This window comes from Amblyomma americanum, chromosome 1 (genome assembly GCF_052857255.1).
Source record: "Amblyomma americanum isolate KBUSLIRL-KWMA chromosome 1, ASM5285725v1, whole genome shotgun sequence".
Taxonomy (NCBI): domain Eukaryota; kingdom Metazoa; phylum Arthropoda; class Arachnida; order Ixodida; family Ixodidae; genus Amblyomma; species Amblyomma americanum.
This window is the reverse complement of record NC_135497.1, coordinates 483,171,045-483,242,410: the sequence shown is the minus strand read 5'-3', so window position 1 is coordinate 483,242,410 and position 71,366 is coordinate 483,171,045. Positions and strand designations below refer to the sequence as shown.

General features: G+C 45.3%; 1 protein-coding gene across 1 annotated transcript; it reads right to left on the bottom strand.

Annotated features, from left to right (window-relative positions):
- Nucleotides 1-58,567: 58,567 nt before the first annotated feature.
- LOC144116071 (uncharacterized) lies at nt 58,568-68,884 on the bottom strand. The gene is made up of 6 exons (XM_077650725.1): nt 68,652-68,884; nt 67,589-68,073; nt 66,051-66,343; nt 64,936-65,118; nt 60,576-61,388; nt 58,568-59,756 (listed from the first exon to the last, which is right to left on the bottom strand). Exons 1-6 carry the CDS (start codon nt 68,828-68,830, stop codon nt 59,376-59,378), a joined length of 2,334 nt encoding a protein of 777 aa, XP_077506851.1. The 5' UTR covers nt 68,831-68,884; the 3' UTR covers nt 58,568-59,375.
- Nucleotides 68,885-71,366: the final 2,482 nt, after the last annotated feature.

The following is a 71,366-nucleotide window of genomic DNA, read 5'->3' as shown; positions in this document are numbered from 1 at the left end:
CGCGCTTCCTCACTGTCTCCCCCTCTACCTTCGTTCACAAACACCCTTCCCCTCTTATCTTGTATTCTCGATTTCGCCGTGACTTCCGCCACTAATTTCAAAAGTGAAGGACGGAAGAAACACTTTTGCGCATTGGTCGTTTCCATAGTTCCTGGTCAAACTTTCAAGATAACTAAGTCGATGAGAAAAACAAAGGATGGGCTGAGCGATGCAGGAACACCCAGGCATACATTCCTCACCTTCTGATTCCGATTATCGCCCAGCACGCATTCGAGAGTGGTTATCATTCCTAAAACGTGCTCCACTAGCTCAGCCCAAAGCGCTCGTGGCCGTCCGCCAAGGAGCAGTGCGCCTCAACACGGAAGAACCTACATTTGTAGTATAGGCTAGTTTATGCAGATTCGAGAACAGGATAAGAAAACATTTGGTATAACTCCGTAGCACGGGCTTCTTATCATGTTTCTTCGCGATGTTTCTTTTTTTTTATCGGCCGTGTACCCATCTTCTTGCCCAGTGTCAAGTCCTACTTTCTCATAATGCCTTTGAGTAACCACAGTTATTCTGCTTGTGGTCACACGGCTTCCAGAAAAAAAAAAATTCACGATAGTCGGATCAAAAATGAAAATTGGTGGGGACACTAAGCTCCGCCTTTAAGGATATGACGCGATAGCGTTAATGAGATAATGCCAATATATGCGCAATTGGTCATTCGCTACTTTGCATTCATACATCCCTACGAGTCCTCTTACCATTCCTCGTGCAATGGGGCAGCAGTTAAGCGACGAGACACTGCCCTGCGAAGGCAGGTGCTGGGGCTTGCGCGACCCATGTTGCTCTTCCCGAGCAACCTCTCGCAATCAACCAATAGTAAGAGTGGTGGGTAGGCTGTGATGCCACCACAAGATTGCGTGACCTACGTAGCCCACCTAGGTTGCTTCTCTGGGGATGGCTGCCGGGGCCACACTACACCACCCTATTCATCGCTCACAACGCCGACGCCGGGTTTTCTGCGTAATGGGGCCTTTAACGCTACCGCGTAAAAATTAACCTTAATAGGATAGAACGTTGGGCCAGTGCGTTATTTTGCGCAAAGTTTTCCTGAACGTGTCGCGTAAAAATGTTTGTAACAGTACAGCTATCGGCTCATGTCGATGGCCATGGCAGTTATCCCCTTTGACTGAATTTGTTTTCAATACTGGCGCTCTTTCAGCGGACACAGTTACGACGCGAGGAGGCGAAACAGCAAACAAGCGTCGTCATTGTACGATTGTTTAAAAACCTAATCGCCGCGTCCCCATAGCAGCTTCAACGACTATCAGCACAGATATCACCCAGTGTGGGTCAGCGCGCCGCAGTCGGGTCCCTCTTCGCGCCAGGAAACTGAAAAGCACTACCGAATAACTCAAGGATTTAGTCGGTTCCTTGTCCTTGTTGTCCCCTGGGCAGCGAGAGTATAAGGCGTGGTGAGGAGATTAAAAATACAGGCGATGATAGCATACATGTCACCTCCTACGGAATGAGTCTCGAAAGACGACACTTCTCAAGGGCATCGACCCCTTGCAACAAATAGGGTTAATGATTGGGGTCTTGCAGAAAGAAAAGGTGAGCGAGCTTTACGTATTTCAAGAGGCATTCCGGAGTAACAGAAAGGACGATGTGTGAGTGAGTGTAGAACGCAGGAGAACTACGTCGTTGAAAGCAGGAAATAGGACCAAATTAGGTGCGAGATAGAGCCTGATTGCGGAGCTTCTGCTCCTGCGATTCGTATTGACGCATGATATCCACTGAATTATGAACGCGTCGCGCACGTTGTCAGAGCTCTATGCACATAAGGTGAAACGCAATGTATTTTGCTTTATTAACCTATTTAGCAATCGTATTGAGCATGCATCTGTCCGCTGAGAAGCTTTATATATTCAAGTAAGTTAGTATTCAGGAGGAACATTTATCGCCGCAGGAAGCAGTTGATTGAATGCACTTTGCGCTATACGCAACCACCAATGCGTCACGCCTGCAATGAAAAATTTTCCCATCGAAATTCCGGCTTTATTATTATTATTAATTGGTTTTGGGGGAAAAGAAATGCCCTGTATCAGTCTTATATATCGTTGAACACCTGAACCGCGCCGTAAAGGAAGGAATAAATGAGGGAGTGAAAGAAGAAGGTAAGAGATAGGTGCCGTAGTGCAGGGCTCCGGGGATCTTTAACGTGCATTGACATCGCACAGCACACGGGCGCCTTATCGTTTTGCCTCCATAAAAACGCAGCCGCCGCGGTCGGGTTCGAACCGGGAACCCGGCTAATAGGTCTTTTTTGCGGGTGGATCTAGTATCTTGTCGTAAGAAAGGAACACGACTGCGCTTCGCTGTGACGCAAGTTCCAAGACTCCACCTTGGACGGCACAAAGGTCCTACTCCAACAATCACTCCTTCAATCTCGGTCGTGCATATCAACACCTGAACGCTTTCTCTGTTGAGGGCAATATTTGCTACTACGAAGCGGCGAACTGTGCAATTTCTATAGAATATAATGCAGCGTATGGAGAATTCCTCCGGCGTATCTACTCAAAAATTGAAGTTCTGGGGGCATTTTTTTTTTATCCACCACCCGCTGCTTGCCCGTACCGGAGGAACCTGCCACATAAGCAAGAAGAAATGACTAATACATACAGCTGATCAATACCAACTTGCTGAACTTCTCCAGAACAGTGATGTTATGCTCGGGTAGTTTTCCTTCTTCAAGGAATTTGATGTGCAAAATTCGACGCGAACGGAATTACTACAGAGTTTCCGGGAATTTTTAGGAACCGAAATTCAAAAGCTTTTTCCAGACTGGCGGAGTTTTCAAGGTTGTGAAGAAAAAATGGCCTCAAGTATAAATTTTTTGGTCTAACTGAGGGAATTTTCGGTTACGGCATCGAACAATCGCTGCTCCAGTTACTGGCTAAGACACTGCTCTTCGACTCACGTGATGTTCCCACGGTAGACAGGGTGCTGCGCCCTCATCGTAGGGGCCTACGCCTTCGGTCGTCGGCACGCGAGCGTCACACTTCTTACGGCTGGAATCACTCTAAGACACACAGTCCTACCTTGATGTCCGCTTCATCGTCAAGTGCCGAGTGTCACAGGCTGGCTCGAGTGGCCCCAGTGGCGGCTGGAACAATTAGCGAAGCGGCTTCACTTTGCACAGCCGACATACGCATGTGCTGTGGCCTCTTTTCGGTGCAGGCATTACCGTTCACCCTGCTTAGCGTCTCTCCATGTGTTTGTCTTTCTCAATGAGAAGATTAGGATAGCCAGTTCCGCCTTGTTTTCGTCCCCGTTCCAGAAATCAGAGAGCAATGTTCCCGCATTAACTCGGGCTCACTGACAAAACACGCAGTTTCGCCGCGGCGTAATGGCGCGAAGATTGGGCTTCAGCTTCCGTGAGGGGATCGTCGAAATTCTAAAGACTCCAACAGCCAATGACACCAGCCCTCTTTTAATGAAAACAATCATATTCATCGTACACCCTCGGACTCACGCCCATCTAAGAAGGTTTCGCTCTAATCACAACATTTTCCCTGAAGGGCTGGCTTGGGGACGTGGTTTGGCCCATGCCTAGCAATATTGGACAAAAACTTTGAAAATTGCAAATAAAAATTGTAGGATACTTTTGCGGTAACATTGAAGGTAATGGTTCATTCTTCTTATATGCAGCAACAATTTTCTTTAAAGTGTTTCCATCGATCGCATGGAACAGTTAAGACCCCCATAGAAAACCAATGGGGAATGCTTTTGACGATAGCAAAAACGTGAATAGAAAAAAAGAATGCAAGCCTGCCATCATCTGTGGATACATTGATTGTTATAGTGAAATCCTAAATTATATGAAAGAAAATTGCGTTCATAAATGGTTTCCCGTTCAAATATGCTTTTGTCCGGAATTGCTGGGTATGTGCTGACGAGGGGCGTCAAGTTGTGAATGGTATTGCGGCTCTTGATGATGATAATTGCTGTGAGCAATAATAACAATATTAATTAGCTCAGTTCAATTCACTGCAGGCTGAGCAGTCTCTCCCATCTTGTTCCAATTACCAACGTCTTGCACATGCAGCAGCCACTCCTCATCTCCAGCCTATCTCACAAATACACACCATGCCTTTGCCTGGTTGCTTATAGCACCGTAGAACAGCCCTCAATTCCTTTTGGCAACCACGCTCTAGCTCTGGAAGGCCACCGACCTTCTGGCGCTGCGTACGTCCAACTCATTTCTGGTCTTGCTGTTTTCAGTTTAATATCAGGTCTATTTGTCCTACCATCTTCTCGTCTTTTAACATTACATATAGATAGGTCTTCGTTGTCAAGCTTTATTTCTTACACAACTGGGGAGACCGGGAAATTGCACAAAGATTTCCATAATTTAGCTTCTTTCATCTTAATTTTACGGCGAAACCTGTTATAGCGACAGTATCCGTCGAACAGCTCACATAGCCCCATATTCACGCCCCTTTCATTCCCGCTTCAGCGCAAATGCATCCCGCCTATTAACCAGGAGGTATACCCGAGCTGTTACGAGCCCCTCGGCAGAGATGAGAGTCAGGGCGACGAAGTCTCTGCCTGCAGACTTCGCGGCAACTTTGGCTACCACAGCGCAAAGCGGCGGCATTTGTTGAGTAGAGCGCGCTGCACAGGAAGGCGTAAAGCACTTGGCAATTTTTTTTCTGCCAGTGATAACAGACTATTAGCGTTTGTTTTTGCGTGGTGCATGAAAGGCTATGTACATCGCCTATAATATTTTTAAACAATGTATAAAATGACAGGTGGCAACACTAAACTTGAAACCAAATACAGTATTTCTATTTTCATTTGCTAAAGTTGTCTCGCAACGTAAATTGATATATCCCCGTACAACACATCGGCGTCTATGCTAGACTTACCTGCTTTTTTTGTGTGTGTGCTATGAAGGCATCCGTTCAACATGAACGCGGCCATTTAAACGCGCTTTCTCTCTTGCTCCCTCTCGCACCCATATTGCAGAGCGTCGTCAACATGGGTATAGCGTTCACACAACGCGGCTAGCAAGACGCCCAGATAGCACTTCTGTCCTGTCTTCTCGCCTCCAAAATGTTATTTTAGAAAATACCTTTAGCTGGAGCCAAGGAGTTTAAAATTATGAATAATCAGCTGAGAACACTGCTTTAGAAAAAATACAGCGCATCCCTTTGTTCCCCTCCGGTGGCAATCAGTTTCGTGTTCGGGCAAACAGGCTTTCTTTCTTTTTTCGTGGGCGCATTTTCGGGTATAAACCGATCTTTAGGGATTTTCTCGGCGAGCAAGAAGTCGGTAAAGCCGGATTTTACCCGAAAAGGACGGGCCTTATTTATACGTAATTTTTATTTACTGTTTCTTTACTGAGATCTGTAAATCAAGCGCTATGTATTTATGCCCGTCAGGAGACTATGGTACTGCAAAAGGGTGGAAATCTGGGCGAGTTGGTATGGATCCATGTTATTGAGGCACCACAAGGAGGTGGACGGAGCACTTTTTCTGTATTTATACTCCTCCTTGTGGTGCCTCAATAACATGGACTATGCTGCCATACGTCTATGGTCACTTCGAAGTGCTTGCCAAATCTACTCGGACCCGTTCTTATTCTTTCATATTCTTTATTTCCCGCGTTAAGCGGTTTTTGTGCACAAAAACACGGGAAATCATTGAAGCTGAACGGATTTCCGTGTTGAAAGATGACTGCGTGAGTTGCCCTTCCGTCGCGTTGTTTCCAAATGTGCTCGCATATCTGGCTGATACGCTTTGCCAGTGCATGTTTTGATGGTGCATGTGTGATAAGTCGGTATGTAAACCACCCTTTCTCTGCGAAATAAATCATTGTTGGAAGTTGGCGCTGTGTGTGTCGGTCTTTACGAGTACTCGTCTCCTTTGCGCTGCGCTTTTATCCTTCCTATATTCATCCACCTGCTCGCTCGAATTGTTCCAAACAAAATGATAATTTGGAACATTGCCTTTTCTCCTCCCACGATGCCATTCAGTTCCTTAATTTTCCGTACCCTTCTCCTCCAGCGTGGCTGGCTTGGCTAGCATCGGACCAGCTGACTGACCAGTTGGCTTTGGTTACCCAGGGCCAAGACATACTCGTCGCTTAAATTGAGTGCAAATAAAGCTTTTTTTCTCTCTCTCTCTCATCTACCCGTTAAAAAATCATCGGTCCTTCGAAGTAGCATGTCCTAATCAAGCTCATTTCTTCTTGATTTTAGATATATAGGATATCATTCAGTCATGTTTACTGCCTGACCGCCTGTGCTCTTTTCTTGTCTCTTAAGCGTACACCAGTAATTTTGCTCTCAATTTAATTTCAGAATTTTTCGTGTCTCCAAATTTCTGCCTCATAAGTGAGTGCTGGCAAGATGCAACTTTCTTATAGATACTTTCCTATTTAGAGGTACTGGTAGGTAGCTTTTCATGAGCTGGGACTACCTGCCAAATGCACTCCACTCCATTCTTATCTATAGCTATTTCACTTTCGTGGCCCAGATTAGCGGCCACTATCTATCCAAACTATAGATGTATTCACTCGATAAGGTTCTTGTCTTGCGTTAAGCGCTGCTAGGTTCAGTTTCCAATGGACCCTCTTTGGGACTGAGGTTCAGATGTTAATAGGTGTATTTATGTATGAGGTTTCTGTTTTAATGAGGGCACGTATATTTTAAATAACTGAAATTGAAAAAAAATTAATCAGTGTTTCACCCACGACTTCAGTAGTGAAAGGATCATGACACAAAGAGATTTTCCTCATTGTTTAGCTGTTTTCGCCTCAACACTTTACTCCAAACTAATGTTGCCATTCCCCAGAATCCAGGCAAAGGTGAAATGCTGATTACGCATTCCAGCTCCTGAAACGGGCCCATGGCGTTCTCAATGGAACCACGTCGACTCATACTATACGTCGAAAAACGAACGAACTGCGGTTATACCTCCTGTTTGGAGAACTGTCTGTTCTGCCATTACATGGACATTGCGCACTGCGGAGACAACATAACAATTACTAAAAATCTCTCTGTACTCGGATACAACTTAAGAACGAAGCGGCAGATTTTGCTGAAAAGAAAGAACTTCCAGGCAATGACATCGAGCGATTTTATTGATGTGGTGATTAATCCGCGGTTAATCCCATGTTACGCTAAATTAATCCTTAGTTTATAACCTGTCACGCTAGATTTACAGGAGGTTAGCCACGGATTAACCACGATGTCAAGAAAATAGGTCGAAGCCATTGGCTATTTCGAAGATATCTTTTTGAAACGTCCCGCAGGTTGTGGCGCGCCACATACCTCCTAAAACATCTAAGCGCTCCACTAGCTGCTCTGGGTTTCTCCGAATTGCACAAGCTACTCGTGTTGTCCGACATGCCGCCGTGTGCGCTACTTCTGCTCGCAAATGCAGTCGTTCAATCCAGACAGGCTGGACAGCTCTGCATGCAAAACGTTATGACAACGAACCCGTGCACCGTAGCAGACGACGGCGTCAATAATAACCCCCAGTTGCCGGTGGGTGGGTGGGTGGGTGGACGGACGGACGGACGGACGGACGGACGGATGGATGGATGGATAAATGGATGGATGGATGGATGGATGGATGGATGGATGGATGGATGGATGGATGGATGGATGGACGGATGGATGGTAGGAGCGTCCCCTTCAAAACGGGGCGGTGGCAGTTGCCATCATGCTCAGTTTTTTCTTTATTTTTGTTTAACTCTGCTGTAAGTTTTAATAAAATTCGCCATTTTCTTTAAAATACGTCTTCCTACGCTTTTAAACTTATGTCACCTCTCTGCTTTTGAGCCACCAATCCTCCAATCGATTTTTGCTAATTTCCACCACAGATTTATTTACAGGACTATTGTTATCTCTGAACCCTAGGGCCTCAGGAAGAGTGGCTATGCCTGCATCGACATCGGGATGGATACCATCACATTTTAGATTGAGGTGTTCTATTGTTTCTAACGATTCACTACACACAACATATGTGTCCTCTCCTCCGTTTTCGTTTTGTAGCTGCGCGTTCAAAGACACCTTGACCTAGCTTCAAAGAGGAGGGCACTGCCTCTTGAGTTATCATAAAACGTTTCCTTCCTGATCTGCCTTTTCTAGTATCGATCTAGTTCTACACTATGCTTATTTTTCATTGAATCTATCAAATTTTTACCGTCTACGTTTTTAACCTGTCGTTTAATGCTCTTTCTTTCTCCTTCCTCGTGTCTGACAAACTTACTGGTCAGCTTTCTAGTTCGTTTCCGCCACTGTGAGTCAACGCTCTTTCTGTATAGGTATTTAAATACCTTATCTACCCACCTGTTATCGTCCAGTTTCCTCAGGCATTCTTCGTATAGTATTTTACTCTGAGTTTCCCGTGCTTCGAACGATGTCCAGCCCATATCCCCCTGTACTGCCTCGTTTGTGGTTTTCCCATGGGCATTTAGTGCTGATCTTCCAACAACTCTCTGATTTACTTCTAATCGTGACTTAACTTCAGCCCTTAAGCACAGGACCGCATTCCCGAAAGTAAGCCCCGGTACCATAATTCCTTTCCAAATACCTCGCAGGACTTCATACTTGTTGAACCCCCACAATTCCCTATGTTTCATTTTTTCGGCATCTCTTCACCCTTTTGCTATGAGAGACTGTTCGTGCTTTTCCGTGTACATATGCCCTTCGTTTACCCATACCTTGAGATATTTGTATTCGGCCACTCGGGGTATTTCATGGCCTTGTATTGTAAGCTCCTGATCAGTAGTACCGTTGAAAACCATCACACCTCTGTCGTCTGCGAACGCCCTCGGTATGTGTTAACACGGCGTTGGCATTTACGTGCAAAGGCAGGGTATTTGTATAGGGAACGTCCGTGTGCCAGTTGCAATGTACAGTGTAAATTCTTAAACGAAGCGCTTTGGTGAGGCAGTCGCATGAAAGCGCCCCTTCATTTTTTTTGTTCTGTTTGTCTGCGCGTGTCTGTTCTGCATCTTGATCAATCCATTTATTGCCGAATCGTTCTTCCGAGCAAAGTATTTTTGAGCCCTCCTCTTGTTCGCCCCATTTTTAGTACTCATCTTGTTTAGAGCTCTTCTTTATCGACATAAATGGGACAGCTGGCCCAACGGTATGCTTTTCTGAATGTATTCCGCCAACCCTCGCTTTCAACCTCCGGCTAGCCTCACTTTTTTTTATCAAGGGCTCGCCATTCACTGAACATAGGATTTCAAGTAAATTGCCGAGGTAGATTATATACGACGTTAACCTGGAGTGGAAAAATGCCTGTACTTCCTATCGTAGCACTCAGACCTGCCATGAGGAGCTTAGTGCAGTGTCAGCGGCTTTGCTGTCTTATCTTGGGCCGTGGAGTTGATAAAGGAAAGTGGGCGTGTTATCGTTCTCCGCTTCCCATTTACTTAAATCGACTTCGCAGGATGAATGCACGGCCCCGGCCGTTCTTTGACACAAGAGAAGAGACAAACTCCACGCTAGCCAGTAGCAAGCGTCCCGAACCACGCGATGCGGTGGTGCAGGATCAGGGAACGAGGCGTTGATTACGCTTTTATAATAAAATGAATCGTACAGTTTTTATCCTTTTCGTTTTCATAACATTTGGGCAAGACGTTGGAATCTAAACGTTTAGTTAAGTAAAACGATAAGGTCCATTTGAAGAGTTTCTCGTGAAAGCTACGATTTCATTGTTTCCGATGCCTCTCCTTCAGAACACCGAAGCGTTGCCGCCACTAGGCCAATTAACCGACATCCCACGGAATCTTTTTCTGTGAAAACACTTCTAGCCGCATTCCCCGGGTTTGAGCAGTGTGTGTGTGTGTGTGTGTGTGTGTGTGTGTGTGTGTGTGTGTGTGTGTGTGTGTGTGTGTGTGTGTGTGTGTGTGTGTGTGTGTGTGTGTGTGTGTGTGTGCGTGTGTGTGTGTGTGTGTGCGTGTGTGTGTGTGTGTGTGTGTGTGTGTGTGTGTGTTGCTTGTCTTCGCCTTAGCTTCCATTTATGTTATGAGGATGTTATGAGAATGCTATGACACAAATAAAGGAGCACTCAAAACTGGCCCTCTCTTTCAACGCCTCAACAGTAATTCTTGCGATGGGTGATTGGGGTGCCAAAGGGGAGAAAAAAATAACTGCAGGTACTAGCGGCGACGAAAGCCTCCAGCACACATGAAAAGCCATATAGTCGCATAGATACCACGTTTCTGAACGATCACTTCATTGGACTTCCAAAGATCAGAGTATGTGTGTTCGACATTCACCTCCACCTGTGTGTCCTCGAACCACCGTATAGTAACAGAGCTATAGGTTTCGGCCACCGCTCACGCGTCCTAGAGACTTCTATCCCCGAATGTGCTTACCACGCAAATTCTAGAGCGCCCGTGGATGGCTATAACAGCATGTCTATCCACCTCCTCCTAGAATAGTCCAACGCACTCGGGCTCGGTCAACACCACCTAGCTCGGCAGCAGCATGTCGCAACTCTTCATTGGCCTGCACATAGAAGGCGCCTCCGTGGGCACGCTGCCAAGGAAGCAGAAAAAGAACGGAAACTAACAACGCGTGGTTTGGATGCCTGCGTGCCAGAACTAACTCGGCAGAGGGAGTTTTGTATACTTTAATTCCGGTGGTTTCCGAACGAACCGAGAACATCTCATCTCCGGGCGTCTTGTCTATAGTTACGCGCGTGCCAAGCGGAGCACCCTCCAAGCCATTTTATGACGTTTTTGTGAGAAGTACAATATGCCTGAACGTGCGTTCGCATTGCATCGGCGTCGCTCAATGCCGCGTCACACACACAAGAGCGACTTGATAATCAACCTCCCTCTATAAACAGGAATAAGCCTACGGTTACTTTATGATGAGCATGTCTAGCGTCTATATACAGCCAAAGAGCGAGAATGACTATTACGGTAGGTACACTATTTCAAGAATGGTGAAATGCGGCTTCGGTCTGTTACACTCTCCGTCGGGAAGAGGGAAAAATCTCTCGTGGACTCATGCGAAGCTCGAATCACCGGTGTTCTACACCTCACAAGGCTTCGCATTCACACAAAAAGAACGATGAAATGTATTCTACTGGTCGCGGAGCATTCGGCCTGAGAACAGGGGGATTTATTCTAAAGTAGTGGCTGATTTCCTTACCGCATTCAGGCTCTTAATGTACCTGGTAAATCGTTCAAACTAAACATTATCCTGCTGACGGTGGTCCGTTTCAAACGGCACCATCTTCACTGCCTGAGCTAAGAGCCCCTCTCTCGGAGTCCCCTCATTTGCCATGCACAAAACATGGCAAATGATGGCACCATGCTCAAGGCACAAAGCACAAAAGTCAGGTGTTGTGTCATCAGTTTATAGGCTTTCCTTACGAAATCTATTTCATGTTTTTCTTGGTACTGTTTGATTTTCTCAGCTCTTAATAGAGTTCTAGATAATCCATTAGCATTTCCACCTTCACAAGTGGCAAGTCACCTTCATAGTAACAATGTAGAGACTCAAGAAATCCCCTCATTGTAACTTAGATTCCCTAATGGCTCGAATGATCCATGCATACGTATTAATTAGGTAATTAATTTATTTAATGTTTGTTTGTTTGTTTGTTTGTTATTTTTCTCACAGGGTCTATGGTTGCAGTTAGAGTTTTGTGCAGACACCTATGTAGGGAAATGTCGCACTGGAGTAGTTCAGCGCCTAAGGGGGCTAAGAATTATCACAGTGCCTTATCGTCACGTTCTGTTCTTGCTGACGGCCGTCTGCAGTTGTGCCCTGATAGGAAGCTGAATTGTCGAGCGTGCGAGATATTATGAGGATGGCTTGGGCAGCGGAAAAGGCCTATCTGGGGAGCATGTGTCTCTCAATGTCGTAATAAAAAGAAAATGAAAAGGCTTTGAGGCACAGTGACAGCTGCGGGGTCGTTGCACGAACGTCGCAGATATTAGATTTGTGGAAGTGCTCTCCTATAGAGCTCTGTTACTAGACATGGCAGAAACTACGACCGAAACGCTGTGCTCGCATTTTTATTTCCTCATGTACGTATTTGGGAGACACATTTTACGGAGAAATATTCGAACTTGTCATAGGTTTAGTCATTTTTCTCAATGTAAACTGAATGCCTTGACTCCTCAACCTTACAAAAATCATAAGAGCAATTTCTATATGTTACTTCAAACTAGGGGGTAGAACTTCAAAAGTAAAGTCCTGTTTAAAGCCTTGAAAGAGAGGGCACAGAAGGTGAAAAAAAATGTCATATTGCTCAGGGAGTTGTTTAGATTCGTTAGCTGTTCTGTAGTGACAGAACGGAGAGAAAAAAAAGCTATGTATTTTTTGTCAGAAGTAAGATCGAAGTCCCTTTTATAAGGACATTTATGTACTTCGCTTCATCCTCTGGCCGCTTGAGGTACCACGCTGGCATCTGTCACAGACACTATAGTGGCAGGTGTCAATCTGAAGAATGCATTGCATGAAACTACGTGACGTGGGCAATGCCGGCATTGCAAAGTATTACCGCGATCGAGGAAGTCGAAATTAACAGAGTGAATTGGGAAAGAGTGCGCTAGGGCTTCACAGCAGTGAATAAGGCTGAGACCTGGACTGGTTGTTGCAGTAAAACAGAGACGAAGGGACAGAGGATAAAGAACTGACCTTCTGCTTGTTTATTCAGCAAACTATTCTGTTCCCGTCCGCGTGAGGCTTTTTTTAAACCCACACTGTCCTCATGAAAGAAAGAAATGTATTCAGCAGCAATATGCAGATACTATTCCATCGCAAAAGTCAGCCTATCCTCTGCATAGCATTCTGAAAATCAATCTCTTTTTCTTTCAGTGCTATGCAGGGCGCGGTCAGGAATTCTTGACTGTCTGCAGCAAGGTGATGGTTCGGGTTTAGTGCTTGTGTTTGTCCCCTGTTTTGTTGCAGCGCTATGGATCATAATGTCTGCAGCAGTGAGGCAGATATCAGAACGCCGCATCTTGATACATTTTTCCTTGACGTCACTGTACCTTTTATAAACGCCAGCTTTTCGCAAAATGAACAAAACAGTTTGAAAGTGAGCAGTGTGTCCTGGTGTTATTCTGTTGCTATGGTTAAAAATAACTGGACAGCACCTGTTCCCGAGCATGTTTCACATTTACAAGCTGTTAATTAAAAGGTTTGGTAAACGGGCTTCAACGTCCATCATTAGCATGCGACTCTGCTTTGCTTGGTGCAGAGTCCACAAAGTGGCCTGTTCTAGGCCTATCTAAATACTTTCATCTGATGGTCTTGGGCTTCGTGACGAACTATGCGTGCGCCCTCATGGCGTTAGCTGCGCCTGACATACGCGGCGATGGTTCGTGCTCAGGTGCTTGACGAATGCGACGATCGCTTCTCTCTGCCACACATGTTGCGCTGCGTTACGCGTTACCGTAAGCCCCACGCATTTATTTATGTTGTTTTGTTTTTGTTTTTTTGCGGGCAGATGCGATTCGTTGGAGCAGCGCCCGTAGCCGGAGAACTGACATGGCCAACGGCGTGATTATTATTATTATTATTATTATTATTATTATTATTATTATTATTATTATTATTATTATTATTATTATTAGATTTTTAATAGCGAAAAAAGGCAGATTGGCCAACAACGGGTGCCATGCGAAACGTGTTTTTCACTCTAGAGAAGCCGACGACGAGTTCAGGGGACAACCTTGTGCATACCGGCTGGAAAACCAGTCGGTTCACAGCGGCACTGGGGATCGAACCCTGCACTTCGTAGAGCCTGCGCCGAAGACGTGAACGCGGCGTGTTTGGGCTTGCGCACTAAGACAAGGAGAAGGGGCTCTCTTTGGCAGTGGGAAAGGGACAATCGTGACGTCAGCGGTGGCACGCACACATCGTCGATGAGTGAATCTCGCGAGAGGGCAGTGTAAGGCGTGCAGTAAGCGATTTCCCGTGGGGAGTATCCGGACCGCGGGGCTGTGTGCGCACAATCATCTCCCGCCCAGTGCAGCTCTTGGTATCGACATAGGTTTTTTGTTTTGTTTTGTAGCTCGCCGTATCATTGCAGTTTCCGGCAGGAGAGATTCAGTTCCATTCCCACATCTCGCTCTCTCTCTCTCTTCGCTATTCAATGTGCTTGCAGTCTCTGAAATATAACGCTGAGGATCGTGTACAGCGAGTGAATTGCATCAGTAGGCAGTTGTCGTTTTGGCGTACGCAGACATACGAAAACGAATAGCGTACGCTGTAAAAACTGAGTACTTCGCAGTGTTCGCCTCCGCCAAACGTTCTTTCAAATCGAATCTTACCGTGCTCTCGCGTTGCGTACGCTATTTCCCGAGTTTTGCTTGCGTGGATCTTGCGTACGGTAAAATAGCGTTCTCAACAAGGCGGCGCGCGTCGAGGCAAGACCCCTCGCTTCAGAGTGAATTCGTCGTTGTTGGTGCGTTTTTCTGTAAGTTTACTGACCATAAATTTGACATTGAGCCTTCGCTTCATCTCATCTCCCTTATAACAAAACTTGCGAGCGATAAATTTTCATATTTTTATTTCGAGTGACGATGCTGCGACAACTTTTTTTACTTCATTAGCCATATGCACGCGTGCTCGTAACGTGGTATCCCTTTGGTAAGCAATGAGAAGTACAGAGGGCAAAACACTTGTCTAGAGTGTGTTTCGGGCTGAACACGCGATATATAGCGATCACATTTGGTTAAAAATGGCCTGAATGTATGCACGTGCAGTTAAACGCAAATATGATTTCATCGTCATTTTTTGCCTTCCTGGTTGCTGCGGTTTTGGAAGCTGCGGTACACACAGTTCGGTCGTTATAGACAAGTGTTTTGCCCTCTGTAGGTGGTTACAAACAGTCTTTATTGTACATTTTATAGCATGCGATTTCTATCTATCGGCAATGACACAAGTTTGCCGCACCATGTGACCATGTAAACAATAATTATTGGCCACTGTTCAAGCATAAATTTCATTCCATGTAGATGCCTCCTAACTAAAAGGACAGCAGAGGGTTGTATTCGAACAAAACAGATTTTTTTATTATTATTGCGCGTTATAATAACGGGCATTTCTTGTTGTTGAGCTTGATTTAAGAAAAAAACAACGATGCGCCACTCACGCTCAAGTGCGAAGTCCATATGTGGTCGTTGCGAAATTTCCTTTCCTCAAGAACTACTAATTGCGCAATGGCAGCGGAAATTGTCATGTTAGTAGATCGTTGCGCATGTTCCGGAAGCAAGCATCTATGTGGGCGGACGCACCATTCTTCACATTACCACTGCATCGGCACAAAACTGGAGACCACAGAATGTCTTTTTTTCATGTTTTGTACGATTATGGGCTGTCATTTTCCGGTTAACCCATTAGTTCTGATTTCTACCAGAAAATTCACCGCCTTCTCGAATGTGTGCTCGCTAGAACGAACTGAACGGCGCGTACGTATGGCGAGTTCCAACACGGTGTCCGGAGCACTTGGCACAAATGAGCTAGAGGCGCCACATTCCAGGAACCATACACGCACGCCCTCGTCCCCTTGTGGTGTCCGGAAAGCAACTGACAGTATTCTGCAATTCAAGACCAGCATAGAGATCATTAAAGAAAACGAAAGTTAAGCCACTAAGGTTAACGGTTCAACTTAAGTTAAGGACATTATAGTGAGCGATGGAAAGAAAAATGATAGGTGCAACGTTGAGAGACAGGAAGAGGGCAGAGTGGGCCAGGGATAAAGCACCGGTTAATGACATCCTGGTCGAAATCAAGAGGAAGAAATGGGCTTGGGCAGAACATGCAATGCGAAGACGGGATAACCGCTGGTCCTTAAGGGCAACGAAGTGGATTCCAAGAGAAGGCAAGCACAGCAGGGGGCGGCAGAAGGTTAGGTGTGCGGATGAGTTTAAGGATTTTGCGGGGCTATGGTTGCCGCAGCTGGCAAAGGGTTAATTGGAGAGATATGGGAGAGGCCTAATTGTCCTTCAGTGGGCGTAGTCAGGCTGCTGCTGCTGATGATGATGGTGAAGCCAAGAACGTACGAACAGCTAGTCGGACAAATTGTGCTGTTGCTATAGCTGAGGAATTTCAACGCGGCGATAAAATAAGGCATGAGTAGACACCCGCCCATTGCGCAATGGCTGGAAATGAACGCACTAATGCTGAAGCTAAGCTGGGTCACACTGTTGGCGATTTCATCGAAGTAGCATTCTAGAGAAGTGACATTGCAGGATCTCTGGTGCATTCAATGCAAGCTGCCATGCAGTTGCGCTCGAAAGACGAGAGCCATCAACCGGTGCGCCTCTGTAGGCTCGGTGCTGGTTTCCGATTTCACCTGCCATTTAAGGTTGTGCAACACCAAGGGACCTTCCATCATCGGCGTGGCCTCGGTTACGTTTGTTGTGCACCAGATGCTATACCCCCACAAGATGAGTTGGAGCTAGTCCGACTGCTTGCATCGCAACATTCCAGAGACAATAATAATAATAATAATAATAATAATAATAATAATAATAATAATAATAATAATAATAATAATAATAATAATAATAATAATAATAATAATAATAATAATAATAATAATAATAATAATAATAATAATAATAATAATAATAATAATAATAATAATAATAATAATAATATTAATATTAATAATAATATTAATAATAATAATAATAATTGGTTTTGGGGAAAAGAAAATGGCGCAGTATCTGTCACGTAAATGGTTGGACACCTGAACCGCGCCGTAAGAGAAGGGATAAAGGAGGGATCGAAAGAAGAAAGTTCGTCACACTTTTTGCGCTACATTGATGCTACACTGATGGTATAGGAAAGCACTGATAGCTACGGTAGGAGGTTTACACTCTCGCCCTCTCTCTGAGGAAACTAAGCGCCAGTTTGGAACTTACTGATGGCTGGTACGCGACGGTCGTTCTCAAGTTTTGATGTGAAGCCGGCCTATAGCAACCGCCTGTGATACTTCGTGACTACTGTGTATGGCCGACGCAAATGGGCTCTAAAGTTTAATGTTGGAATGTCGTCGCCGTGGCTCAGTTGCGGCTCTCTAAACACAAATACGCCTATATGGAGTGAAAAGACAGTGCGCTAGAGGACAGCTTACTTATTTTTACTCCTATCTGCTTAGAGTATAGAGCACCGTACGCTAGACGCTGAGATCGCAGGTTCGGCTCCCACAGGCTACGTGTTGTCTTTTCTCCTGCTTTCTGCATAATTATCTTCTATCTAAACAAAAATATTGCAGTAACAATGTCCCGCTTCGATCAACAACACCTAAAATTAAAACACTTCCCGATGATTTCCTGGATTTCAATCACTGCTGGCTTCTTTCGTATGACTATCATAACGGACCCTTCATTTCTCTATACTTGCACAATCGCGCGAAGCGCGCAATATAAGTTGCGATTGTAAGAACAATAAATGCGTTTAATATAGCTATATATATTGTCCTCGGTGACTTTACCTTACAACGCTGCACATATTATCCAAAACAAGAACCTAATTTCTCTGTGACATTTTCTGGATGCTTCCACTTGCATACCGCGCACTGCAGTAACCTTTTGACGGAAAAGGTAACAGGCGCTTAAGACGGCCCATGTCATTTTATTTAATTATCAACTTTGTTTATTTAACTATTCCTTTGTTTTATTTAACTGAGCGATAATCACGTCTGAATGAGAGCGGTGCTCTATAGAATGTCCCGGTGAAAGGAACGCGTAAGGGTGCTGTGATGCTGTTGCTGATAGGGAGAAAGAAAATGAAAGTGCACGTGCCTCACCACTGGCTCAAGCCGAGCCACGCTCGCTGCCGTGTGCTGAAAGTGGGAGAGTTAAAGGATAGATCAAATATACAAAGAAAAGGCGCGCGCTAATATGCCCCGGGCCGATCCCGGAGGCAGTGCAATACCGGGCCTACCCGTGCCAGAGTGATTCTACGCGTAAGGCATTGTATAGCATATGCGCTGTGCACCTCGTATGCTGCGAAAGCAGTCCCCCAGAGCTTCGCTTCAGCGTTCCGTCAATGCTTCGCGGAACGTGCACGCGTAAATGGAGCGTGCGGTACATTGAAGTCACCAAGAAGTAGTAGGATTAAAAATTTGTAGTTTTTGTGCTGGACGAAATTTTCTGCCCATTTCATGTGACGCTGCAAACCTTTGTAAATCAGAGCTCTTTGACTGTGCCACTTGTGAAACTCCACTTGCCACTATGGCTACTCCTTTTGCCACTACGCAGATGTTAACGGGTGGAGGAGCCAGCTGTGAACAGAAAACAAAATCTTTCAACTTTCGTCGTCATTAATTACAGAAGCGGTGAAATGGAAAACTTGTTTATTCTATTAAGTTATCACTCAGTCCGTTATATCTATGCGTTTGTACAAGTGCAGCTGTTACACTGATTTTGTTGTCAGTGGCTAGCGTGGTTATCAACTATCCTGAAGCTTGTAACTTGTGTATAATTTATTTGCCTACCATAAGCCGCGACAGTCGGCTAACCTCCTGTAGCTTTGGCCCATTGAGAGTATTCGATTTCAACACATGGGCCTTTTAATGAGTACCCGCCGCTGTGGTTAGGGCACTGGGCTACTGATCCGGAGTACCCGGGTTCGAACCCGACCGCGGCGTACACGTTTCGATAGAGCAGAAACGCAAAAAAGGCGCCGTATGCTGTGCGATGTCAGTGCACGTTAAAGATCCCCAGGTGGTCGAAATTATTCTGGAGCCGTCCACTACGACACCTCTTTCTTCCTTTCTTCTCTCAGTCCCTCCTTAATCCCTTCCCTTACTACGCGGTTCAGGGGTCCACCGAGATGTGAGACAGATACTGCGCCATTTCCTTTCCCCAGCAACCAATTTCTTTAGAGAGTTTCACAACTGATATGATCAAAGTACTCTGTTGCAAACCTTTGGAACGAAACCCGCCTCGACACAGAGCTGACTTTCTACTAATAAGCAACGAAGACTTTGATGTCTACAATACCAGGCACAGAAGTTACACCCCTTTTGAAGAACTTTTTTTAGGTAGATATACGACCGATTTTTTTTTACGCTGGCAGAGAGGTGCCGGAGTCAATTATTTCGAGGCAAAGACGCGCGACAGAGGAGTTTAAGGTGTCCTGTGTCAATGCACTGTTTTATCATGTTCTCAAATCCGCAACAACATTCCCTACTCCCACGGCTTTCAAGTACATTTTAAGGTTGTTGGATGGGAAAAAACTTGTTTACTAATGTTTACTTCTCTCTGTTTTGTCCCTGAAAACAAATTCTGATATGTAACGAACCCTTCCTGTCCAAAGACAGTAACGCCGCAGCGGCGGCTCAGTGGATATATGGCCCTCGGCTCCTGACCCGAAAGACGCGGCTTCGATCCCGCCGCGGCGGTCGAAGTTCGATGGAGGCAAAATTCTAGAGTCCCGTGTACTGTGCGATATCTGTGCACGTTAAAAAACCCCAGGTGGTCGAAATTTCCGGAGCCCTTCACTACGGCGTCCCTCAATGCGTGAGCCGCTTTGGGACGTTAAACCCCCATAAACCAAACCAAATACAGTAACGAAATTCAGAATACCGCACTCCTTTGTTCTATGCGCACTTATTAAGGGCGGGTGTCGTCGGCAGCTTAGTATTATGTCATGAACCCTCCCCTCCCCCTTTCACCGACACCGGAAGAAGTTGACTTGGAGAGAGACAAGACAATGAAATAACTTTTTATTTTGGTTACTGCTTAAAAATATTTATTTCGTTTTTATTTATTGTTTCTCGATTAGTGCATATCTACTCTCTCGAAGCAGCTGCGTATTTTTAGATGTTCTCAAAGCATGCTCAGATCACACAACGGACAGAAAAATCTTAGTAAACGAGGGTTGCGAAGTTGTGAATCGTGGAAAGCCGACATTATTTGTCATGTTTTACACAAATATTTAGCGTATTCAGGCTGCAGTGCTCCTGTATCTTATGCATTTAAATATGCATACATATATGTAAAGGGTTGGTCACAAGTTCCCAGGCCACAGGGCCTGATTTCCAGCGGCATATCCTGCCACTTATGATATAGCAAGTTTTTCAGAGGTGATAATGATACTTCTATCCTATAAAGAGATTTTGGGCTTCGGGGGTGTCGCAACTCCCCGACTACAGTGCTCGAAAACAGACCCTGTGGCCTAGGAACTTTTGACCGACCCTGTACATTAAATAAACAATTATGTACTTGCACAGAACTTTAAAAAAAAAACATACAAATATTTTCAAGAACGGTTGAGTGGGAAGGCTTACGCTTCGCGCAATGCACTTCTGCGCATTCATTCATGAGCACGTACAAGGGGAGATGTGCAAGACTTCTCAGCGTTAGCTGATGGCTCAAAAAGGCTTTTATTTGCGACAAGGTATTGAAAGAGCGCTTCCACGAATACAACACATAGCAAGCGAGACGGGATGCGCCTGTCCCGTCTCGCTTGCTATGTGTTCTTTTTCGGCGCTACAACCCTCTTCTGGAAACATGCACCAACTAGCGCCCCCAACAAGTATTACTCAGTTCCACGAAGCTGTTGACGCGCACGGGGGTACTGAGAATATAAAGTACCGGACCACTTATTCCAGCATTTCCCACACCTTGAACCCGGATGCCTGGGTTCGCGTTTCGATGGAGGCGATACGCAAAAGGTGCCCGTATGCTGTGCGGTGTCAGTGCATAGTGATCTCCAGGTGTTCAAAATTATTCCGGTGTCATCCACTACGGCAAGTCTTTCTCCCTTTCCCCCTTTCTCTCAGTCCCATCTTGCTCTCAGGCTTCCCTCACGGCGTGGTTGAGTTTCATTTCCTGACAACCAGTCTTTTTTTGACACTTTTCTCACTTTCGCGGCAGATTTTGCAAGATGATTTCGGGGTCGGCATCGACATGCTGTATGGCAAGAGCACAAGCCGTGCTGAGCACCTAGTCAGATGCAAATGTGGAGCGAGCGCGCTTAGAAGCTCGTTTAATTCATTTCCCGAGGGTTTCATAAAAATGCGGTCCTGCGGTCTGAAATCGCCTTTGGATCTCACCGGTAAAACAATTAAAAACGCAAAATAACAAGATTTTTTACGGTGTTTTTTCAGTGAAGCACGATAACTCCAGGGAATGCGCTGATATCGGACTGATCGCAAAGTATGTTCACGATATCGAGGGCGAGGAAAGAGGCCGCCACTCCTTAGCTAACTTAAGACCTGCAGAACGGAGAAAAAGGTGTGTGAAGGGGGGAGGGGGATCCTATTTGCGGAATGCACTTGTTAATTTGTCTCTGCCGGAAAAAGTGTGTGTGTGTGTGTGTGTGTGTGTGTGTGTGTGTGTGGAGAGAGAGAGAGAGATCGGCCACCCCTCCTCCCCCCTCCCCTCCCTGGAGTGTTTTTCCATCAACTAATTTGTCATAATTTCATAATTTTTTCAGAGAAATCATCCAATGGAAAAAAAACGAAAAGCAAACGCGTTTCATGTATGAGTTATAGTCAGTGTGGTTCCCCTTATGAGTGATAAAGCCTAAACGTGTTGAAATAAAAGCAAGCGTTGCTGTGGTGAAAGAAGAGATATTTATGAAATACATATGTTTAATGCTAGAGAAGTTTATTAACGAAGGAATGCTTTTGCAAAAGTGCAGGGAGAGAGAAAAAAACTAACTATAAATTAAGGTTGGGGAGAGGATCCTAGGGGGTGCAGTTTTTGTTCAGGGCCCCATTTTCAGTAACTATGTCGGGCTGGCCCTTGACATCAGGTAACGTTGGTCGTCCTGGATCATGATAGGCAATGCGGCTTTTGCGCTGGGACGGGAAAGGTAGGGTAATGGGAGATACTGATGAAGGATTAACGCATTTCAATGTAAAATGTCACAGGGGGAGATGGGCATCACAAAAAGGGATATTATGCGGGGTAACTTGTGGGATGAAATGTGTACCTAGGCGCAAGGTAAGGAGTGGTCAGACTACGTTAGAAAATATTCGCACACAGCCTGTTTCAGGTATCTAATCCTGCTCGCGATGCGAGGTCTACCTTCAACCTTTTATTTTGTTTGTTCGGATGCAATTGCGCTAGATTATTAAGAGAACGTTTAAAACAGGCGAAGACGTCAATTATCACCATAAGCAGCAGAAGCAGCCTATACTATGGTCACTGCAGGACAAAGGCCTTTGCCAGCTGATAACGTCTTATCCCCGCAAATTTATCTAATCTCATCTGTCCACCTGACTTTCTCACATCCTATCCTATGCTTGCCCTCTCGTATAACCTACTCCGTTACCCTGAGGTGTCATCGGTTAATTTCCCTTCGCATTACATGATTACCCATGCTCATTACTATTTGATTTCAAATAGGATGTCATTAACTCGAGTTTGTTCCCTGAGCCAAGGTTGTAATCCCACGCTTTCGCGACCACTGGCCATTTTTGGCAATCTTTGCGCGTTGAAGGTGGCCCACTCGCTTAAGAAACACAAGTTTAAACACCGTACAAAAAGAAATGTATTCACTTTTCAGTGACAGGCGTTGCTAATAGCAATTATTTTCGATGCTAATCGAGTGAGAAAAAACTTTCAGCATAAAACTATAGCTTAGTTCGGCTTTTCAGCTTGGATGAAGTGTTTGTTTATCTACTGCAGCAAAAAGTGGGCTGCGTCTGAGGCGTTTAAATGAAATGTTCCGGTAAATAACGCGCGCTTTTTGGCTACAGCGAATAGTTATTTAGAATTAACGCTCTGAAGAAGTCCTAAAGGTACAAAAATAACGCATGCTGCAGGCTCAATAGGTTCCGGTCTAACTGCCGAAACGTAAGCTTCTTTGGCACAGTTCTGGTCAGGCATATTTCTATAAGTGCGCAAAGAGTCTTTGAGCTGCACTTGGTATAGTTCTTTAGTTTTCGTTGTTAAAAATTACGCATCGTGACGAAAACGCGACCCACAGAGGCATGGGTCTAGGTGGTCAGGGCACCCAGAGCCAAAGACTCTGTGGGTCAGGTTTACGTGATGACGGGCAAGTTTTGCACTGTAAACTAAACTTCGAACTGCAACTGAAAATAAAAACAAATCGATGTAATCAAGATCCACAAATGTGCCGAACACGCTTGCGTTTGTCGGTTAAAATGAATTCTAATGAGCCTCTGATATGCGTAGTCTTTACGCGAGAGCGTTATTATTCCCATGTCGGAAAAAGTTGTCCGGCGTCAGCGACCGTTCGAAGCCTCGCAGCCGGAGCGGCCGGAGCACGCAGATGAAATTTGGCGCCGGCCATATAGGTCACGTGACCTTGTTTTAACAAGGTGGCCTTGTTAAAAGGTCACCTTGTTGAAAGGTCACGTGGCAGTTAAATGAATTATTGGTCGTAACCTGGGTCACACAAGCCCTACCTGTGGCTGCGCTTGAAACAGCCACCTGCCGGGGCAGTGGCGCATCCCCTAACAGCAGCACCACTGCGCCAAGAGCGGTATGACGTCTCCCCTATGAATGCAAAGTAGAGCATGACCAATTGCACATATGTGGGCATTAACTCATGACGCCATCGCGTCATACCCTTTATACAGAGCTTGAGTGTCCCCTCCAGTTTTTTTTTTTTTGAGCGAAAGCTTCATTTCTCGCGTACAAACCTTCAAGGCCAAGTTACGGCACAAATATGACCTTGAAGCGGCCTCAGTTAATAAAAAAACGAAGAAAATAGCGAACCCGGGCCTCCGGCATGCGAGGCTGAACGCTACCACTCCGCTACTACTTTATTCTTTATTTATTGCATGGGAATCAAACCAGAGCTAAGCTACCAGACGCTTCACATACACGCATACTATTCCGCAATGCAGACACTTTCTCATGCCTTCGTACACTGCACTCCACCTAAACATCAAAATTACGGGAGACATACACATGCGTCAAGAATCGGCAACCATTAAGGCGGCCTGTCCTGCGCAGCATAAACCCCTTGCACCAAGGCGCACTGTTCACTGCACATAGACTTAGATGAACGAGGTGGCTCTGCGTGCCGATTCATCATGCGGCTCTTCCACAGGTTAAAAATTCCAATCAGAATAAACATATCGTACTTAATTACCCCGGAGTCTTTCAGGACAGGCAAGAACCTTACACTATGAGGCGAGATCTCAATGTTCTTTTTGATCGCTCGCTGTAGTATGTCCCAGAAAAATACTGCATCACGTCACCATGCAAAGCATTGATTGATCGTCTCTGGTTGGCCGCACAGGCGACAGTTCACCGACCACTCCACAAAAGTTTCCTTGACGCAAAGCCAGATCTTGACGGGTAAAGTTGAAGTGTGGAGTTTAAAAAAGTAGGATTTTGCAGCAGGTTGAATATACAGTTTTGTCATCTGCCTCCTTGACAGGCCAAATAAATATTGCAACGAGAAGCGAACAGTCAGGAAATCAAAGGTATCAGCAACCTCCTTCAGGAACCCCCCAAAGTCGTGGCAATTCCGCCAAGACTACTCGACTCTTGGAAATGAATGAAGGCGCGTTTTTTGAATTCGCAGGTGTCTTAGATACGTATGGTCCAGATATGAACTGAAGCGTGCATGAATAATTCATTTATGAGCATGTAAATTAGAGATATCCCAATTAAGCGAGTAGCGAAGTACGTTTCCGGCGAATTTCTTTCGTGTGTGGCGTGCACTTGTAGCGCTATCATGCGGCACCCACTGAAACTCTAACACGCAATGTACGGCGATGGTCCGGCAGATGGCGCGCGTCAAGTGAATGGGAAAATTGCAATAGAACAGAGGGCAGCAGAAAAGGGTGGAATTGGGGCATTCATTCATAAAAGTAAGAATTTTCAAAGGGTTGAACTGGGATGCAAGGAACATTTATGGCTAAAAAGAACAGTGGCAGGGGAGCAAACGCTCTTTGGCTTTTTATACGTGTGGACAGGAGCTAATGCCAAAGAGGAGAACAGGAAAATCTTAGAATGTATTGCAAGCGACATTGATGACCTAGGAGGACAGGGAGAGATAATTATATTAGGCGACATGAACGCACATATAGAAGACCTGGATGGGTACATAGATTCGGCAGGAAGCATGCTGCAGGACATGTGTGACAGGCATGATTTAGTTTTATGCAACAGTACGGAGAAGTGTGAAGGGCTCATAACATGGGAGGCAGGGAGTCTGCACTCGGCGATAGATTATGCACTAATGTCACCGAAAATGTATAATAGATTAGGGGTAATGAGCATAGATGAACATGGTTCCAGAAGCCGAGGTAGTGACCGCAAGCGTAACAAGTTAAGTTTCAGAAGAGAAACCAATGCAGGACTGAAGCGAGATGAACAATGGGAGGGGAATTTTTACTCAGAAAAGCGAATGGAACCAGTAGCCAAATTGGGAAAGTAATTTTCGAGGACAGTGAAACAGAATGGACTTATACCAAAATTACTCGATTGCTGGAGCTAGAGCTAGCTAAGGTGCTTGTGAAGCTAAAAGGGAAAAGACGCAAACCCAAGATTTGGTGGGATGAGGAGGTCAAGAGGGCGCTAGAGAAACGTCAGGAACCATCCAGGGAACAGATATTCCAAGAAGAGAGAGGAACCAGAAGTTGAAGTAGACAGGAAATGAGATACTTTCATAAAGTGTAGAAGAGAAGCATCCAATTTGAATAATGAGAAAATTAGAAGAAAGGGTGCCCAATGGAGGTAAAAAGTAAATAAAAAGGATATAAAAGGAACTCAAAAATTCTGGAAGCATCTAAATGCAATGAATAATGAGACTAGGCTAGAACAAAGGTTTATTGTTACAGATCAAGGTATTAGACTAGAAGGGGATGAAGCGATAAAACACATAGGAACAAGGATGTCAGAAAAATTTAAAGAAAGAAATGTTGCACATAATTTATCTAAGGAGGATAGACCGGGTACTGCTATAGCTTCACTTGAGCAAAGCGAGTGGGAAAGGGCAGAGAAGGAGGTTCCTAGTGGTACATCAACAGGACCAGATGGTATTCCGATTATGTTAATAAAGAAGCTAGGACCAAAATCCAAGCAAACATTAATGCAGGTAGTGAATAAAATGATAGTGGATGGGAAAGTTCCAGATGAATGACGATTAAGTAGAATGAACATGATATATAAGGGAAAGGACAAAGCTGACGTAAGTAACTACCGTCCCATAACAGTGACATCTGTGGTGTACAGGGTGGTGATGCAGACTATAAAGGACAGAATGCAGGCTTGGATGGAGAACGAGGGGGTGCTAGGGGAGCTAAAAAATGGGTTCCAGAAACCAAGGAGGCTGGAGGACAATATGTTTTCATTGACGCAGTATATAGAGATTGCTGAAAAGGAACACAGGCCCCTATGGCTAGCATTTCTGGATATTAAGGGAGCCTACGACAACGTTATTCAAGAGTATCTGTGGGACATACTGGGCATATTGGATGTAGAAGATGGAGTAATAATATTTTAAAAGACATATTTAAAGTTACCAGCGGGCTTATAAAATGGAAAAAAATGTATCAGAGCCTGTAGAGATACAGCGGGGGCTTAGGCAAGGATGTCCTCTTTCTCCTTTGTTGTTCATGTTCTACCTGCAAGGGTTGGAGACCAAGCTAGAGAGGAGCGGACTAGGCTTCAACCTTTCTTTTTCCAAGGAAGTTGAATGGATTAAACAGTCATTACCGGGGCTAATATACCCCGATGATATAGTGCTAATGGCTGACAACAAGGAAGATTTACAGAAGTTGATAGACATATGTGGTGCAGAGGGAGATAGATTAGGTTTCAAGTTTAGTAAGGAAAAATCTGCAGTCATATTTAATGATGAGGTCGGCGAGCATAGAGAACAGGAGTTCACACTAGAAGTAGTGGATGAGTCCGAGTATCTTGGGGTGTGGATAAATAACGGTGGTGAGTATCTGACAGAGCATGAAAATTAGGTAATGAATAAAGCTAGTAGGAATGCAGCTGTCATGAAAAATAGGGCACTGTGGAATTACACTAGGTATGAAGTGGTAAGAGGAATCTGGAAAGGGGTGATGGTTCCTAGCCTGACTTTCGGTAATGCGGTCCTGTGCATGAGACCAGATTTTCAAACAAGGTTAGAAATTAAACAACGTGGCATAAGGAGGCTAGCTTTCGGAGCACATGGCAATACACCAAATCAGGCGGTACAACGTGATATGGGATGGGCGTCGTTCGAGAGCAGAGAAGCTAGCAGTAAGATAGCATTTGAGGAGCGATTGAGAAAAATGGGGGAAAAGCAGTGGGCTAGGAAAGTTTTCAGATACCTGTATATAAGGAATGTTGATACGAAATGGAGAAAGCGAACTAGAAAATTGACAAGCAAATATCTGGACAGCAGTAGGGGGGCAAATCAGCAATTATCGGTTACGAAAACGGTTAAAGAAACAAAGAGGGCTCTGTGGAAGACAGGAATGCTGACGAAATCAGCCCTGGGAACATACAGGATTTTTAAGCAGGAAATATTCACTGAAAATATCTATGATAATTGTAGGGGAAGCTCTGTTGTTTGACGCCAGGAGAGGAGGTTTGTGCACTAAGACATATAGAGTCATGTACCACGATATAGATACGTGCGTTGCGTGCGGAGAGGAGGAGGAAACGGCTGAACACTTGATACTTTTCTGTAAAGGGCTTCACTCTACAGTGGAAAGCAGTGGGGCTGATTTATCTAAGGCATTGGGGTTTTAGGACAGTGAAGGGAAAGTAAATTTTCAGCGGGTAGAAGTAACCAAGTGAAGGTTATCTGATTGGTGGCTAAAATCAAGAGAAGAGTAAAATTTCATAAGGCATGGCTAGGTGGCTTGAGCCACCGCCCGATTTAAAGGGTTCAGCTGCATCCAACGATCCATCCACCCATGCACCCATCCATCCATCCATCCATCCACCCAAACCCACCCATCCACCAATCCATCCATCCATCCATCCATCCATCCATCCACCCGCCCACCCACCCACCCACCCATCCATCCATCCATCCATCCATCCATCCATCCATCCATCCATCCATCCATCCATCCATCCACCCACCCACCCATCCATCCATCCATCCATCCATCCATCCATCCATCCATCCATCCATCCATCCATCCATCCATCCATCCATCCATCCATCCATCCATCCATCCATCCATCCATCCATCCACTAGGGTGCCTGGGTGGCCACTCGCCTCTGCTTTCAGGGTGGGGAACCTTTTGTACTGCGCCGCGTTGCCGTTTGCCCTCGCAGCGGCATGTTGGCACCAAAGCGTCAGTTGCGTGCAGTGCCCTAGGCGTCTGGCACGGTTTCTGTGCGGTCACGTGGCGACTGTAATAATTCAACTGATCTGGAAATAGACAGTACACACTTGTTTCACTCGTGGCAGTAGTGTTTTGGCAGTTTTAGCTTATTTTATTCATGATGCACTCGCTCCGACTACACCATAATCTAAATGTTATGACGGACTGTTTTTTCCCAGTCAACGGCTGCACTTTAAAGGGGCAGCAGTTATTTGGTGTCCCTTGATAATGACAATATCGGCTATTTTAGGGTCGCCGAATTCAATAGAATTATGCTGCTTTTGTTGTTTTGAACATAAAGACTGTTCACAAGGCCCCAAGTTTGTCTTGTATACCAGCAGCGCGGAGCATGCATGACCTGCCAAATATAATATATTTGCGTAGTCAAAATCCACATTTCCAACATTCTCTGAAGTGTCTTTGTCTTTTTGCTGCACCGTATGTGAAAAATTCCACGTAATAACGTCAGATTTTTCTCCAAATTAATCTGTCGCCTCACTGCTCTGGAGCGAAAAACTGAGGACACGTCTGAAACCAAAGACTATGTTTTCTGAATTGCGTCCCTTAAATAGTAGCTTGTACCCGGACAAAATAATTCAGATGGCTGCGTTTCTTTTTGAATGGTGTTTACTGCACGTAGACTGATAATGCGATGCGACGACGTCTTTCTAATTCGTTACGACAAATTCGATTTATCCTAGGACAAATTTAACTTGCAATTTCTTTTTCCTTTCAAAACTGGACGAAAAATCATCAAAAGCGACTGAAACACAGAGACCTCAAAAAATCAACCCCTGATAACTGCTTATTTTCAATCCCATTGTCCCTGCCAGGGTAAAATAAGAAAGAGGATCCGGAGCAACACAGGAAAAAGTTTAAATTGGTTTTGAGGAAAGGAAATGGCGCAGTAATTGTCTTACATATCTCGGTGGACACCCGAACCGCACCATAAGTGAAGGGAGGAAGGTGGGAGTAAAAAAAAAGGAAGGAAAGAGGTGCCGTAGTGAAGGGCTCCGGAATCATTTAATATTAATAATAATTGGTTTCTTCGGGAAAGGAAATGGCGCAGTAAACGCTAAGGCATCCGTGTGCTGTGCGATGTCAGTGCACGTTAAAGATCCCCAGGTGGTCGAAATTATTCCGGAGCCCTACACTACGGTACCTCTTTCTTTCTTTCTACTCTCACTCCCTCCTTTATCCTTTCCCTTACGGCGCGGTTCAGGTGTCCAACGATATGAGACAGATACTGGGCCATTTCCTTTCCACAAAAGCCAATTAATAATGAATAGTCTGTCTCTTATATCGTTGCACACCTGAACCGCGCCGTAAGGGAATGGATAAAGAAGGGAGTGAAAGAATAATGGAAGAAAGAGGTGCCGTAGTGGACGACTCCGGAATAAGTTCGACCACCTGGGAATCTTTAACGTGCACTGACATGACACAGCACACGGGCGCCTTAGCGTTTTTCCTCCATAAAAACGCCGCCGCCAAGGTCGAGTTCGAACCCGGGAACTCCGGATCAGTAGCCGAGCGCCGTAACCACTTAGCCACCGCGGCGGGTAGGAATAATTTCGACTGGGATGCATTCTAGGGTGTCTGGATGGGCCAGCACCGCTTTCAGGGTGAAGGCACCGCTCTCTCGGAGGGGTCATGTTGGGTCCCACTCTCCCGTTCTCTAGTGTTCCTGTATATGATCCTGCAGGGAGCAAAATTTTTTTCTTGTCGTCTGTTTTTCCTTGCCGCTCCGAACGCCATTCGCCGAGAGGCGATCACATGATTTTCGTGGCGTCAAGTGTTCAACTTTCCGCGGGGAAGTTGACTTCACAGGCATAGTGTTGTTGTATATGCTCCCACAGGAACACTACACAGGGGGACAGCCCCTCCTATCTTGAGCACAATATGCTTTGCTGTACGGGGGGGGGGGGGGGATTGTGAAGGCCCCACTGCCACGGATCACCCCGGAGAACACTCGGACCGAAAGAATGAACTAGGCGACAGGTGTACCCACGCAAACGCACATTTAATACACCCTACGTGACACACACACTAGAACACAAAACTAACAAAACTAACACAAAACACAGACTATAAATACACATGACCCTGCAACACTGCTACTAGCGTCTGTTACTAGCGTTCTACTGGTAGCGGTCGGCGTTCGTGCTCACTGTTGGTTGGGTGCAGCTGCGGCGTTGTACGGATCCAGTAGCCGACGTCGAGGCGGCGTTCGACGTATTTGGGCTGGCGTCGCTGGCGGCGTCGCTGGCTGCGTCTTATAAGCTCCCGGTCCAAGGGCCCGTGGATGTGATGCCGGTGTTGTTGTCGTTGGGGGACCACCCAGATGGGTGGCAACAGCGCTGGAGACACCCCTGGCCGTAGCAGGTTGTAGCGTCCTCCGTTGACTCCACGGAACGGGCTGAGGCATGGCAGGAAGTCCACGATGCGAAGCCGTAGAACGCGAGCTCACCGGAGCAGTAGTCAGCGTCACTCTCTTCCAGCCGATATGTCCCTGACCCGCCGGAGCCTCCGCTTCTCTGCTGTCCCCCCCCCCCCCATGCCTCGTTTTCACTCGCCCTTTTATAGCCTTGGTGTCTTCTCTTCTCCGCCAATCATCTCTCTACACCTCACCGAATGCTTCTCCACCAATCAACTTTCTCCACCTCACCGAACGCTTCTTCTTCATCTTCTTTATTCTTCGGTTAATCCACGTCGTCTTATTCACACCTCTTTCGTTTTAAATTTAATTTAGGCTCCTTAATATACGTGACAAGCGCCCCTCTCTGAAGAGTTTTTCCATGAAAAATCTCATGTCATACTCATCTTCAAGCCATCCATCAAACCGACTATCTTTTGTGGCGATTCTGGACCCAGCACACAGCACACCGCAGATGTCCAGCACACACCAAGAGCACACCACTCACATATAGCACACCCAACGGCGTTTTCAGAACACTAACACATCACTGCCGTTGTCCGTACAAAGTCATTAATAAAGATGTTGTCCGCAACACACTCCCTTGTATAATCATATAACATTAACAACAGCAACCAGAACAAGATAAATCCCAGAGATATATTAACACAGCAACAGTGCCAAGATACATGTCAGAGATATCTAGAGCTGTTCAGTTGGCTCTACTAATGAAGTCCGCTCGAACGTTATCTCAGCCTTTAATATATTCTACCCTAAATGAGTATTCCTGCATGGCCAAACTCCATCTCATGACTTTACTATTCTTCATTTTGGCCTTGGTTAAGTATTCAAGAGGCTGACGATCTGTTTGAATCCTGAAATGTCTCCCATAAAGATAAATGTGGAATTTCTTTACCGCCCACACCACCGCCAAACATTCCTTTTCAACAGTGGAGTAGTTGAGTTCTCTAGCCGATAATCTCTTGCTTGCAAAAAAATACCGGATGTAGCACGCGATTCTCTTGCAAGAGCACGGCTCCTAAAGCTCGGTGTGATGCATCAGTGCGAAGCACAAACTCTCTATCCAGATTTGGAGCAAGCAGGACGGGCGGTTTTGCCGCATGCCCTTTTAACATCACGAATGCATTTTCGTGTTCAGCAGTCTAATTCAGGTTATTGCTTGCCCCCTTCTTAGTGAGTTCTATAAGCGTGTCGGGTATGTGGGCATAACCGGGAATAAAGTCCCTGTGGTATTCCGTTAACCCCAGGAACGACTGTACCTCTTTCTTCGTCGTCGGTGTCTGGGCCCCTGTATTTTGTCCAAGATGTCGTCTTTCGTCGCGATGCGGCCCATCCCCAGCTTGTGTCCGAGAAAAGAAATGGCTTCAAAGCCCACCTCACATTTTGCCGGTTTCATGGTCAACCTGGCTTGCTGAATTCTATCAAATAGTTTTTACAGCGTAATTACTTGCTCTTCCCACGTATCTGTTGCCACAAGGATGTCATCAATATAGTGTTCTACATTTTGGAGAACATCCAAAACCTTCCTTATCAACTTCGTGGATATTGCAGATGCTGTCTTCAAATCAAAAGGCATGAATTTAAATCTTCCTTTCGAAACTGCGCGCTGGCACACGTCACACGAGCGAACAAAACGCATAACGTCAACTTTAGAAAAAGCTTTTGTGAGCCATTTGAGCGAACACCACGTCCGCTCTTGGTATGGGTTGTGCATCGGGTACTATGATGTCATTTAGCCAACGAAAATCTATACACAGTCGGTTAGTATCATCGAGTTTTATGACTAGAGGCGCATTCTATGCTGACCACGACCTCTCAATGACACCAAGCTCCACCAAATCCCGCAACTCATGTTCAATTGATTCTTGAACTGCTAAAGGTAGTGGGTATTGCTTTACACGCTGATTGGTCTATCTATAGATAGGTGTAGTCTGCAACATATGACATCCGTTTTGCCCGGCACTTCCGAAAACACATCTCCTTTGCTTAGGAGTAGGGCCTTTATCTGTGATCTTCGGTCTTCATTCAAATTGGGGTTTATTCGCACCTTTTCCCATCCTACAGTTTTCTTTTCAATACACGTGGGCACCTCGACATCATTGGCCTCCTCGGCTACTACCGAGCCTGCTACCTTGGGGGCGCACTGTACGGGAGCTCTTTCTTCGTACGTTTTAACATGTTTGCATGGAAAACCTTCTTGGTGTTATTTATCAGTAACTCATAACCCATGTCATTTTTCTTCTGCGTCACAAGGTAAGGGCCCTTCCACTGCATCAGTAACTTATTATAATCCGTGGGTAGCAAGATGAGAACCTTGTCTCCCGGATTCCGATTCGTGTGAGTGGCTTTCTTGTCATAGGAGCCCTCATAGCGTTGGCGCGCCCGTTCCAGGCCTTGATGTGCAAGCCTGCATGTTTCTACCAACTTGTCCCGCAACTCAAGAACGTATGTCTTTGTTGTCTTGAGATCTGATGCAATCTCCTTATTAGCCCACAGCTCCTTGAGTATTGTAAGTGGACCTCTAAATGTTCTCCCATACAACATCTTGAAGGGCGAGAAACCAATACTCGTTTGCGGTACTTCGCGGTAAGCGAACAAAAGAGCTGGGAGATATCTATCCCAATCAGTAGGTCTCTCCTAGCACATTTTCTTGATCAAATTTTTGAGGGTGCCGTTGAACCGCTCTACAAGCCCATTACACTTGGGATGGTAAGGCGTCGTCAGTAACTGCCTTACTGCCAAAAGGCGGTTAACCTCCTTCATTAGTTCCGATGTGAAGTTAGAGCCCCGGTCACTCAGAACTTCCCTCGGGAACACATAACGCGAAAACATTTCCACGAGACCCTCCGCCACTTGAATACTGTGAATAGTTATCAGTGGAATAGCGTCAGGATGACGAGTGGCCACGTCAACCAGAGTAGGCACATATCTATTGCCTTTGGCGGATACTGGGGAGATTGGCTCCACAATGTCAATAGCCACTTGCTGAAACGGTAGGTCGTTGGCTGGCATCTAGCCCAGAGGTACGGGACCAACTCTTCCTTTCGAAACTGTGCGCTGGCACACGTCACACGAGCGAACAAAACGCTTAACGTCACTCTGAACACCCGGCCAAAAGAACTCCTCGGTGATCCTAGACACCCTTTTTTGAACACCCTGGTGTCCGGCCATAATGGCGTCATGTCCTAAGCGTAGCACGGTCTGTCGCATATCTACCGGTAACATCAGCTGTGTGACCCGCCTTCCTGAACTAAATATGCATTCCCTGTGCAGCAGACCATTTACAAATTTATATTCGAATGACGTACGCCTCTTCTTTCTTTTCCCTTTTTCCCCGACTCTTTCAAAGCAGGCCTTCAAGCTCGGGTATTCTTTTTGGCTAATTGCAATTTCGCCCGGTGTTACGCTCAGGCACATCGTAACAGGAGTAGAGAGTGGACGCTGCGTTGCTCGGGCAGTCGCTTGAGCTCTATTCTCCACTGCCGACGAGAAACTGCCTGTACCCGTCTGAGCTGTCGCGGGCCTTTCCTCCTTTGGATGTTCTTCAACGTCGAGCATCCTCCACTCGGGATCGGGGTCTTCGACACTTCTCTCAACCGTAATGTTTCCCATGATGAGATCGTAGATGGGTTTTTCTACGCATTTTGCCACTATCTTCCCAGTATAATATGGCGTGGACAATAGGATCCTGGCTTCAGGAAGGTACCATACTGTGCTCTCTACAAGAGTGACGACCGACGATTCCCCTGTAAGATCCTCGTCCTTCGCCAGGCTTCTCCGAACCAAAACTGTACTGGCTCCGCTATCTCTAAGCACCAATATAGGACAGTCCCCTATTTGCCCAACCACCACCGGCATTGCTGCTTTCGACTTGGATGTTCCACAGACCGCCCAATTTTCCAGCGTCGTTTGCTCTCCTTTCCACTGTGGAACTTCAGGTGGCGTGACAAGTTCTACGCTAGAGTTGACAACGCATGCAGCTCGGTCCTGCGTTCTGTATCGGCACTCATCCAGAGTAGGACCCCTCCTCTTACACCCTTGACACACAACCTGTGTTTTTTCGGCAGCGCTACTAGTCCGACAGTCAGCTGCACGGTGTCCCACCTTGCCCCAGAGAAAACACCATACTAGTGCCTTAGATGCACCGCCATATGCTCTTGGGTTTGCCGCATCTGTCTCTAGGATCTTTTTGGGTCCCTCCTTTGCCTTACTCAAATTTCTAAGCCCTTGATCCTCAAGGAATTGGTCTGCAGTGTCATCGAACTCTTCGAATGAACACAACTTTCTTTCAGGAATAGCGCTAGCTTTGAGCTGCAGCACGCTAAAAATTGCTCTGTGACCAGCTTGTCACGCACCCCTTCAAAACTATTTTCTGTGTTTGACATATCAAGCCACCTATGAAGATAGTTGGTCAGCCTGCAGGAAAACTGCTTAGTGGTTTCCGAATAATCAGGTTTCTCGGTGCGAAATCTTTCACGAAAACCCTCTGCCGTAAGCCTGAATCTTTGGAGCAGCGCGTTTTTGACTTTCTCTAGTCCATGGAATCCGCAGCAGCCATCCTTCTAAACACATTCAGCGCCTCTCCGACTAAACACATGCTCAATGCCGTGGCCCATTCACTGCGCTCCCAGCCTTGCCCCAAAGCTATCCGCTCGAATCGTTGCACATATGCGTCCAGATTATCTCTTTTGACATCAAAGGGAGCCATCGGCATCCTCGGACAAATTCTGGCCGGTATAGGACAATCTCTACCCGCTAAGGAACGCTGATCACTGTCCGTGATCTCCTCATTTACTCCCGCGACATGCGCCTGTTTCCACAAAAGAAACTCCTTCTTACTTTCTATCCTTATAGCCTCTCGCTCTTCTGCCTCGCGAGCGTCAGCGCGTGCTTGCGCCCCTTCCTCTCTCTGCCTATCTGCCTCCTCTTTCTGGTTCTTTCCCTCCTCGTCGTAGAGACGCATCGCCTCTTCCTTGCTTAAACCTAGCTTGAGCTCCAGTTCTAACGTTTTTGCCAAATCCGTACTCTCTGCCGTCGGGAGATCGGAAAGATCCCAGACAAAGCGAAAAAGAAAAAGGAAATGCATCCTGGCACAGGCTCGCCACTTATCATTGCCACGGATCTTCCCGTAGAACACTCGGACCGAAAGAATTGACTAGGCGACAGGTGTACCTGCACAAACGCACATTTAATACACCCTACGTGACACACACATTAGAACACAAAACTATCAAAACTAACACAAAACACAGAGACTATAAATACACACGACCCTGTAACGCTGCTACTAGCGTCTACTACTAGCGTTCTACTGGTAGCGGTCGGCGTTCGTGCTCACGGTTGGTTCGGTGCGGCTGCGGCGTTGTATGGATCCAGTAGCCGGCGTCGAGGCGGTGTTCGACGTACTTAGGCTGGCGTCGCTGGTGGCGTCGCTGGCTTTGTCTTTTAAGCTCCCGGTCCAAGGGCTCGTGGATGTGACGCCGGTGTCGTTGGCATTGGGGGCACCACTCGGATGGGTGGCAACAGCGCTGGAGACACCCCTGGCCGTAGCAGGTGGTAGCGTCCTCCGTTGACTCACCGGAATGGGCTGAGGCACGGCAGGAAGTACACGACGCGAGCTCACCGGAGCAGTAGCCGGCGTCGCTCTCTTCCAGCCGATGTGTCCCTGACCCGCCGGAGCCTCCGCTTCTCTGCTGTTCCCCTCCGTGCCTCGCTCTCACTCGCCCTTTTATAGCCTTGGCGTTAGTCCACGTAAGCCTTGCCGTCGTCTTCTTCTCTTCTCTACCAATCATCTCTCTCCACCTCACCAAATGCTTCTCCACCATCTTTCTCCCCCTTAGCGAACGCTTCTTCTTCATCTTCTTTATTCTTCGGCTAATCCAAGTCGTCTTCTTCACATCTTTCATTTAAAGTTTACTTTAGGCTCCTTAATATATGTGACACCCACCTTGACGACGATGGACAGGAGCTCCCCATCTTGAGTGCTGTCTGCTTTGTTATCTGACAGTGGGGGTATTGTGAAGCCCCCACAGGGACGAGGAGGGGTGCCTCTAAACAGCCTTCTCGTGAGGCTCCTGCTACACGAGAAGCAGCGTTCCCGCAGAGCTTGGAACAAAATGGCGCACCTCTGCTCTCTGCGGGAACATATACAGGAACGGCGCACATACAAGAATACTACCGTTCGGCTGCATTGAGCGCAATGCGGCGGAGCGCTGTTTCGAAGAGAAAACTGCGACTGCCGCGTGGAATTCAGGAATTTTTTGTTCTACCGAGACAGAGTGGTACCAGAAATTGTTTGAACAGTGAATCAGAGGTAGTTAGTCTAAAGTATACTATCTTTCGCAGCTAATCTGCCGACAAAGTCGGCGCCTTATGAACAGTAGGTGCCCTTATACGTGTTTGTTCTCTTCTTTAGAGTTCATTTTACGCTGTGTTATTTCATAATAGCATTTATACAACTTGCATAGCATATTCCAGTGCAATCTCTTGACCCGGATACTCTACATTTCAATTTATTTTCTAACAATCAGGATTACTTATTTCGAGCTGCAGTTGCTTATTTGCCGAAGACTGCGATTCTGGCAGCTTCTTGCTCGCAATGAAATCAATGAGAGAAGGTGCGTTTCATGCCTGCTAATTTAAATAATTGTGAGAATGCAAAGCTAATTTGTGCATTATTCCTGCATCTCCAGCAGAAATTGACCTGGAAAACAAGTGTTTTGCATGCCTTACCTCTCATACTTTGGGGTTAACTGTTGGTCTGACCGCCTGGTTTGACCTAACACTCTTCTAACGAAGAATGTGCTTGCGCAAAGAACAAAGGACACACCAAAGTAACACAAACGACAAGTACTGAGCGCAACTTCCAACTAGTTTATTAAGAGCAGGCAACTTGAATATATACCAGTGTTGGCAAACAGAAATATTAAAAACCAAAAGATATGCCACGCGCGCAGTTCATACCAGCATACCGCCGCCAAGGGTACAACCAGATATCATTATGTCCAACTGATATGATACTCCAAGCATAACAAGCAAAACATAATACCAAAAAAGAAACTGAATATTCATGAGGTGAACAATGTAAGCGGGGGATATGACATATCTTAGCAAAGCAGTGTCAGAAATGCCATAACAAAAGCAGAGTCAAACATGATAGTGATACCTGTCAATGGGTAAACTGTCCTTGTTGCAAAAGCAGTGTCAATAAAGCGAGTGTGAAACGCTAAAGCACTAAGCCACAGAAATAACAGCACCGAGTTTTACCGACGTAAAGCAACCTAGAGGACATCGAATTTACACATGTCCATCTACGAATGTTATCTCTTTCTCGAGCACAACAACTGAAGCAGCTCTAACGCATTCGTCACCGGTGCTAGCAATATGAAAAGCCTCAATTATTCCTCTCCGAAGTTTATTCTTAGCATGGGCCAGAATCGTGTTATTGGTAAAGATGGGCTTGCATCCATGATCCACAGTATGCTCAGGTAGGCGGCGTCTTTCATTGTTTTTTATTGTCCTCTCGAGCTCCCGCAGTCTCTCATTGGCGCACTTTCCCGTTTGTCCCATATGTACGCAACCAGAGGTTAACGGAATTCAATACACGACGTTGGTGGCGCATTGGACGTAATGATCGTCGTGGTTCTTTTCACATGTCTCTCGCTTCGTGGATAGGACAGTGCATATACTAGAAAGCTTACTAGGGGCGGAAAAAAGAACCTTTACGTCATATCTATGGCCTATATTCTTCAAGTTGTGGGAAATTCTATGGATATATAGAATGACCTTCATGCTCTGTCTAGAGATTGAGGGCTCGAAGTCCTCTTGTTGCCTTCTTTTACCTTCTGTAGAAGACTGACTGTGACACTGCTGATAACGTCAGTGGGGTATCCTGCTTTCTCGAGAGGGCAATTTGGCTTCCAAAACTGTCTTCCATGAAGTGCGGGCAGCTTCTGTTGAGCGCTGCTTGAAGAAGTGTTCCTACAATCCCACGTTTTATCAATTTAGAATGGGCGCTTTCATAAGGAAGCAGACTTTTTCTCGTTCGTGGGTTGTACTTGTAACACAGATTGCAATCAGGTTGCACAAATTTGAAATGCAGATCTGAAAACTGGATACAGTTGCATTGAGAGAATTCCCAGGTGAACTTCAAGCCTCTAGACTCAGTAGTGAACAGCTTAACAATCTCTGGCACCATACCTTCAATACTGCCTTCTGACGGAGCGTTCGGTATGACCAGGTAATCGTCCACATATCTCATAATTTTGAGTACGGCCGTCCCTGTCATGCTTTTCTTGATACGGTTGTCCACGGCAGATAGGTATATGTCACAGAGCACCGGTGCGAATGCAGAGCCTACGCAAATGCCATCTTTCTGCACATCAAATTTATCTTCGGAGGATGTGGCTGTCGATTGCAGTAGAATTCCAGCAAGGTGATGAAGTTACCCGTACTGATTCCAGTGGAATTTTGAAAACTTATCTCATCTGTGCTGTAAACCTTCTCCCCAACCGTTTCTAGAAGGTTTTCATGTGTAACCGAGTAATATAGATCCTCGACGTCTATGGAAAACGCTGAGCTGGCAGAGTGAAGGTCTTGAAAAGCCATGAAATTTTTACTAGAAAAGGACCCTCGAGGGTAAGGCCCTTGAGTTGTTGCTGTAGATACTTGCTGACTGTAGCCTGCCAGGTCTCTCTTTCAGAAACAATGGTCCTTAGGGTGCAATCAGATTTATGGGTTTTACCCGGAAAAAATACTTCCAGGAAGTTTTTCTTTGAGTTTTCTACTTCTCTTTTCATCCTGTCGAGGGAGAGTGCCAGTAACATCTGCACAGCAGTGGATTTCTATTTTTTCGATTGAAACATTAGTTGCTTAAACTTCTTACTTAATGCTGCTTGCGCTTTGCCTTTGAAAAGCGATTCAGGCATCACGACAAATCCCCCTTCCTTGTCAGCCTGGAGTACGGTGGCACCGCTACGCTGAATCGCCTTTGCCGTCTTCAAAATGGGAGGCCTTCTTCTTGGACCAGCATCAGCATTCCGCACGAGGCAGTCGACGCTATCACCAATCACTCTCACTTTGTTGGTTACAGATGCCCCGGTGGCTACGTTCCTCACAAGTTCTAGAAGTTGTGGTCGGTTTGTATGCGGTCCATAGCTGAATTTGGGGCCTTTTTGCAGAGTTCTTACGCTGTCGGGTTGTGGCACGTCCCCCAGAAAGATGACTGTGCCTGCCGCTTCTCGCTGACTTTTTTCCCTACGAGGCAGGTTGAATACTATATGGCGCCACTGGAAATCTGTAGATTTAGCGGCTAACTTCTTGTACTCGGCGAGGCGACGAGCTTGCCCTGATGGTTCAGTGCTCTCCTTCACAAGTACCTTGAGACAATCTTCCAGCAACCTAGCCCGATTCCAGTATTCCGATTTCATAATCTTGCAGATGTGTCTCACATGACCCCATGACGGCTCCGTCAGTCCAAATCCACGTCGCACCTCCGGGGGCGCCTGTTTCTTCTGGATGCAAAAGGTTAGATACTTTGCTTGGCAGATGGTGCTGGCGATTAAATTGACGCATGTGATTTCTGGCTCAAGAATCTTCGCAGCAGACATAAAAGAGCCCAATGTAGGAGAAATATGTTGAATTAACACTCTTGTCTGGGCGAGTTGGTTCATTTCTAACGAAGAATGGGTTTGCGCAAAGAACACAGGACACAACAAAGTACCAAAGAGAATTTATTTGTACACCAGACAATATTTAGACACGAACAGTACATTAGGTAATCACGAATCCACAGGAGCACAAAAAATTGGTCAAAACAGTCACCAATTCGGACAGAAAAAAACAGGTACCGTACAGGCCAAAAATCTATGTACAGTAAATACTATGGCACGGCCCCTTTACAAATCCAAAATACATCTCAGTACGCGGTGGTCACAAAGAGAACATATTAGTACACCAGGTAATAATTAGACACGAATAGTACATAAGGTAATCTTGAAACAACCGGTGCAAAAAAAAATGGGCGGAGCAGTCACCAATTTGAACAGAAAGAAATGGTACCGAACAGGCCAAAAATTTGTGCACAGTAAATACCATGGTACAGACTCTTCCGAAATCCAGCGTACATCTCATTACGCGGTGGTTAGGGAAAGGAGAAGGGTGGAGTGAGGGCCAAGGGCGTGGGAAAGTTGCCATCTGCGTACTACACTTATTCCCATATATAGGCATAAATAGGTAAGGGGATGGTGTCCGTTACCACGACTAACTCAGGGCATACGCATCGAATATTATCTAGTACTGCATGGGTGGGAGCACGACTCTGTTCCCATGTACGGAAATAAACTGGGCTGACTAGCGCCGCAAGAACAGCGCTTCGCCGCCTACTGTCAGCTCTTCTAGGAATTCCCACACAGTGAGACGCATGCTCCTCAAGAGCGGAAACATGGCGCGTTGCCGTCTTCCGCGCACTTCGGCCAAGTTACGTCTCTTCCAAAGCACGCACATCACTACTGTGATCACAAGGCGCTCAAAGCTTGAGCGCCTTCGCGAGTTGCGCTGGCACGGGCGCACCCTAAACATCCTGTAGATCAGGAGCCACAAAGTACGTTCTACGACGCAGTCTTCTAGGGCGTGCCGCTCTGTCTCAAAGCGCCGCAATTGGCGCAGCGCGCATATGGTACGACGCCCCATCTTGCGAGACGCTCCCCCGTCGGCAGTATTTGCCAACGGCGACGCCATTCGAAGTCTTGTACTTCTTTTGGCAACGGGCTCGAAATGAAAGACTACCATTTTCTAGATGTTTTTTCTACCTGGTCAGCACTGAGCTCTAATACAGCAACCGCCGCACTAACACGTACCACTGGTGTTTCGCGTATATCCGCATCCGGAAACAGGCGGAGCCGGAAATGGAAAAAGTCAGTTGCCACTTTGTAAAAGGGCATAGGTTGCTCTGCCAGAGGTCCCGTGTGTCGCTGCGTTAGGAAGAGCCGACTCTCGGTACCCAACCAATACAGGACTAGTGATCGACCCCTGTACGCCTGGGCCGCCAGCAGGTCAAGAACTGCTTTGGTGGCGAAAGCTCGCGCTGTTGCCTGCCAGAATGGTAGGTTCAAACCTCCTTTGTCTCGTTCCGCGGACAAAACTTGCCGTGATACTGGGTCCGGGTTTCCGTTCCACATTACTTGGTATGCGAGCGAGTTCAGCTTCCCTGCCACGTGACGCGGCATCGGAGCAATACGCGCAAAGAAACAAGCGTACGCAGCTGCGCAGGTTCGAAAGAACAGTGCTTTGGCACTCAAAGAAAGTTCGAGGTGTGCAATATCGAGTCTATGGCCCGTCGCGCTCGAGTGATGGCATGGTTTCACGATTTTGGCGACACACCTGCTGACTCAAAAACAATTCCTAGCACTCGCAAGCCATCGACGAACTGGACTCCCCCAGGCAACAATTCCTGAAACGTGCCAAAGCTTGGCTTTTCGCGATGTTCAACTGAGCCCCTGAAAGGGCCGCATATTCGTTGAAAACCTTCAAGAAGGCAAGGAAACTGTCCGCATCTCGCAAGAACAGCGAGATATCCGCGTAAGTGGACACAGAAACTCTTCCCTGCCCCGGAAGCGTATTTTTTGCGGCTGGACACGAATGCGCCGCGAGAAGGAAAGCACTGAAACGAGGTGGAGAGACGCTGCCTGGTTGGCTGAGCGATTCTCGCGGCCGGCTGTTACCAGCAGCGGGCAGCATCCCCCGCGCTGCCTGTCGCTTGCGCGGCAGCGGCGGGGCGCGCGTGCGTTTGCTTGACGCCGCGGCTGCTGCGGCCACGCGGGTTACGCATGTTAGCTACCGCGGCAGCAGCGGGGTGCGTGCGTTTTCTGCGGCCACGCGGGGTACGCATGTTTGCTACCCCGTAGGTAATCTGGGTAACACATGGTGCAGCCCTAAAACCACTATCATTGATCTCAGTTAGAAAATTTACCTAGCCCAGCCTCTAAAGCCTGTATGTTATAATGAACATGGGAAGTGGGGCCAAATCATCGAAGCTGTTAAAATCATCTGTGGCTTTTAACAGCTACTGTCCATAGGTGACATGCGCAGACAAACTGCTGTATGGATGCTGGATATTTTTTCGATAGATGGCTCTTGAGTGTATCTGTTCCATTTTGATTTTTATAATGCAGCAGATATGGCTGTCAAAGGCAGATAATTCTCATTTTGTCAAGCATCATTTGTCAAGAACAGTCTTGCATATTGCACACATTTGCAAAAATCCATTTTTTTGTGGAACAGATTCCTAACAGTTCTATGTAATAATAGTAACAATACTGTATTGCTCCACAGTAATAATATATCTATTTGTTGAGTCAGCCCAAACTGCAATTTCTTGTAATGGTGTGTACCCAGCAGTCAGTACAAAATAGTTGCAATAGAAATCAGTTAAGCAATTCAGAATGAATGAAGCATGGTCAGTGGATGATCATGATAATAATGGATTTCTATGGCCAAAGAGTGCCATGGCACAAGGTATTTTTCATTTCTCAAGGTGGGGTCAAAGACCCATTTCCCAAGCATTTCACCCTAAATAAGCCGAGCACTAGACCAGGGAAAAGCTTTTACCCACTGTATCACCAGTGGGTACCCGACGGCACTGGGGATAGAACCCCGCACCTCCCACATGCGAGGCGAATGCTCAACCACCATGGTCAATGGAGGTTTTGTTTTTACCTAGAATGCTTTCAGTGAACTATTCAAGTGCACAGACAATCTATTAGTTGGAAAAGACAAAATTCTGGAGACAGAATTTGGAACAAGAAAAGCAAAACAAAACACCATTTGATGGAAAGATTTGGGATGTCTTAATGAGTGTGCAGGTATGTGACGTGTTAAGTTTTCTTGACCCATAAATGAGCGGTTACCACTGCATTATCTGTTCAAAATTTCTGGTTGTTTGCTAAAACAGAAGACCGGGCTTCTTGGTAATTCATCTTCTATGGAACCGGGCAGAAAAGGACACGGATGCAGAAAAGAACACGATGCCAAGTGTTTGAAACAGGTCATTTCTCAGCAATGTGCAAGAAGCAAGGAAGTTGCTAAATTTGTCACACTTTCACATTGCTGGACTGTGAATTTGTGGCATACCTTTTCCATTACTGTCCATGCAGCCTTTAGGGAACTGCACTATGTGTTACTGGTACCATATGGACAAATTGTCCATGTGAATGAGAACGCGTGCGGTCATTCCGCAGTCACTAGAGTATTTGGCTGCTCCTCTTCCTCAGATGCACAGTCATCTTCGCATGAGCACATCAATTCTCAATGTAGCCCCTAGCAACAGGAGTACACTTCCACCACTTGTGCATTAAAAGCATAAGAGCACGTGCTTTGCTTCACCCACCCTATGCTCAGACCTTGTGCCAATGGGCTTTCGTCTGCTTCCCCAGGATGAAGGAAAATTTGAAGGCTACGAACTTTTCATCTTATGAATAGGTCACCTATGCAGTGTGCACTTAGTGTAGTCAACAGATGCACTAGTAACAGTAGTTACTACCACTAGTGGAGACTGCCGAAAAGTTGGGAATAAATTCATTGCAAACTTACTTTTAAGTGTAACTTCCTTCAATTTTTTCAACTAGTAAGTTGCAAGGCAAGAAGCGAAATTTATTGATTACACCTTGTATTATCAACACGTCTTTAATTTGCAGTTAAAAAGGTGTTTTCCACAAATGGCCAGTGGCTGATAAGGTCATAGCAAGCATCCTTGTTCTGTCAAGACGCACAAAGGACTGACCTTTTCCATAGGCACAGTGAAGAACATGATGGGCTTTTGTGCTTTCTATGTTGCCAGAGAGCATCAGTTGGTGCCAGCATATGCACTACATCCGGGGTTTATGTAATCAAGTGCTGGTTCTGACTATTCCACAGAGAGCTTCCGCAGATATATACCTGTATCTTTTCACTTTGACATAAAGGCGCAGGCACAATTTCACTTCTTTAAAAATGAAACTGTCAAGAACCACCCCCTTCCAGTTTCACTTCACTTGAATAACACGATAGCCAGCAAGCTCTGGTGTCCTTCTTTCAGGAATAGATTTGAATAGAATAGAAGCTTTATTGTCCGCAATTTTACATACAGATTTTTCTGCCGCACCTAAACACCTTGGTGCTTGTGGGTGGGCCGGCAGAAGCAGTGCACACCATACACCGGACAACGAAACGCTCACAAATATACTAAGTTGACTCATAAATCAACACTATTAAAAAAAAACGGGCAAGTATATCCTCAAAAAAGTGATGCCACACTCTTGTACAGAGTTCAAAGACATAACAATATGCAGAAGTACAGGAATAAACCATCACGAAAGTAGTGACAATTTTCACACGCAGTTCTGCCGAGTAATAGAGCCAGAAAGCAGAAAACAACGATACACTGCCCCTTAAATGCAACAAATTCCATAAGTGCACTTTTCATTTTCTAAGTAACTGAAGACAGTCATGCTCATGAGGCTGATAAGGAAAATGAAATAAACGAATAAAATAAGTACAAAAGAGCAACATAAAAAGATTGGCAACGCTTTAAGAAACACGATTATGGCAAGCAGGAGTGAAAGAGAAAAAAAAGTAAAAGGAAAAATCCCGTTATAAAAGCACCCAGTTTCTTAACGGGAATTTTTATTTTTTTCTGTCGCTGATACACAGGAGCTCGTCAGGTAAGCTGTTAAACTGTGGTAAATAATACCTATGAGTTCTTTTCCCATAATTAGTATAAACTCGTGGCACCATAAGTCTTTCCTTTGGCCTTAGTGTTCTTTGCTCACAGGTTCTTTGGAAACTTATGTCATAATAATTTGTTGTTAGAATTACATACTAATATCTGTCTTAAATTCAATAGGCTTAAATTATTCATGATGTCTTCATTCTGTCTATTATTGAGTTGTGTCACGTACACACTATTTCTGGAAATCTTACGCAGCAGTTCATTAACTTTTGTTTGCCGAGTAACAGAGCAGCTGCCGTAGATTGTTACAGCAGATCATAGGATGCTTCCGCCTACAGACTGAAATACATTGTAACATGTTTTAACAGTTGCTCCTCGTAATTTGTATATATATGCCTCAACTTGCCTTAACCTTTTACAAATGTATGACATGTTCATCCCAGGTAAAGAACTCATCTATGCGCAGACCCAGATATTCGACAGGGTGGGTATAAGGAACTGGGATGCAACAATTGTCACATCGCAGTCCATGAAGCCTTAATTCGCCATTAAGTTCGACGCACTTGTGAGGATTCCTAATGCACATGAATGCACATGTTGAAATCGCCTGCTAGACACTAAATTGTCCCTATGGTCAAGTTTTCCCAGAAATTTTTCAAACTCGAACAAGAACTCACCTATCGGCCCGCTAGGCAGATGGTAAGCTGCACAGATGACAAAGGTGTGTTCATCAGACGTTATATTTACAATCACTGTTTCCATGTGTTGTGTAGGTATGGCGGTGCGTTCAGTATTCCATTCGTTTCTAATGTACAGCAGAATGCCGCCTCCTTGACCAGTTTCACGGCAAAAGTAATATGACTGATAAGCTGACAACTCATGTTTCACATGTGGGTTCATCCGCATTCATTTCTGTCAACGCTATTACATCTGTTTGCTCTGGCTTCTCGGATAAATGTAAAAGAAATTCATTCGAATGCTTACGAATACTTCTTATATTGACATGAAGTAAATCGACGCCTTTCTTATACCCCTCTTGAAACGCAAACTGCTTTGCATACACGTGCCATCCGTATAGGTCTGTAAAATTTGTGCACCCATTACACTTCCTCGAAGTCATCAATGAATGAATTCGAATGACTTTGTCTCCCTCTTTCTTTCTCATGAAGACCTTGCCGTTTCTTGTCCACGTGAATTTGAAATCTTTCACGCACTTTTGATTTTGCAGCCCACCACAACTGCCGAACATGACGATTCATGTTGTCGATGATGTAGATGTCTTCAGATTTTAATTAATCTCTCTTCGCGGCCCATGAATTGCGAACATTTCGATCATTTAAGCGGACCAATACTGGAATTTTTTCTTCTTTAGCTTTTAGCCTGTGAGCAGCATCGACACTCTCGGAATATGGTGTGGGCAAACCAATCTCTTGTGAAAGGAATGCCCAAACACTGAAGATATCTTCATTTTCCCTGAAAGGGATGCCGTGTATATTTCAATGTTCTTGCGCCATGAATACTGTTTAACATCATTTACAGCTATCTTTAGTTGTTTCGTCTCATGGCCACTTTTATCCAGTTGTTCGTGAAGTTTGCACATGTGTTTACAAAGCTCTGCAATGTTTTTTTTTCATTTTCTGCAGTTTTTTCCATGATGTAATCGTACTGCCCTGATAAAAATTTCATCGATTCTTCTATGCTGGCAACTGTTACAGCTTGCTCTTGTGCCGTTTCTAAGATATCGTATTGTCTTGAACTGTGAATGCTCTATCGACTCCGTCCTGTTGAGAATGTCAGCAAGTTTCTGCAATGTCTCTGTTCCGTGTTGCACAAGGAGTTGAATATTGTCAGCTTCTGTCTGACTGACCTGTTCTCTGGTTCGGTAAACAATGGTCCTCTGTACTGTTGTTATTGTCAGGCAGAAGACTATGGTACGGTTACTGTGTCAGTAAGGGTGAAAAAAAGGTACAAAATTCTTAGCATAGTGAAGCTATTATTTAGAGAATAAACAATATTGGAACATTTGCACCTCACAACATTGTTGATTTATGTCGTGCCCCATCTTTGTTGTCAATTTAAAGCACAGCAAAAAGTACAACAGCATGAAATGTGGACCGCATATATATAAGGCGGCTTTTTCGGTACCTGTTGCAAGTTTATTCTCAGTGACTCATGAATATAGGACATTAAAAAATAGTTGCTGTCACGCGAGGACACCAGGGTCAAAACGGTTAAATGGCTCCGATACTTTCTTGCATGTTCTGCAACCTGTGGGCACAAAATATAAATCAGTCTTTTTGTGCTGGGAAAGCTGCATAAGAAAAGCAACGCGCCATATCTTTTTCTTTCTAGTGCTGCACCAAAGCCAGGAGGGCCCTTTATACCATCCTGGGCAGAATTTCTGCAAATAATTTCCTGACTCGGGGTGTAGGCAGCTTAGTGTGGTAAGGTTGAAAGGGCCCCCTGCATTACTTTGGAATGTCTGTTGGGTTCGTTGGTAGCCAACGGTTGTGATGGGGCACCATCAAGAGTGTTGCTGGCTGGTGTTGATGGAGAGTTCTGGGAATCTTCAACGCCATTCTCAGGAGTTTTGCAAGGGCTGCAATCACCCTCTCCTTGGTAGGACACCTCTCCTGTTGGCTGCTTGACTTGGGACACCTGATGATCTACAGCATAAACACCATTGGCGCAGCATGCCTACAGCTGCTTCTCTTGACAGTTCATGTGATCTAGACCTTGTCAAATACACACGGAGTATGTGACGCATGAGTCATATGCATTACAGAGTTGTCCTCAGTATGATATTGTCAAGCATCCAGAACCTGCATGCTTCCCAGCACTCTACCTGTCTCTCAATCTGTAAGCACGCCAACAACTGAATTTTAAACATGCAATTTTTCTCATCACAATGGAAAACGTGTTTCTAAGGTACTCAATTTCACAACACTTGTCAGAAACACTGTAGAAGATTGTAATTGAAAGCTTTTTGATCACCGAATACCAGTTTTTATGTATCCTGAAGAAGCTGGAAACCATGATCAGTGAGTGAAGATCACAACTGCCAGACAGTAATTTTACCATTTTCTTCTATAGAACAGCATCCATTTCAGTTTCCGTACCAAAAGCTGTTATGGTGCAGTGATGTGCGCCTTGTCGACAAAACTTTTTTTACTGCTTCAACCAACAAATGCAGAACACTTTAGCGGCATCTGGTGACAAAAGCTTGAAGCACCTCATTGGCAGTGCGAAGGGAGGGTTCCTTTCCATCGAAGGACGCAATCGAGAGAGCGTAAACTAAAATAAAATATGACGAACACTCCCGAGAGAGAAAACAAGTTCTACGCTCAACAAATATAATATTTTACTGAGATATGGTCACATCGTGGGATACACTGATATAGCGGCAAGGTCTCGCTGCAAGTGGCATTTGTTTGTTTTATGCAATTTTCAACAAAAAATTAAAATTATAAATCTTTGTTTCATATTGCAAAGCTCAATTCTACTACATGAGGCAACACATCATTTTCACCACAACCTCAAGACACGTTTTGGTAAGTCTTCAGTCCCTTTAATGTGAATTATGCAGAAACTACCCATAAATCTTTCACCTACTCGCTCTTTTGTGGCTCTACTAAACACAAATGCAATAATGCAAAGCTTATTCGGCTCGCAACTGCAGCTGTGTGTTTCCTTCTTTCGAATGATGCACCAAACATTAGTGTATATGGATCACCATGTGGTGTTTGCCTATGACTGCTATATAATATATAATTGATTTTCTTCTGACATGGGTTCAATCCCTGCTGCGGTGGTCACATTTCGATGGTGGTAAAATGCTAGAGGTCCATGTACTGTGCAATGTTTCTGCACGTCAATGAACTCCAGGTGGTTGAAATTATTCGGTGCCCTCTACCACAGAGACCCTCATGGCCTGATTAGCTTTGGGATGCTAAAACCTATAAAACCAAACTAAAACCACATTAAATTTCTACTCTCATCTGTTTCGGTTTCACTGCCGCGATGGCTCAGTGGTTATGGTGCTCTGCTGCTAACCCAAAAGAGGTGGGTTTGATCCCGGCAGTGGCGGTAGCATTTCAAGACAAAACGCTACACTCTTGTGTATTGTGAGATGTCGGTGCCCGTTAAAGAGCCCCAGGTGGTCTAAATTATCCACAGCCCTCCACTATGGTGTCTCTCATAGCCTGAGTCGCTTTGGGCTGTTAAACCCCACAGTCCAAACCAGCGCAGCTAAGCATCTCAGCTGCCGTAAGCAGGCAAGGCACCCATCGTCTTAGCAGCAAACGCGGGAGTAGTCATGCATAACATTGGTTCGGGCCATGGAAGATGCGTGACAAGTGACCACTTCATTCGAGCGTCAAAACTGTGAAAATTGGACAAGGAACCTGGCAGCCCTGGGCGGCTCACCACCACATCTGTGCAACCCAGGCTACGCTAAGGGACTTCAAGTAATGCAGAAAGTTGAGCGAGTAGGTGATTCATTATTAAGCTCGGCACCAGCTTGAGTAAAAAGACACAGAAGAGGCACACAGGTCAGCGATTGTCCTGCGTGCCTCTTCTGTGTCTTGTCTTCCACTTACGCTGGTGCCAAGCTTAATGATGCTAGGCGAGCCACGTGCGTCGTCGGCCGTGGCAATAATCTCATCTCTTCCATTGTCAGCAAACAACGAAACAGCCAACGAACGTAAATGTCTGAGAGCAGATGTGAACATGAGTACGTAAGTAGATGTTAAGGCAGGTAGCCGTGAAAGCGAGTGAGCTGAGTGAGTGAAAGGACCGGGGTTGAAATCCCTGTGCCGCGCAATTCTCGATCGGTTTTTTTTTTTAAATTCCGCGTGTCGATGGAATTGCATTATCAGTCGTGGGGTGCGGCCTGACCTCGGTGACCAGAACCGACAATGCACTCCATCACCAGAATAGGATTTCGCCACCCTGGTGCAGTATTTGTCCACAACCTCCCATATGAACAAACCAATTGAAGGCAAGCACAGCAGGGGGCGGCAGCAAGTTAGGTGGGCGAATGAGATTAAGAAGCTTGCGTGGATAGGAACCGTGACCACAGTTTGCACAGGACAGGGTTAATTGGAGAGATATGGGAGAAGCATTTGTCCTGCTGTGGGCGTAGTCAGGCTGAGGATGAGCGATTGTAAGTGGACAAGAGTCTGAGTGAGTGAGCCACTTCTCATGATGCCGTGGTATGTGGGAAATACAAAGTCGATGGAACTGCCATATAATGACAGCATTAGAAATGTTAGGTTCATTGGATACATTTTACTCCCGCAGTGGGCCTTTGCTAAATTTCCGGTTTATTGACTAGATACGCTGAATCGTCGCTGAGGTATAACTCGTTCTCTGAATTAACAAGCCTCTAGATTTTGACCTTTAACATGCAGGAAAGTTAGACGAAAAAATAGATTTGAACAGTTCAGTCAGCAGCGTAAAATTCAAGCTTACCTCGAGCGAGTAGCCACGATAGCAAATGGTTTCGATGTGCTCATCGTCAGCTTTCTGTCTGCGAATTTTGAAATGCAGCTTTTCAAGACTTGCTCAAACCCATGGCAGCATTCGCGCGTCCGCTAAGTGTCGCCAAGAAAGAAAGTCGCAGACATGTAAAAAAAAAGCACAATCCCCTTCTTCCAGCACAGCGGGTACCTTCAGAAAGGTTGGGTTATCTACAGTCTCGTCAGCAGACGTGTTGAGTCATGAGCAACGCCGATGTCCCAAGCGATGGGCCATCTTTCGTTCTTGCTGTGTGGAGCGCATCGGGCCCACGCTGCTCGTTATTTTCGTGTTCCCTTCGGAGACTCGAGCCATGATCCACTGCCGAGGTTTGAAGAATCTCTGAATGTTGAAATTGCTGGCTCTATATCTGTAATATTAATCCTGAGCGAAGTTTCTGCCAATGCAGGCCGCCATGCTGCTGTTGTCACTGCTACTGCCGCTGCCTCATTAACTGTGAGACAAGTGTTGATTTATCTTGCGCGACATAATTATTTACTTTCAAATTTTTTAACTTTGTTTTATTGTTAACTTCTTATAGCACACTACACAAGATGAATGACTGCTTTTAGTGCGTTTCGGCAAAGTTGCACATGACTAAATTCGGCGGATTTTATTTTTTTGATCAAGCGTTAGTTTTTAAGATGGCCGCGCCCAGAAGATGCGTTTGTCCGTGGAGCTGTGGACCAGGCGATGGTCTAGTTCGGGAAGGTTTGTTTTACTTCTCCCGAAGACGCTATTCTTTGAAATTGGTGTCGGTATAGCTGTGCTACACGTTAACATTTGTTTAGCAATGTTTCTTAGTAGCAGTGCTGGTCTTCTGATGCCAACTTTTTATTTGAAATGTCCGATTACAGGACAGACATATGTCGGAAGCAACAACCACTGAAACCAAGGCGCATAGGGGAGTGTTTCTATTTGTTTTAAAAATGAATTTGTGGTGCTGGCCAATGAGAGAATAATAATGTATTCCATCGCTGTAAGGTAATCATAAGAAATCAGAAGAAAAAAAGCCACATGCCGCCGGTGGGATCCAAACCCACGATCTACGAATTTCGCGTCCGGTGCTCTACCAAGTTCGGTTAGTTCACTTTTTTAGCCATTTCTTCAAACCTACGAGGCGTTTCGTCACAAATGTGCTTGAAATTAGCCTCCGCATGCTTTTGTACTCTTAGAAACGCACCACTGAGATTTGTATTCTGAACGCATATTGATTTCACAGACGTGGTCCGTTGCTGCCGCTAGACTCGGTTCTGGCTAGAAGCCAAATTTTGCGCCGAGCGTTTCTTCAGGTCTGTCCAGTGTGGCTGTGCTAGTTCCGCAAAGTTGGTGCCGCGAAATGTGGAGCTCTGGTTAAGGTGAGGCTGCTTCGACCTTTGAGCACCCATGCTTATCACTTGGTAGAGAGAGGTTGGTCAGATGGTTCTTGATAGTCACAAAGTGAACACGGGAGGAAAACCTCACGGTGCTTGCCAGTGTTTCAACAAGAGGACTGTTATTAGTGACTTTCTTATGTTTCCTTATAATTTGGTATCTATGTACAAGCGGCGACTTACATCAACAAAAGGTATTGAACATCATTGTGAGATTGCTCATGCCCTTCATTTTTTTTTGCTCTGGAGGCGAAACCCAGTTGAGGTCAGTGGGCTAATGTGTAGTTGAAACAATTTTTAGGCAACAAAACGTGCAAATTCTTAACAGGAGAGGTGCAAGAAAAAGTTGAACATCTACATGTTACTTCAGGTTTCAAATCTTGCTCAACATGAAGCCATTGCAAAGATGCGCACATGGTGTTGGAAAGCACGATCTTGCATACTGCACAAACCAAAGCCAGCTGCTAACTGCTGGTCATAATAAATGTGCTCACACCAGTTCAGACAGAGGATGGTTGAGGTCATCAAAGGGCACATTGCAGTACACATGCTTCCTGCCGGCTTTTGAAAAACCTACTTACTATGCATCTTATTTGATGTTTCATTTGTCGCATACAGCAGGAGCTAATGCTATCCACATGTGGCTATGAGGGTAATGCCAGAAGTAAGCTGACGTGCAAACACTAGGGAAAACTCTGTCCAGTAATAAACCAAGGTGGCTGCTCTGTGATGCACTTTGTGTGTATATGTTAATGCAGGCCAACATTACAACTCTGTATGCAACCCATGTACAACCGATAAACAACTTGGTGTCAAAAGTCTCTCTGCCAGCAGTGAGCATATTGTTACGTGACGGCAAGCCAATGAAAACAGGACTACATGAAAGATGGCGATGGAATGATTTAATGGCGGTGGGCCTAGCGCGAGTGCTCCGTGCTGCGCCACTGCCCACTTTGTCGTCTAGTCCATGACACTACCCAGGGCTCCCGAGCGATCGTCCCGATTCTGCGAACTACAACCTTTGTCCGTAAAGTCCCGAAACTGAGTGATTAAAAAAAATGCATTTAACATTGAAATCATTTGTGCAGCACCTCTTCGACATAATCTCTCTTGCAGTCTATACAGAGCTTCCAACGCTTCTTGAGATCTTGGAAGCAGTTGGAAAACGCTTCTTTTGGCAGGGCTGTCAGCTCCTTTGTCGTCGCGTGTCGAATGGCCTCCACGCTCCCCATCCAGCGACCTTTTAGGGCTCTCTTCACACGAGGAAACAGGAAAAAATCATATGGGAAGAGGTCAGGCGAGTATGGTGGATGGGGAAGTACAGTAATGCTGTGCTTGCTGAGAAATTGTCACGCTGAGAGCAGTGTGCGGCCTTGCGTTATCGTGGAGAAGGCTTCATTGTCCAGATGCCCATAAGTCAGGGTGACGGTGTCGCAGTGCATCACGCATGTGTTGGAGCACGCGGATTTCAAACTCCTGATTCACCGTCCGCCCTTGTGGGACGAACTCATGGTGTATGACATTTCTGGCATTGAAAAAAAACTGTCAGCATCGTCGTTTTGGTCTTCTAAACTATCAGCATCGTCTTTGTTTTGGTCTTCGGTCGCCGCACCTTCCTCGACGCCGGAGAGCTTCTGGACTGTCATTCGGCGCTCTGCCTTTTTGTTTGAGGATCGTTTTGAAAACACCATGTTTCATCTTCTGCAGTGATGCTCTCGACGAATGCAGCATCTTTCTCTACCTCGGAGAATAAATCAGCGCTCACTGATGCCCGCGTGTTCGTCTACGTAGTCCTGTGTGAGGGAGTGTGGCACAAGTCTGGCATTCAGCTTTCGTTTCCCCAAGTTCTCACCAAAATTTGGTGTCATGTTGTCTTACTAATGTCGAGAGCATCTGACAGCATGCGGACTGTAATGATGCAGTCTTCCTGTACGATTTCCCTGATCCGAGCCACGTTGTTTACATTCCATGAGGTTGAAGGGCACCCCTGCCTTGTGTCATCTTCCACCGATGTTCTCCCCAAAACAAACCTCTTGTGCCACTCGAAAACTTGTGCCCGCGATAATCTCTCGTTGCCGTAAGCGTCACGAAGGAGCTCATACGTCTGTGTGGCTGTCTTGCCAAGCTTCACACAGAATTTTATGTTTAAATGCTGTTCGAGGTGGACGTCCATCTCTCCACATTCACTCACAGTAGAATGCACAGACTAGCGACAACGTATTTTTCTACATGTAGTGCCATCTAGTGGCCGCCACAGCAACTAACATAAATAGCTCAGGTTAGCCCAAAAAGATGGCGCTACACATACGCATCAACATTTGTTTTGAGGAATCATTTATAGAGAAAATAAACGAGTCTCGAAACTTTACGGACAAAGGTTGTAAAATACAGTGGCGATGAAACGTAAGACGTGGCGATGGGCGTGGTAGAAAGGATGAACAGAATCCGTGAGAATATTTTGTATGAAGTAGCCAAAACAATTTGTGCCGTTCTTGACGCCGCATGAAAAAGTTAACACTGATTAGGAAATAAATGACTTATGTGCAGTAAGAAATGGGAACATTGGCTGTGCCAGATGCATGCATGTTGCATCCCCGCTGCAGCCATAGCTTGAGCAGTGGCAAAGGGAAATGGAGCTGACAAAACAGCTTATTTGGGGTCATCCATTCTTTGACTTCCTTTTAAGATACAGCGGTGAGCAGGTAAATCAAGGCACAGAATGTCAAGTGTTTGGGAATAATGCTCTGATTAAATGTACTGCCAGGCTCTGGGTTCAAAAATTCAGCTTGGGAGGTATGCTTCTTCATTGCGCATCCCACTCACTGGACACATGTTGGATGACGCAATACTAAATGTGCCCATAGAAAAAGACAACTTCTCATGTCACTTTGCCATACATTTCCGCATTTCTGGGTAAACTGCAAGATTTTGCCCCCACTGCATTGGAAAGGCATTCAGGTTGAGAAAGTGAGTATTCCACACACCGTCACATGCCAACAAGCAATGAGTACAGCAGCCTCTGTCGTTTCTCTTCCGTCACTGCAATGGTTTCATATTCGGTTGTATTAGCCACGGTCTGTGTTTCTGCATGCACCCCAGGCACATTTTCAGCACACGAGTCAGTTATTTCCATATCAGTGCTCATTTTTGTAGCGAGATGTCAAGAACAGTAAAAACTTTTCTGGTTACCTTGTGCAATGGTGGTGCATCTGTCACCAGTTCAGTTATTTTGGTCAAGCTTCAGCAGTGGTGGATTTTCGAAACAAAGGTACAGCATCTACAAGCGAGTGACAGGGTACAAGAACAAAGATAAAACTCGGAGCCAGATAGCTCTGCTGTTACTAGTTAGACAGCTGGAACTCCAACAAAAGTATGAGACCTTCACACTTCTGTGCCGCAACAAAAAATCTAAGACGTCCTGAATCGCTTCGATCAGCATTTCACAAGGGACTGCAGTACAACATATGCATCGAAGTATTGCACCACATGAAGTAATGACAAGCCAAGCTTTTGACAGATTCGTGCAAGCTGTTAACGTACAAGAGGGTCAAATCAGCACTATGCACAACAAGATGATTACGAACCGTGTAGGCATGGAATCGGTGACACCGCACTCTGCGAATGTTTTTTTGCATGAAAAGACACTTGTCCTATGGAAAGCAATCAGCCACTGCATGGGAGCACAACTATGTTGTACGTCAAAGAAATGCAAGCACCCAGGTCGGAGGATCTCGCACCACATTGTAACCGACCAAAAGCTTCTGACCTCATGCTAGGCGAAAACTCCGAATGTGTGCTTGCTTGCTGCCAACCGTTTGAAAGTGTCCTCATCGACAGAGGCCCACATCAGTGCCAGCTTTCAAAGACCAATGCAACACGTGTGGTACACCCAGCTGTTACACTGTATAACAACGAAAATTTGTCAACGCGGTAGTGGCAGTGCTATCGCTGAGCGTGCGCTACTGGCTGGCTCTAGAACAACCGCCGACGGCCAGAAGAACACCGTTCAGTGCCTGGTTCTTTCAGGGCCATTAAACCCCTTTTCAACTGCATCATGTTGCTAGCCCTTGAACATTTGCATATGGTGTGAACATTGTTCAAAGGTGCACCCCCCTTCGTTAGATGCATTCAGTTTGTACTCTCCGTCACTTGTTATGGCAGCAAACCAAAATGAATGCACGTGGTGCCACTTTGGAACTGGAAAAATAATCAGACGTCAGCCTCCTTTCTTCTGATGAGATTCAAAAGCAGTCCTACCTGCCAGTGCTAATTAGCCTTAATGACAGTGCAATTACTTGAACTGATGCAGTAGAACGATTGCAGGGAGAGTTCTTTCTAGTGGATTTCACCGGGTGCATCAAGACTGAATTCTTTGTTGTTAGTCTGCCAAGTGCAGTAACTTTTGGGTAATGTGACTCCCAGAGACTGAAGTTCATCCCACACCTCGACAAACTTCACTGCAGGTCAGCTGATTTGAAAGCCAGAAATGAAGAGTTGGCAAGCATAATTGAGCATTACAGCGATGTACATGTTGAAGGGACAGGTCTTCTGCATGAAGAGTACACAGTAGCACTGGACAAAAGTTCGGAATATTCATTTTGGTGCCATATGGATTCTCATCAGACATGAATGGTGAGTTAAATCAAGAAATGCAAACCCAAGGAAAAAAACAAGTGTTCACACAAGTTGCTGAACCAGCCCATTGGCAATTCTGAATAAAAAAAGATGGTTGTGTTCAGATCTACCTTGACCCATGAAATCTGAATGAGGCAAACATCCATAAACATCCATACATCTGAATGCTGACATTTCATACCTTGCTGTCAAATTTAAATGGTGGATCAGCGTTACTCAGATAAGCTGAAGTTAGCAGGGACCGGCTACACTGGCTCAGAGGCTTCGGCATTTGGCTGCTGGCTTAAATGGATGTATTTCAATGAAGGCAAAATACAAAAGCACCTGTGTGCTGTGCAATGTGCGAGAACAAAAGAACCCCAGTTGCTCCAAATTAATCCGGAGCTCTGCACTATGGCTTCCCTTATTGTCCGTGTGACACTTCGGGACATTAAACCCCACAATCTGCAATTTGAAGCCAGCAATGGCGAAGATCGGTTACCTTGGCCATGTGGTGTCTGCTGATGGAGTCAAAGCAGATACAACAAAGGTCAAACCTTTCATGCAAAACATTTAGCCAACTGGCCAACAAGACCTACAGTGCTTTCTGGGCATGGCTAACTTCTTGACAAAGCTTACACCACAAGGAGACCTCTAGTTTGGGCTAGTTGGTTCATGATTCACAAAGAAAACGGCGCGAAATACGGGGACAAAAGAGAAACAAATATGACGGGACCATCGCCAATGCGGCGAGTTGGGCGTGTTGGTACATGGTTTTCTGGAAAAGCAGCGCTGAACAGACGAGGACAGAGACGAGGCGACAACTGAGTTTTATTTCGCGTAAAACCTGCCTTTTTATAAGCCAACACGCCGTAACAACCGTGCACTCACGCATTCGCAAAGTCACGAAGCCAACTCACGCCGTACAACAGATCACTGAAAGGGATCTAATACATGAAGCAGGATAAGTAACCAAGTAACATTTTATCATGGCCATCTGGAAGAAAAACCCAAGGGACGTGAAGAAAAATATAACAAACAGCTCTGCACAAGTATGAACATCAAACGATCATGATTACGCAAACCCTTAACAACCGAAAACTATACAACTACATGAGGAGTGACACCAGATGACCAACAGGACATGTGGAAAAGAATGAAAATTTAAGACCAAAGCTGCGTCAAAGGTAAAAAAGACGGCGAAAGTCGTGATGAGTGCGAAAACCTTTAACATTTGGAGCCGGTCAACCGGCAACCTTATGAATGATATCTGATGGCCAACAAGAACATGGATAAAAGTGAAGAAAGTCAAAAACAGGTTCAGACCAAAGTCTGCGTGAAAGGCACAAAAAGCAGACAGGAATTTGCGCAAACAACGGCACTTCGTCAGAAAGAATAGCACCCAATGCTGTAGGGAGTGCACGACAAAACAAACCTACAAAATTCCTTCTAGCAAAGTGAACTCCTCGTTGCTAAGCGTAATGGATGGCTTGCTGACGCATCTGCTCCCTTCTTTCCTGATATAAAAGGCTTCCATCACCTCTCTCTACTCTGTCCTTTCCACTCCTCAAGAAGATAGTTTTCTCGAACTCAGGACGGCAATTCCTGCAAGCTTTGCAGGGATCCACTGGGAGGCTTCCTTCATTATTTCGCAGGTTTCGGCAGTGCTCGCTGGCACGCTCATTGAAGCATCGACCTGTTTGGCCAATGTATATGAGCCCGCAGCATAAGGGAATCTGGTAAACAACCAGAGTTCTGCACTGTGTGAACTTGTTTTGTTGTTTCACAGTACAAGCCGGTTGTTTTTCTCGGTTATTCATGGCGCAAAGCCTAGAAAGTTTTCACGGGGCTGAGAATGTGACCTGAACGTTATGTCTGCCTGCTACTTTAAGGTTGTGCAAAACCTTGTGGATGTACGGTATTACAGCCACACGACGAAATCGGATCTCTGCTTTCAGTACCTTGCTTCAACTTCTGCAGAATGGCTTCACACACGGAAGAAACCACACAAGAAGGGTACCCTGCTTCTTTTAACTGCTGAACTTGAGCGCTGAAACTTGACGAGGTCATATGGGGGCATGATTTGTTCAAAGCCGCTTGTAAGGAGTTCGAAACAATCGCCGTTTCACAAGCTTCGAATGAGCACTGTTAAAAAGGGAGCAAACCTTTCTTTGAATGTGGACTATACATCCAACACAAGTCATCTTAAGAAACCGTATCCTAAGATCGAAGAACTGGAGTTCACCATTTGTCGGGACCTCTTTTGTCACGGTTGTTACGGCGTGTTGGCTTACAAAAGGGCAAGTTTTACGCAAAATAAAATTCAGTTGTAAGTTGGCGCTGGTCCTGTCGTGTTTGTTCCTCTTTTGTACCCATATTTCGTGCTGTTTTCTTTGTGATTTACACCACAGCTAGCCCAACAAACCCAATTCAAGTGGCTGTTGCACAAGAGAACCCTTTTGTTCAGTGTCCAGTTCCATGCGATTTTGCATGAGGAACCGCATCCTTGACACTCAGATGCAAGCTGTGAAGGCGTTTTGTTTTCCTGCTGCCAGCTGTTTTCAAAGGCCGACCGGCATGAACTCTAGCTGCGCCTCGTGTGACACCTGGACGGCGCCTTGCTAGTCCAGTTGGTTGCACCTTGATGATGCGGCCGCGCCTCAGTGAACTTGCTTTTGCTGCTGTTGAAGCAAGATGCATCGCAACTACTTGAGGCTCTGTGCGCGCTCTCTTCAACAGTGCCAGGTCTCTTTGGAGCAGGGTGAGATAAAATGGGTTATCTGCAGCCAAACTGTATTGCCGCCACAGCTCTTCTGTGATGTTCTTGAGTACCTCAGCAGCATCCTGTGAAAAACCCAAAATAGCTCAGAGATCTGTGAAGTGAGGCACTAAAGTACCAACTGTAATGACTTTTGCAATGTACCTCTAGCACCCCACTCACTTTTCTGTACTTTTTGTCCTTTCATCTTATTGTTTACAGCTGCCCTTGGTTATAATGGCCATGTGTTTAGGTTATTCCGATATGGGCACTATAATTTACAAAGCAAATTGCACTGTGGAAGTTTGCAAGGTGCCAACATGATGGATTGTGGAAAAGTAGAACATCAATGCACTGCATCAATTGAGAGCGTGGGAAGGTTGATAAGCTGGAGCATATCTTGCAATAAACCTGCATCCTCATATACTTGGCACTACTAACGATGCTCATGTCATGAAAGTTATATTACATACATCAAGTACATAAATGTTTAATGCGCAAACACAGAGAAGTAAGCTGTTTGTCAATCATTTTTACAAATAAACAGTTTTTTGGACTCGCTGAATTATTCAACATGCCTGTAAGGCACGGTACCACAGAAAACTTCCAATAAGAAGCAAGAAATACTGAAACAGCTATGCACTCTGGTTACGAAAAAAGTTTCACATTACACTTGTACTCTGTGACCAATGCTGCCTTTGAAAGCTCTGTTCATTGCTGAAATCGGTGTAGTAGCATAGTGAGAGTGTTGGTTACTGCGAGTCCAGTTACAGTTTTGAGCAGGACAGAGAGAGGTTTCAGCTCCTCTTAAATGAGAACTTTGCAAACTGCTTTAGGGAACTGCCACGCAGCCAGACTTGAAACTCATATATTGTAATGCACAAAAAAAAGAATGTGCCCCAGACCTCACGGCATTGATGATTGGAACTTGGCCCTGCAACAGCAAGCTGCTCCTCAACTTCCATTGTGTCTTGGGGCAAGCTTGTAGCATCTTGCACCAAAGGCTGTGGCTGTGGCTGGACAGGTTCATTGCCTGGCTCGCCTGAGCTGCTCCCTGGCTGGTCCCATGCAGACTCACGGAAGTCACGGAAAAAGGCAGGATTTTGACACTTGTCACCTAGGGCAAGCCATGCGAGCTGGTGGCGGTCTTGAGTGCTAAGTACAGGAGCATTTGGGAATCCTCCCCCATAGGTGCTGTGAACAAGTGCCTGGTGCTTGCAGAACGCCCCCTGCTGGCCAGCTCGGCAGGTGCAAGTGCCGACATCCTGCCACACTTCATAGAGTTTGCCATCCTCTTTGCAGCTGGGAACTTCAAACAGATTGCTGCCAAGGGTGCGGATGCTTGCAGCAGCATTTTCAGGCATCCTTTCGAGGAGTTTGTCGTATAGGAGCTTGTGGCTTGGTACACGGTTGTAAGCGTGCTTCAGCAGCCTCTTCTGCAGGTGACCTTCCCATAAGCTTGTGATAAGGTCCACAAGGGCGACAACATTAAATGCTTTATGCCTGCCCAGAACCACATCCTTAAGGACCCGTATGGATGCTTCAGCGAAATTATTGGTGTTGTGGCCCCTTGTGAGCATTCCAGAGCGGTACAGAAGCACCCATTCTGCCTTGCGCTCCAGGAAGCCAAGAACACGTGCTACGTAGCCCTTATGAGACTTGGCCTTCATTTCCGCTATGGCAGTATTCAGGTCATTAGCAGTTGATGCATACATAATCTGCAAAGGAGATTATAAAACACATGTCGAATGCACACCAATATTTGCCTCCTGTAATGGCACTATTTGTGCATAAAAATTTATATTGAGTGATCTGTCTCTGTGTCATCTGCGACTTATGCTTCTGATGTTGCAAGGTAACTAACATTTCTGACGCTACTCAATATCGGGCTGCTAAACATGTAGCAATGACAATTTTCTATGAACTATCACCTTGTCCCAAATATTTCACCAAAGTGGTGTTTCCATTCTCATATTCTGAGTTTGTTTGCCCCCTTTTATGCTATAGGAGATGTGACTTAACTATCTGATATGTTAATGATCGTATGTTGCATTTTTTACAATGTCTAAGATTGTGTGGGTGTTTTTGGCGCTTTACATCCAAACCTCACTGTTACCTTCAAACTGCACACGACTGAGAACAGCAGGTATTTTCAATCCATATTAAACACACTTGTTGCCATTATAGCTATTGATTCATTATTTATTTGTGGGCACAAGTTTGCCTAATCAACAGTTTTCCGCCAAAGCTTTCTTTCACCTTTCTCCTTGCCACCACCGCGTGACAATTTTATATTAACAATAGCCTGCATGGCCCCATTTTAGAATGTAAATACTTTAATACCTATGCTACTAATAACCTTTTCTGGAAAACTTATGTTAACTACATAACATAGCACCATATGCTCGCTATTAACGACACAATTGCTCACATCAACATCACTCAAAACAATGACAGCTATAGTATATACTGCGTCCAACCCTGTTTAGAATCCTCTTTCTAAAAGCTACGCAAGCAGATTTTCACTCACTAAAGCTGGAGTGAACACACAGAATCAATTACTTTAATGTGTGTAATTAGCAGCATAGCAGAAACATTACAAATATGCAACAAACTCTAAACATTGTATGTCACTATGTACGTTTTTCTCACGTTTTTCTTAATATCAATCTTTTCAGAAGATTTCTCACTCTATTAAAAGCACCTAAAGGTACCACTGATCGCTCATGGCACTTGCATTCATGTAATGTTCATCATCCTCACAAACTTGATGTACCTCTTCAATTAATAACACGTATACAGTTATTTCTGTCAGAGACATTCCGTACTTGGAACTGCTTGCCAGGCACATTAGCCACTATCTCCAAACACACTAGCTATTATTCATTTCAGTATGCACTGAATTTAAGATGGGTGTTGTGTTCAATGTGTTGCGTCCGATTTTATTGCTCTGGTGGTTCGAAGAGCATGTAGTTATTGATTTCATTTAATTCTACTTGCAGCACGCTTTGTATTATACTCGGTGTTTTTGACTTGCCTCTTCTCTTGCCAACCCAGTGGCTTTGGCTGTCAAACGTAAGCTTGCAGGCTTGATCATAGCCGCAGTGCCTTCCGCATAGGGATGACCGACACCCCAACCTGTGACCACTGCGGCCATGAAGAATCAATTGGCCATATATTGTGCTCCTGCCCGCAGTACAGTCCACAGAGGGCATGCCTTAGCCACGAACTTGACCAACTGGACGACCAACCGCTATCCGAAAAAAGAATTCTACAAGATCGAAAGGACCTACCGTCGCAGAAGAAGGCCGTGCAAGCGCTTTTGCGCTTCTTACAATCTACCGGCCTGTGTGGAAGACTAACTGGAACGCCTAGTGTGTGTGTGTCTCCATATGTGCATGTTCCTTTTTTTGTGCGTTTTCCTCTCTGTCATCCTTCTAACCGCTATCCCCCATCCCCAGTGTAGGGTAGCAAACTGGAGACTCACATCTGGTTAACCTCCCTGCGTTTCCTTCTCTCCCTCTCTCTCAATGGAAGTGAAATACAGAAATACCCATGTACTATATGATGTCAGTGCATATCAAAGAACTCTCAGGCGGTATGAAATAACGTGGAGGCCTCCACTGCAGTGCCCCTTGTAGTCCATGTGTCACTTCAGGACATCCAGTACCACGATTTACATTTTTCTTCTCATCTCTGCGTCTTTGTGACATTTGACCAATTTTATGCATTCTTTTCCCTCCTCTCCGCAATGCTTCTTGTAAGCTGTGACGGTGAACTAAATAGGCATGCAAGCTTGCATTTGTAATGAGTGCAGATAATCATTATTTTATGACTACATAACAGAACACAATGCTTGAATGCTTGACAAGTCAGCCTTAATTATAGGCCGGACATCCCAGCCCAAACTTTTGGCAGGACGATGAAAAAGTCGCAGAATGTTTGCTACCTTCTTGTTACATATTTTAGTTTATGTGGTACTGTGCTCAAATAATCCATTTGTTACCGCACTGCCATTGTTTACGAGCTCTGCCTATCCCAAATGTAGTAGGGATTTGATGGATTACCCTTGTAAAGTAGAAATTTAAAACTTGTTTATGCAACTATGACATGGAAGCCATCATCACTTCAGTGCAACTGTTTCATTACTTGGATATAGTATACCAGTTTCCTCTATTATAAAATTGCATTGTGGCAGCTAGGTTTGTTTGTTGGTATGGTAGCTGCTGACAGTTGTAACCCTCCTCAGTGAAGTATGAACAGAGAGCAGTGGTAACAACTGAAAATACTTTATAATAATTTCACATCATAGTGATATGTGCAAGAAGGGCACGTGGCTAAGAAAATGGGGTTCTTTGGTACCGTTCCTTTGGTGCATGAAAAAAAAATCCACAATATTCGCTACATCTACAGCATGTTTTCACGGCAGTCACAATCATTCAGGCGCACATGATTGCGAGAGCATGCTCATTTAATTTAATGAAATGATTTTCCTCTAGGGGCACAAAGAAATGAGACAACGGCCCAGTGCCCTAGAAAATCTGCTTTGTTCTTATGCTTTTAAACCCTGCCCCCATGCCATGAAATGATGCTATACTACTTCTGCTGCAGATCTGTCACTGATTTCAGCACAATAGCGTGCTTAATTTCATCTTTGATATCATGAACCACAATGCTAATGCCAGAAATTTATGAACTTGCCTTGCCTTCAGAGTTTATAGCCATCAATTCTACAATTCCACCATCTCTCTATGCCTTAGCAAACCAAAAAAGTATGAGTCGAATTCTTTTAACTTCACTCTGTGATTGACATCATGTTTATATTACGTTGCAATCCACTTGCACAGACCACAGAAATGTTTCTTTTCTGGGTTTTTAAAAAAAATCTGTGTAGAAGGGAAAGAAAAACTTGCCATGTGTTAGTGTTCCAGAAGCCTAACACCCTACAGTGTTGCAGATAAAATGTGCAACTATTTCATACTGTTTCAGAGGGATCATTGGCACGAACATGTGCTCTTTGAAGCTCCCATGATGCAGTCATGTGTTGCTTTGAAGGCACCCACCGAAGTACCTTCACTGGTTCTCTGAGCCATTCATGCACATTCCTTTAATACTCGTTACTGGACATTATATGTCTGACATAGTTCATGTTATTTTATTGTAAGAATTCAAACAGCCGGCATTTTGCATCACTCATCACTGACCAATTATTTTCTAGAAGAAATTGACAAAACTAAAAGTAATGCATGCTTCATTTGCGTTCACCTTCTGAAATGTAGTCATCAAATCTCGCTTGTCATCCCTGCTGGTGTCGCGTGATGCATGTAGCCAGCGCCACTCGGCTTGGGCCACATGAAAGTGGCAAAGGAGCTGCTTGCCTTGAGGCCATGTTGCTTGCAAAGCAGCTTTCTCAGCTGCCGAATTATCCGTCATAAATGCTTGCGGTGCCTGCAGAATATAAGAAGCAATATTTTGCACCTTTGTTGCTGTAAGTAAACAACTTTATTATTCATTCTAAATGGTATGAAGACTCTACATTGCTTTTCATTTGAGGCTTTTGTGTTGCAAAGTTTGAGGTGCAAAGGACACAGAGACTTTCTGTAAAAATTGAATTTGACTGCCCAGATGCCCCTTCTCATGATTTTATTAAACTATATGCCTAAAATATTAGCACAGCGGTAAACTGGAAAAGTAAGATTTCTTATGCATTTTTTATTGATGAAGCTTTTAAAAAGGTGGCATGAAAATGTGGTGCTAATATTTCATTATGCCAGCAGAAAGAGCAAGACGTTTAGTGGTCATAGCTTATGCTTAAGACACCATTCCTTTTGTCCTTGACTGGGGAGCAAACAGCCATTCATCTTATGTGTGGCAAAAACACTGACAAGTAGTTGGGCTTTGAATGGTGTAATGAATCGGCATTTTTGAAACTGAGCAACAATGACAACTAAGAGACACTAATGTTTGTGCTTTTATCCTCTCCTATCGAGCCATAAATCAAGCGGCCAAATATCGCAGTAGAAATGATAATGAATAAATATCAATATTTTTATTCTTGAACCTTAACATAGCACTCTATTGATATGGACATGACCTTGATGCTTTAACTTTTGTTGTGCCATCTGAAGTAACATTATTTTATGATTTATTCTATTAATTATGCACATGGGCAAATGACAGCTTTAACATGTGGCCAATGGGAACAAAAGCATGCAAATGTCATTCTGCCCCCCCCCCCACCCTTTTACCAAAGATGCCCCTATGTGAATACAACAGAAGGCGTAAACAAAATGCATGTGATGGGCCACTCTTGTTTATATCCACTGCTGTAATTATAATTTGTTAGCTCATGAATGTCCTGAGTATTATTCTTTACTTACATGAGTGCCACCAAAGCAGGTTGGGTAGCTCAGCTTCAGCAGACCAAATGCAGCTTTGTAGCTCTCGCTGCTCTGAGAACTATGTAGTAGTACAGCAAGAGGCATTGCGCCAACTGCAGTTGCTGTAAGTACCACCGTAAGACTGCTTTGTGACTCATCACATGAGGCTGTAGAGTCTACAAATATTATCTCCTTAGCAGCACTCAGTCCTTGCGTCCTTTTCATGACCTGCGTCACCACAAGAACTGCCCAGCAGGTACCATCCTCTGACCTTGTGGTTCTCACATCGGCCCCTGCAAAAGGCAATATAGGACTCCTACTTATAGCGGCATTAAGCAGAGAAGCAATGGTAAATAAGGGGCCTGTTAAGATATACATTTAAAAGTTGCCAGCAGTCAAAGCAAATCGGAAATTTCAAAAGATAAGTTTCATGTTCTTATTCATCAGATTAGGAGCAGCAGAATCATTTGTTAGATGTTAGATAATTCAACGCAACACAACGTAGGAGAAAAGGCAGCTACATGCCTCCAATGGAATCTGAATCAAAGACCTCCACGTGTTGCAGATGGTGCTCGACCAACCGAGCTATGGCACTATTACTATTAAGTGTACCTCTGCTAGCGTGCACTTCGCATGTTGAACCTTTTTATGCCTGTTTATGGCATCAAGGGTGCCAAACTAGATACCTTCTTTATGCTTTTTAGCAAGCAAGGGAAGGGAAATGATTTGTTCATTAATATGTACACAAGAAACGATCAATAAAGTCCAGGAAAGCATAGGGGAATACTGTTCTAGTAATTCTTTTAATGTTGTAAACTGTATCGAGAAATTAGTGACAGCGTAATTATTTTTTGGATGTAGGATAACTGCGTAACGTAACATGACAGAACGCACGAGGAAAGACAAGCACATGCTGCCGATGGGGTCCAAGTAGGTTGCACCTGCATGCCCATGTCTGTAATGCTATGCTTCGGGCTTAGGGTGAGGCAAATGTATCACTGGGCAGAGTAATGTTGGCATGTATGGATATTAAATCTCGATATTACAGATAATGAAAAGTAGACACTGTAGCATACTCACTGTTTCACAATGCAGGAAGTATTCATCATGGATGGGATTTTTGTTGTAAACCACACAGCTTTAGCAATGCAGACCAGAGAAGGTTGCTGTAAGCTGATTTAGACATGCATATGGCTTTTCATCCTGCTCTATTTTCACCGAAAAGGGGGCTACTGTGGCTTGAATGAATATACTCTAAAGCCTCAGGTGGTCCCTCTAAGGGGAAAGAAAAACTACTGCTAGCCGAGAGCTTACCTCTGTTGGCAGCATGATGTGCTACAACATTTGGTGATAATTCTGGTGAAGCAAAAGGTAAATATTTATGAAATACCTAGACCACAAAAATAAAAATAATCACACAGATATGTGCAAATGCAAACAGTTAAACACCCAAAAAACCTTTGCAGTTCAGTCTTTTCAAAAAGTCGCAGGAATTTCAAAGAAAAGAAACTACACTGCTCAGGTATATTGCAGCTTACCCTTGTCAAGATAGCATGGCGCTTTCTCTGAAAGTTTGCTGACAGGGTCCACTGCGCTGCCGTAATGATGATCCCGCCACAGCCGGTACCAGTAATAAACAGTGCCTGCGCTTGGATTCACGGCACCACTGGCAAGCTTCTCGGCAGCGTCATCTTCAGCTTCTAGCTTCTGCTGGTGCATAGCTATGGCCTGTGCTGGTGTGAGGCCATCATGAAAATAGGTATGGAACACAGCTCGAGTGTCAGCTGTGGTGCGCAGGAGACGTAAGGCATCGGCACAGTCTAGCGCATGATTATGGTCATCCCTGACCTTCACAATGGCACGCAACGGCGTAGCCCTCTTCAGGAATGGGTCCCGCTTCCTTGTGTCTCTAGTAACGTTTTTTATTTTGATGTCCACAAAGGCTGGGCAGTTGGTGGCCGTTTGGCCAGTAATCTTATTCCTGTTGGAGTGCTGGCATTTCCACTTCTTGTGGAATGCGATCCTAGTAAAAAACAAATGCAAATGATTTTTCTTAGAATGACACTCATATTTTTGCTTAAGAATATTTTACATTAGAGAGACACTAGTAACAATAATGTAAATATTGTGCAGTGCTCTGTAAGACATTGCTTCCGTGCGGTGAAGCCAGCCTTACAAAACTGATAATTGGAATCTGTCACAATGCAAATGATTTCACTTCTCAGAATAACGCTCATCTTTTCGCTTTAGTCTATTTTACATTAGAAAAACACTGGTAACAATAATGTAATTATTGCGTAATTCTCTGCACTACATTACTGCCATGCGGTGAAGCCAGCATAGCAAAAAGCTGAAAAATTGGAATGTCACAGTCCACAGTTATATATTTTTTCCATGACAGGCTTCAGAACTTGCACACAGCACCCTGAAGCGCGTGAATAGCTGTGATACGAGAAGCAAAGTACGTTCGGCTTCAGCGTCGCGCGCCTATGTACTTTTTTCACAGGTGGCCTCACATTGCGAAACAATTATGAATAGACGACCGCTCTTTCGAGTAATACATCAAGTGCATGGGTGAATAAAATGCAAAATCTCCCATACCTTTTAGGCTTTGCAACTTCCCAGTCAACGATCCACGTGGTTCTCGTCGCAACACCGTAGCTGGTGAGCCACTCGTACGCGTCTCCGTCGGTGTTCAGAGCCACACGAAAACAACTCACGTTCTCGACGCAATTGTCACTGTCCAACTCGCATTCGAACGGCAGCGATGATGCCGCCATAATTCACGGATGGAACACGCTACTCGAATAAAAAAAGTCCAAAGCAGCCGCGGCGGACTCAAAACTTCTTTTATGGGCGGTAATGTGGAGAAAAGGAAAGGCGGGAGGGGGGGGGGAAAGGGGATGCTTCCCACTGTATGTAACAGCCGACCGCGAGAATCGCGCAGCCAATCAGGCAGCGTCCTCTCCTCCTCGCTTCAGTGCTTTCTCTCTCGCGGCGCATTCGTGTCCAGGCGCCAAAAATACGCGCCCCGGAAGGGGGAAGCCTCGGATAGCTGGGTGGTCCTCAACTACACGGAGCAGGGGGTCCAGTGAGATCGCGAAGAGAGCGGGCGAGAGGAGACAACTTTGTCTAACTCCTCGCGTCACGCAAATCTTCCCGCTCAACGCCCCACTCAAAACCAGCTGACTCGACAGCCCCGAATATAGGGCACCTACTATGTTAGTAAATTTGTCCGGAAGGCCAAGACATGACAAGACTGTCAAAGGGTAGTCATCTTCTAACACATTCCTCTAACGAAGAATGTGCTTGCGCAATGAACAAAGGACACAAAGTAACACATATACGACAAGTACAGAGTGCAACGTCCAACTAGTTTATTAAGAGCAGGCAACTTTAACATATACCAGTGTTGGCCAACAGAAAGATATGCCACGTGCGCAGTTCATACCAGCATACCGCCGCCAAGGGTACAACCAGATATCATTCTGTCCAACTGATATGATACTCCAAACATACCAAGCAAAACATAATACCAAAAAAGAAACTGAAGATTCATGAGGTGAACAATGTAAGTGGGGGATATGACATATCTTAGCAAATCAGTGTCAGAAATGCCATAACAAAAGCAGAGTCAAACATGATAGTGATACCTGTCAACGGGTAAACCATCCCCGTTGCAAAAACAGTGTCAATAAAGCGAGTGTGAAACTCTAAAACACTAAGCCACAGAAATAACAGCACCGAGTTTTACCGACGTAAAGCAACCTAGAGGACATCGAATATACACATGTCCATCTAAGAATGTTATCTCTTTGTCGAGAAAAACAACTGAAGCAGTACTAACGCATTCGTCACCGGTGTTAGCAATATGAAAAGCCTCAATTATTTCTCTCCGAAGTTTAGTCTTAGCGTGGGCCAGAATCGTGGTATTGATAAAGATGGGCTTGCATCCATGATCCACAGTATACTCTGGTAGGCGGCGTCTTTCATTGTTTTACCTGCGATTTGCAATTCTTTCGGCGCGCGCTGTTACGAGAAAAGCCAAATAGCCTGTGCACTTTAAAACTGTGGGCAGAAAACACGGGAACACAACACTCCCTCATAACTTGGTTTCTGACTGCTGCATCACATACACTACGAGCTCACTTCAAGCAAAAAGGCGTGGCCCGTTTTCGCCTCGGTTTGGCAAGTTTTATGCGTTTTCCGCCACCTCGCGCTCGCCACAAACAAAACATGATCGGCGTCGAGCGCGAATGCGCATAAAAAGTGTATTTTTCATTTTGTGCGGGCTGAGGAGGATCTTCAGCGCCAGCCCGCATTGTGAACAATGAGCGCTCTTATCGACCCGACCACTTAAGCTAGGCTCTCTGCTAGCTTAAGTGACACTTTCCGCATTTCGACATGGCCGAGTCCTACCGCAGTTTTTCCGACTTCGTCAACTTCTGTGCTCGCGCCGCCGAAATCGCCGAGGACAGAGCGTACAGGTACCTACGCGCGCGCTCCGCGGCCAGTGCTCAGGGATCGGCAAAACCCGATGGACATATACAACGATGCCGAATTCTTGAGCAGGTACCGCTTCTCGAAGCAAGCGGTGCTGGAGCTGCTTGGGAGGCTTCCGTTGCGCGCCAACACCGACGAACGCGGTCTCCCGGTGCCGCCGCTGCTTCAGCTGCTCGTGGCCTTGCGGTTCTACGGCGCGGGGACCTTCCAGATCGTCACCGGTGATCTTGTGAACGTGTCTCAACCGACAGTGTCGCGGATCATCGCGCGCATATCGCACATGATAGCCGAGACATTGTTCGCGGAGCTCGTGAAGTTCCCGAGCGCCGCCGAAGCCCCGGGAGTTATCGAGGAATTTTACGCAGTGGCGAAGTTCCCTGGCGTGACCGGCTGCATCGACTGCACCCACATCCCCATAAAGAGTCCGGGAGGAAATGATGCAGAAGTCTTCCGCAACAGGAAAGGATACTTCTCCATCAATGTTCAGGTAAGTTCTGCGACAAAAAAAAATTATGTTCGGCGAACTGAGAAAAAAATAATGTTCAGTATTCGGCGGGAGGCACCATTTAATGCTTCGGAATGCCCTTCGCACTATAATCGGTTCCAAGGTATTGAAGTATTGAGCTAATGACTGCATGTCAGCCACCCTTCGATACCATACTTGGAGAAGCCAGCATTTCAGTTGCCCTGGCGCAAACAGGGGTCGAGGCTGCCTTACTACCGTAATTGTATTTTTAATTTTCTCTTCTCCTCGCGTTATATTAGTATTGATAACATAAATTCGTAATTTCACCATCGTTACGTTGTTGCTGC

Coding starts and splice junctions, on each gene's coding strand:
- LOC144116071 (XM_077650725.1), bottom strand. CDS start 68,830: ATGGCGGCATCATCGCTGCCGTTCGAATGCGAGTTGGACAGTGACAAT. Junction 68,074..68,651: donor GAAGTTGCAAAGCCTAAAAG/GTATGGGAGATT, acceptor GTTTTTTACTAG/GATCGCATTCCACAAGAAGT. Junction 61,389..64,935: donor TGATGACTACATTTCAGAAG/GTGAACGCAAAT, acceptor TCTCCTTTGCAG/ATTATGTATGCATCAACTGC.